At 38.6% G+C, this 72,089-nt stretch overlaps 3 protein-coding genes across 7 annotated transcripts; 1 reads left to right on the top strand and 2 right to left on the bottom strand.

The window, feature by feature from the left end:
* Positions 1 to 18,751: 18,751 nt before the first annotated feature.
* On the bottom strand, positions 18,752 to 21,744 carry LOC137713402 (putative glycosyltransferase At5g03795). The gene is made up of 4 exons (XM_068452696.2): positions 21,188 to 21,744; positions 20,251 to 20,459; positions 19,805 to 20,153; positions 18,752 to 19,701 (listed from the first exon to the last, which is right to left on the bottom strand). Exons 1-4 carry the CDS (start codon positions 21,593 to 21,595, stop codon positions 19,033 to 19,035), a joined length of 1,635 nt encoding a protein of 544 aa, XP_068308797.2. The 5' UTR covers positions 21,596 to 21,744; the 3' UTR covers positions 18,752 to 19,032.
* Positions 21,745 to 35,297: 13,553 nt separating this feature from the next.
* UPL7 (ubiquitin-protein ligase 7) lies at positions 35,298 to 45,102 on the top strand. 5 transcript variants are annotated; one of them, XM_068451857.2, is made up of 15 exons: positions 35,298 to 35,553; positions 35,676 to 35,798; positions 36,035 to 36,278; positions 36,356 to 36,948; positions 38,139 to 39,128; positions 39,222 to 39,556; positions 40,074 to 40,352; positions 40,463 to 40,715; positions 41,200 to 41,370; positions 41,485 to 41,577; positions 42,398 to 42,505; positions 42,954 to 43,070; positions 43,155 to 43,244; positions 43,416 to 43,512; positions 44,736 to 45,102. In XM_068451857.2, exons 1-14 carry the CDS (start codon positions 35,530 to 35,532, stop codon positions 43,497 to 43,499), a joined length of 3,504 nt encoding a protein of 1,167 aa, XP_068307958.2. In that variant the 5' UTR covers positions 35,298 to 35,529; the 3' UTR covers positions 43,500 to 43,512; positions 44,736 to 45,102. The 5 variants fall into 5 exon arrangements, 3 of the variants coding, with proteins under 3 accessions (XP_068307958.2, XP_068307960.2, XP_068307959.2); XR_015955613.1 differs by having other exon boundaries at positions 35,401 to 35,553; positions 40,463 to 40,705; positions 44,761 to 45,102; XR_011065238.2 differs by having other exon boundaries at positions 35,401 to 35,553; positions 40,463 to 40,705.
* A 1,582-nt stretch (positions 45,103 to 46,684) lies between these two features.
* Positions 46,685 to 48,436, bottom strand: LOC137712209 (protein CHUP1, chloroplastic). Its single transcript, XM_068451326.2, is given in 6 exon segments — positions 46,685 to 47,168; positions 47,170 to 47,204; positions 47,206 to 47,304; positions 47,307 to 47,333; positions 47,438 to 47,965; positions 47,967 to 48,436. Coding segments are annotated over 6 exon segments (1,293 nt in total). The 5' UTR covers positions 48,255 to 48,436; the 3' UTR covers positions 46,685 to 46,852.
* Positions 48,437 to 72,089: the final 23,653 nt, after the last annotated feature.

The following is a 72,089-nucleotide window of genomic DNA, read 5'->3' as shown; positions in this document are numbered from 1 at the left end:
AGCAGGATGGTTCTTTTGGTCTCCCTCGAAGGTCTGAGCTTATCCCTTTTATCTGTTTCTTTGTTCAATCTTTCCAATTCGTATTGAAAAGGGTTGGAGGATAACTCAGCCTATGTTTGTCTCCACATGCTTCAATGTATCATTTTCACTTGCCTTACTCGCTCCCCTTTGCAGAAGTGGTCCCTTCTCCGGAAGTGTATCAACCGTTGAAGATGACTACTCGAGAGCAACGCTAGGTAAGCAATCAGGAATAGATCCCAGGCAGTTGGCTCCAGATCGGAAGACTGACTCCAAGTGCCGGCTGATTGCTTCTTTTACTTTGCCATGCGAGTAAGAACAAGGACAAAGAAAAAGACAGGGAAAGAGCATGATATGAGATACTTTTGCTTTTGACCTTGATGATATGAGATACCTTTGCTTTTGAAGAAGCGGTGAATGAATCAGCACATGTATTTGTTGTGCTGTTTCCTCCTGGGTCATATGTACTCCAGGCATCTGGTATCATCTTTGGGGAAGAAGAAAGAATTGAGTATTTCGAAAGGCTTTGCTGGGAGTGCGCCCTCAGAGGTGAGGGAGAGTTGGGCATTCTCTTCAGGTTTGCCTTGCCATAAAAGACGAAGGTCGACATATATAGAGAAAATATCAAGTGGTGGTACTGTGTTTTTACCCTTGTCGACAAATGTCTCTTCGATATCTGAACGACGCCTCTTCGATTTCTGAACGACGCCCCTTTGCTTTCTGAACGACACGTAGTAGTGCGGATGCGGCTCCTTTTGACAAAGCTGCACGCGTTTTCTGAAAAGCAGAGAAAGCGTCGCCGAACTTTGCGCTTGTCGGCTAAAGAGGTGTAGTTACGATGATGGCCTCCACGTGTTTCTGAAAAGCCGAGAAAGCGTCGCCTAAATTACGCCGGAAAATCTGGCTCTTTGAATCGGGGGACGCGTCGCCTTGGCTTTTTATAGAGCTATCAAACACCCCAACACACACACTCTGAAGAATTCCCATTCTTGAAAATCGACTCCGGCCCTTTGAAATTTAACTCCATCCCTTCTCTTTGAACACTTTTGAAAGAAAATGGCAAACTCATCGAACCTTAGCTTGGAATTGAGCCTTAGCAGTGATACGGGCGCACCGCGTCAAGGTAACGTATGGCGCCCTTCTTTCTTTTCTTCTAACGGTCCTCTCACAGGTGAAGACTCCGTGATGCAGGACGCCACAACAGCTACAATAGTAGCTAGGAACCTCCTCACTCCGAAAGATAGTAGGCTGCTGTCAGGACGGTCCGATGAGTTGGCCGTTCAAGAGTCCCTCGCACTTAGTGTTCAGTGTGCGAATTCTGTGTCCAACATGGGCCAACGCCTGCTTGCCCGCTCCCGTCAGGTGGAATCATTGATGGCAGAGGTGGAAAGTCTCAAGCAGGAGATCCAGCAGCTGAAGTATGAGAATAGAAGTTTGCACGTGCTTGCAAACAACTATTCGACGGGCATGAAGAGGAAGCTTGATGAGCTGCAAGAGTCTGAAGGTCGGATTCACAGTGACCGTCAAAGGTTTTCGTCTTTCCTCCAGAGGCACCTTTTTCCTGGCTCATCCAGCGCTTGGCCAAGTATTGAGGCCTGGAATGCTCTATCTTCGATGCCTCCCGCTCCGATGCCTTCTGTTCCTACGCCTTCCGCTCCGATGCCTTCTGTTCCTACGCCTTCCGCTTCAAGAGTAAAGCCACGTAGTGGGGCCTCAAGCAAACAACCTTTGTGAAGCACCATCTTTCTTTGTTTAGCAGTGCCTATCAATAAATCAAACATTTTCTCAATGTTACAATCATAGACTCACACAATTAATAAACAAACAAACAATAACAACTAAACAACCTAACAAGGCAGAAACGAAATAGCAACTAAGAGAAGAGTTTTTTAGAAATCTGGATCTGGAGTGCTTTCTAAGTCTTCCTTTGTTGAATGCATGGGTTGCCTCCCAAGTAGCGCTAAGACACAAACAAACACCAAAATGACTCAAATGACTCTAAAAACACATATTTTTGGGTTTTTCAAAAGATTTTTTTTTTTTTTTTTTTATCAAATTTTCGGAGTTTTATACCAAGACACTATAAAACACACTAAAACACTCTAAAAACGCTTAAAACAGCAAGAAACAACATTCTAAGTGAAAGGTGAATAAATCCCACGAAATTCATGCAAATACAAATTGTTTACCCCCCCCACACTTAAATCAAACTTTGTCCTCAATGTTTTAAGCAGAAAGTCACAACAGAGCAAGCAAATAAACAAATACGAGAAAGAAAGCAAAGTAAAGGCAGTAAAGAAAAAGAAAGGAATAAAAATAAGTCTCTTAAAGGGGTTTCCAAGTTCTTCTCTATTCGGATGCATGGGTTGCCTCCCACGAAGCGCTTTCTTTTACGTCTTGCAGCCGGACGGTACCTCCGTTTAAGCTTGACTAGGTTCCACAGCATGGAGGGGTACCTCCTCCACGACATGCTCCTCAAACATCTTGTAATAGGGCTTCAATCGATGCCCATTCACTTTGAATTCTTGCTGCGTCCTTGAACTTTTGATTTGCACTGCACCATGAGGGAAAACATTAGTAACAACAAACGGGCCAATCCATTTAGAACGCAACTTACCAGGAAACAACCGTAGGCGAGAGTTGAAAAGTAACACTTTCTGCCCAACTGTGAAGGTCTTGGTTCGAATCATTTTATCATGGAATGCTTTGGTCTTGGCTTTGTACATCCGGGCATTCTCATAGGCTTCATTCCGAATCTCCTCAAGTTCATTCAATTGGAGCTTCCTATGAACTCCCGCTGCATCTATGTCCATGTTGAAAGTCTTCACGGCCCAATGTGCCTTGTGCTCTAACTCTACGGGCAAATGACATGGCTTACCATAGACGAGCCGAAAAGGTGACATCCCAATGGGTGTTTTGTATGCCGTACGATGTGCCCACAGTGCATCATCTAAACGTAAGCTCCAATCCCTCCTTGTTGGTCCAACGGTCTTCTCCAAAATTTGTTTGATTTCTCGGTTAGACACCTCGGCTTGGCCATTTGTTTGAGGATGGTAAGGTGTGGAGACCTTATGGTTGACATGGTACTTTCTTAGCAACGCCTCAATGGTCCGATTGCAAAAGTGAGACCCTCCATCACTTATGATTACTCTCGGCATTCCAAACCTAGCAAAAATGTTAGTTTTCACGAAATCTGCAACCACCTTAGAATCGTTAGTACGGGTGGCTTTTGCTTCCACCCATTTAGAAACATAATCAACGGCTAGCAAGATATAAGTGAAACCATAAGATGGAGGGAAAGGGCCTATGAAATCAATGCCCCAAACATCAAAAATTTCAACATTAAAGACAGGGGTTTGCGGCATTTGGTCCTTGGTACCTATGTTACCCATTCGTTGGCAACGATCACAAGACATACAAAAGGTTCTAGCATCCCTAAATATAGTCGGCCAATAAAAACCACACTCTAGAACCTTGAGGGCAGTGCGTTGTGTGCCAAAATGACCACCACATGCATATGTGTGACAAAAGCTTAGAATTGAGTGAAATTCAGAATTATGCACACATCTACGTACAATTTGATCTGAGCAATACTTCCACAAATAAGGGTCATCCCAAACATAAAAACGTGCATCATTTTTAAGCTTATCACGTTGGTGCTTGTTTAGTTCATTTGGAATTTGTTTAGCCACCAAGTAATTCACTAAATCTGCATACCATGGTTCACTTACCTCAATGGATAGCAGCTGCTCATCGGGAAAAGTTTCAGGGATAGGCACGGCATGTTCATGCTCCTCGTGGATCATTCGGCTTAAATGGTCAGCCACTACATTCTCGCTTCCTTTCTTATCCCGGATTTCAATATCAAATTCTTGAAGAAGAAGAATCCAACGGATAAGCCTCGGCTTTGCTTCCTTTTTCGTGATCAAGTACCTCAAAGCTGCATGATCAGAATAAACGATTACTTTAGTACCAATTAAATATGAACGGAATTTATCTAAAGCAAAAACCACAGCTAGAAGTTCTTTTTCCGTCGTGGAGTAGTTCAATTGGGCATCATTGAGAGTCCGAGAGGCATAGTATATGACATGCGGCCGCTTGTCTCTTCTTTGTCCTAGAACAGCTCCTAATGCATAGTCGGATGCATCGCACATGAGCTCGAACGGAAGGCTCCAATCTGGAGGTACAATAATGGGGGCCGAGACTAGCTTCTCCTTGAGTTGGTTAAATGCCGAATTACACTCTTCATCAAACTTGAATGGCACATCTTTTTGAAGCAATCGGCAAAGAGGGTTGGACATCTTGGAGAAGTCCTTGATAAAACGCCTATAGAACCCTGCATGGCCAAGAAACGAACGTACCTCTCTAACCGAAGTAGGAGAGGGTAAGTGACGTACAAGGTCTATTTTCGATTTATCTACTTCAATTCCTTTTTCTGAAACAATATGTCCTAAAACTATACCTTGTTTCACCATAAAGTGACATTTCTCCCAATTCAAGACAAGGTTAGTTTCAACACATCGTTTCAAAATTAAGGTTAGATTATCCAAGCAATTATCAAATGAACTCCCAAATACACTGAAATCATCCATGAAAACCTCAATTATCTTTTCAACAAAATCGGAAAATATACTTACCATACACCTTTGGAAAGTGGCCGGTGCGTTGCATAAGCCAAATGGCATGCGACGATAAGCAAATGTTCCAAAGGGACATGTGAATGTGGTCTTCTCTTGATCATCCGGGGCTATCACAATTTGGTTATATCCAGAGTATCCATCAAGAAAACAGTAAAAAGCATGACCGGCTAACCTTTCGAGCATCTGGTCGATGAATGGCAAAGGAAAGTGATCTTTCCTAGTCATGGCATTTAGCTTCCGGTAATCGATACATACTCGCCATCCAGTTTGAATGCGTGTAGGCACGAGCTCATTCTCATCATTCTTGATAACAGTTACTCCGGACTTCTTGGGAACGACTTGAACTGGAGAGACCCAACAGCTATCGGAGATAGGGTAGATCACTCCGCAATCCAAAAGCTTGATTATTTCCTTCTTCACCACTTCCATCATCGGAGGGTTGAGACGGCGTTGAGCCTCTCGAGTTGGTTTAGCCCCCTCCTCAAGAAGTATACGGTGCATGCATGTGGTAGGGCTTATTCCTTTAATGTCGGCCAAAGTCCACCCTATGGCCGTTTTGTGCTCTCGCAGCACCCTCACAAGCTTCTCCTCCTCCATTGCCGTGAGACTTGATGAAATGATGACGGGCAATGTTTCGCCTTCTCCCAAAAACACATACTTCAAATGGTCCGGCAACGGCTTAAGTTCAAGCGATGGTGCCTGAACAACAGAAGGTAGCATCTTAGTAGAAACTGAATTTGAAAGTGAGAGTGGAACCTTACCATATTGTTGTGGCAATGACTCAAGGGCTGCCACAACCTCAATTATTTCTTCACTAGAACCCATTGCAAAGAATTCCTCCTCATTGCCGTGGCCTTGCATTGGCCCAAATCCTTCATTTTTGCGCTCTATGGCCTTAGTGATGGTTGTTTCCAGGGCGTCCTCGTTCAATTCTTCAAGGTATACCTGCGCCAAAGAATCGATAACATCAATGGAAAAACAAGAATGGTCATCAACGGGATATCTCATAGTTTCAGAAATATTAAAATCAATCACTTCCCCATCGAATTCCATTGTCAAGGTGCCTTTGTATACATCAATCTTCGTTCGGGCCGTCTTCATGAATGGCCTACCAAGGAGAATCGGTAAAGATGTAGAATGGGCTGAATCCTCCATGTCTAGGACGTAGAAATCAGCCGGAAAAATTAAATGGTTCACCTGCACAAGCACATCTTCCAAAACTCCTTTTGGATACGCGTTAGAACGATCGGCCAATTGTATAATTACACCATCTTGTTTTAATTCACCCAAATTCATAGATGCATAAATAGAATAAGGCATGACATTTATGGATGCACCTAAATCAAGCATGGCATGTTCAAAACGATTATGTCCAATCACACAAGGAATCGTGAAACTACCGGGGTCTTTGCACTTGGTAGGTAGTTTACGTTGCAAAACAGCGGACACATTCTCGCTTACCTTCACTACCTCTTTGTTTGCCCTTCTTCTCTTTGTATTGCATAGGTCCTTGAGGAATTTAGCATACTTTGGAACCTGTTTGATTGCATCGAGAAGCGGTATGTTCACTTGCACCTTCCGGAACGTTTCAAGAATGTCCTTCTCGCTTTCTTCCTTTTTTTCTTGCATGAACCTGCGAGGAAAAGGTACATTGGGCAGATTAGGACGTGAAGTACATGAATTTGAACTTAAATTACCTGATTTGGCCGAGTTAGGGTGATCTGCCTCAGGTTGTGTCGTCTCTTCATCTACTTTCTGGGCAGATTTGGGATTGTTTGGCTCGGTCCCAACTTCTTTTCCACCCCTTAGGGTGATGGCCTTGGCGGATTCGAATCCTCCCTTTGGGTTGACTGTGGTTGAGCTAGGAAGCTTTCCTTGCTCTCTAATCTGTCCAAGGAACTCAGAAATCTGCCCTATTTGTTTCTTCATATCCGTCATCTCCTTCTCGTTATTTGCTATCCGGTTGTTTTGATTTTGCAACCCCTGCGAAATAGAGGTTAGTAATTGCATAGCTTGATCACTTTCCAAGGACGTACCTGAATGAGATGATGCCGAAGGTTGTTGAGGTTGTTGGGGTGCATACGGCTTGGAATAAAAACCAGGGGGGTTTGGCCTAAATCCTCCTTGTTGGGCAGCTTGTTGTGGCTCCCTCCATTTGAAGTTTGGATGGTCCCTCCATCCGGCATTGTAAGTGTTCGAGTATGGGTTGTTTTGATTTTGTCCTTGGAAACCAATTGCATTGGCAGATTCCCACCCACCATTCTCGATTAGTTGAGGGCACTTGTCGGATGGATGCCCTTGAATTGAGCACACGCCACAAACTTGGTGTTCTTGTGCTTTTGGACCAATCACAACCTGAGAAACAAGAGAATTAAGATTAGCAAGTTGTGATTGAATTTCAGAAATAGCACTCACCTCATTTACATTTTGTTGCCGTGGGGCTTCCCTTTGGCCCACTCCTTCATATTGTTGAGCGTTGAGCGCTCGGTTGGCTATGAGAATCTTGGCATCCCTTGGTGTTTTGTCCACCAATGCTCCTCCCGCTGATGCATCAAGCATTTGACGTTCGATAGGAAGGAGGCCCTCATAGAAATATTGAAGGAGAAGTTCCTCCTTCATTTGATGTTGAGGACATGAAGCTACAAGGCCTTTGAAGCGCTCATAATAAGCCGAGAATGTCTCACCATGATTCTGTTGAATACCACTAATTTTCTTCCGTAGGAGAATCACTCTCGAAGTAGGGAAGAATTTCTCCAAGAAAGCACGCTTCATACTCTCCCACGAAGTCACAGTTCCCGGGGCTAGTTCGTAGAGCCAATCTTTGGCCTTGTCCATAAGTGAAAATGGAAAGGCCTTCATCTTCAATATACTCCCATCCACATTGACGGGGGTCATGCTTGAACAAACCACCTCGAACTCCTTCAAGTGTTTGTTGGGGTCTTCCATAGACAAGCCATGGAACTTCGGAATATGGTGTAACAAACTGGATTTGAGTTCAAATTCCTCAGTCTTCCCCTCTGCAGCCGTGGGGTATTGGATACAAAGAGGCAATGCATTATCCAAACCCGAGGCCGAAAGCTCCTTGATGGTTCTATTATCTGCTGCCATGGCTTGTTCTTCTTCAAAAATCTGATCCGTGGGCTTTTCTTCTACACCTACTTCGTCTTCTTCAAGCCCAGGTTGTGGTGGAGGTTGTGGTGGCTCTTGTTGACTCCTCATTCTCCTCAAAGTGCGTTCAAAATCACCGTCAAAGTCGGAGATGTTCTCTATAATAGGCCGAGAGCTACGAGTCATACACAGTACCTAAAAAACAAGGAAACAAACAAACTAAGAATCTGAAATAAGAATGCACGAAAAACAAAATATAAAAATAAAGACAAAGGATTAGCAAAGTTGCTAATCCCCGGCAACGGCGCCAAAATTTGATGCGAGATTTACTTGACACTCAAATTAAACCCTCGTTTGACAATTGTAGTAGAATGGATAAGTGAGGGATCGTTCTAGACCGGGGATTAGGAGGGCTTGCTAAAACCTTCTAAATTGACTTAAAAACATAAAAACTAAATTAAAATACTCTTAACAAGACTACTATGACTCAGAATGGCTTTGAAAAACTCAAATTGTCTAAAACAATCAAATTGACTCAAATAGAAGCTAGAACTTGATTTAGACGAATTTGCAAGTGTTTATGACTCCAAAAGCTTAAAGATACAAAAATAAAACAAATACGAATGATTAAGACTTAACAAAATAGGGGGGGGGAATTGTGGTTGGACGATATTAAATTAAATGGACAGAATATAATTAAAGGCAAAATGTAAATATGAATGTGATGAAAAATATGGATGATGGAATAGCTAAGGGGTTTTTCTCCACACATGTTACACTTGCATACAAGATTGATTTTCGGTTGGTCTTTCGATAAATTATGAAACTCAATGCTCCAAGTTAATTAGGTCCGTTTAAATTAACTTTCAGATTTCCCTAGATTCGTTGGATTGAATGGAATACGCATTACAACCAAATTATTCTTAATCAAGGTCCCTAACTATGGAATACGCATGATAGAGACATTCAACAAAGATCATTAAGTTCAACGGAAATCATAAACATTGACGAGGCATTCGTTACTATGGAATACGCATGAAACTTATGCCAAGAATTCGTTTAACGCGATTGTTTATAAGCAACCTCCACTACTTGTGAATATAAGTTCGTAACTATTAGGTGAAACTCACTTATATTCTAGCGTCATATTCATTCAAACGGTTAAACAAATTGAATCCACAACTTATGAAATTCCAACCAAAAGTAATCAATTCATATTGCAAGCATAAACATGTATTTTGAATCACCCCCTAGCTAAAGGGGGGTTTAGTTCCTCATAACTTTGAAATCAAAGAAACACCTAAACATTCCAACAACTCAAACGTGAATTGTATGAACGTTTAGGCACTCTTCTCTTCCCTTCTCATACGTACAAAACAAAGAGAATTAAATTTAAACTTTGAAATCAAAGAAACACCTAAACATTCCAACAACTCAAACTTGAATTGTATGAACGTTTAAGCACTCTTTTCTTCCTCGTTGTTGTAGCACAAGGTCTAAGGTGAGCTTAAGGGCTTTAGGTGTATGTGGAATGGAGTAGGGAGTGGTTGGAGATGGAAGAATGAAGAGAAAATATGCAGAAAATGAAGGGATATGCACGGCAAGAATGTGTTTGTTGCTTGGTGTTTGTAACTGAAAATGTGTATGGAAGAGTGAATGAATTTTGAGGAGTGTTGGATGCTTATTTATAGGTGAAATGGGGGGAACAAAAGAGGGAATATTGCAGCTAGGAGGGGATGAATGATTATGGGTGCATGTGTTTGGAATAATGAAGGGGGAATGTATGTAATAAAACAACTAGGAAAAGTTATGGAAAGCTGGAAATGGGAGTGGGAACTCACGGCATTGTTGGGTTGTTTATGGGAGAATAAATGTATGATAATGGCTAAATGATTAAAGGGAATGAATGGGAGTGACACTAGGTTGGTTATGCATGTGGAATGTGGCTGAATTGTTGGTGAAATGATGAAATGGAATGCTGAAAAGGTAGGGAACTCATGGCAACAAGGGTTCTTTGGTGATGAATGTGGTTGATTTAATGGAGGAACAAGTGCATGTGTTGAATTGATGGTGCATGTGATTAAAGATGGAGAAGGTGGTGTAATGATGAAGTGGAATGGCTGAAAATGCAAGGGGGAGTGAAGGCCACGGCAAAGGTGTTTTGGTGCATGTGTTTTAAAGAATGAATGGTGGTATAATGATGAAGTGTGATGAGTGATAAGTGTATGATATGTTGAGTGATATGTTGAGTGGTAAGTGAATGATAAGATAAGTGATAAGTGAATGATATGTTGAGTGATAAGATAAGTGGTTATTGATATGTAGATGAATGAATGATATGATAAGTAATGAATGATATGATAAGTAATGAATGAATGATATGTGGTTATTGATATGTGGTTATTGATATGTAGATGAATGAATGATATGATAAGTAATAAATATATGATATGTGGTGATGATAAGATAAGTGTATGATATGATAAGTGGTGAATGAAGGAGTGGAATGTTGGAATGTTATGCACGACTAAGGATATAGGAAAGGTTTAAATATCCTAAAACTAAAGGGAACAAGGTTCCAACACTTTGGTCTTCAATTAGGTTTTCAATTTCGTCCAACACTTTGGCTCCAAGCATAAGCTTTCCATCCTTGGCCCAAAAGTGCTCCAAAAGTCTCCAAAATGCATCTTTTTGCTCCTTTAGCCCTTTCGACCTACAAACACACGAAAATAGCTTAAAGTACTAAAATAACTAAAGAAACATAACGTAAATGCACGAGAACAAGCCATTTAAGTCGCATGAATATGCTCCTATCACCAGTCCCTTTTTTGTTGGTTTGGGCTGCAAGGCCTTTGGGATGCGAAAAGGGACTAGGCCGGCTGCTAGGCTCTGCACTTTCTTTAAAATATTTTTTTCTTCTCTGAGCAACCTTCTAACAATATTTTCTTGCGCCGTTGTAGGATTTTTTCAAACATGTCTTCCTTAAGCCACAAGAATGATAATTTATTTCATAGTTGTATTACCAGGGCGGATTTGCAAGTAAGCTAGGTTACCTCAGGGTTGCTCATATCAAAGTAGGTTTCGATAAATAGTTCAAAGACTTCCTCGAGATCTTTATGCATGCAATTCCGTCTGGGATTCACGTGAAGCGAGCCAAAGAAGTTAGCATTCGTGAATCGTGTGGGTCTAGGAAAGCTATCAAGTTTCACCCCTACTACTTTGTACTGGGGTTCACCTTTCCTATGCCTTGATTCTTCTAGGCGGTGATTTGGTCCATGAAGTGTGCTCCTACTCAGTGTTATCCGAATGCAGTCCGCGTGATGGTGGGGTTCCGTAACTTAAGCAGGTTCTTTGACTTGGACCTGACTGTCGATGAGTTTTAGTACTTCTTTGACATAGGCCACATCGATGATGTTGGGTAGCTAAGGACTCACCATAGGCTTTTCGATCATGCAAGCAAAATGGATCATGATTGGGCAGGAAGACCCTAGAAATCAGTAGAAAGTAGGGATCCGACTCCTCTCTTGGGATGCACGTTTCGATTGCTTTCATAGATGGTAAATGGGCTGCTTAGTCTCTAAGTTGCTTAATACTTTTGTTGAGCTGCCTTCTAATTTGTCATCCTCTGTTTATGTAGATTTGGAATTGGGTTTAACTCCCAAAACTTCTCTATACATGAAGAAGGTGCACATTGCTTTGGGGATCCCTTCTGAATATCATGAGTGGCGTTGGCTGCTCAATCCTCTTTGTAGGGAGAAAGGTAGGCTTCCCCCGAATGAGGAGATTAAGAGGATCAAAGGTGAGGCGTTTGCTCTTTTGATTGCTACCGTGGAGCCAATTGCTAGTGAATGTGGGAAAAATAGATCTTCGTCGCTTGCTTGAGAGCCCTTCAATGGAGAAGAATCCAAAGGCTTCCTCTACTAATCGTGAAAGTCTATCCACTACTGAGAGGCTCATGATTGACTAAACTTCTTCCAAGGGGAAGAAAAAGGCTGATGAATCTGAGCTTGTGAAACCTGCTGCTCCCAAGGTTGCTAGAGCCGTTGCTAACAAGATTATGCAGCGGAGGAGTTCTGTCATGCCCTTTTTGCCTAGTTTTATTCCTAGATAGACTTCCGTGCCTAAGTCTGATCTGATCTTGGAGGAGCGTGCAACGGCAAAGAGCGAAATTAATGATTTCACTACCAAGGCTGTGCTAGGGTTGACCCCTTCTGTTGAGAAGAAAACACTTGCCCACACGAACAACAATGAATAACCAGCCTTAGGGGAGTTTTTGGCGATCCATGCACTGTTGAAGCCCGATTTGCTTGAGGACACGGAAGCATGTGCCAAGGTTTTTTATGGACTTAGCAAAGTTGTTGACTTCAGTTTCTTTATAAGGCGTAAGACTCAATCACAGAAGGGTTTCCTGTTCGCTATGATGACTCGTATGAAGCAGGATGACGCCAAAGTTACTAGGGAGATAACGACATCTATGGTAGTAGAGGCTTGCTTAGCTATTGAGAAAATTAAAGTGTTAGAGTTTGAACTTGACTTTTTGAAGGGCTCTGATGTATCTGCCCTTACTGCTCTGTAACTTGAGACCGTTGCCAAGAGATCAGTGACTTAAAGACTCCGCTTGATGTCATCCAGGGGAAGTATGGCGTTGCAAAGAAAAAGATTGATGTCTAAGCGTTGCTAGTGTAGAACCTTGAGTAGGCCATTTCAGAACTTTGGTCCGCTCGGGAATGCCAAGGATGTAGAGCTATTTGTCATGCATAATGACATGGTTCGACTCAAGAAGGTCGTCAGTAAACTTAAGTCCAAGGAAATGCAGCTGCAAAGAGTGTTATCTGCCAGGGAGAACCTGAAGAAGGAACTAGATGAGTTCCAGAGTGCTCGTACTAACCTGATTGAAGAGAATAAGTAGTTCAAAAGTGAGAAGTCCAGTCTTGAGGTTGTTCTTGCCCATGGTCAAGCTGACTTCTACAAGCTTGGCTACATAGATCATTTCCTAGGCATACCGTCTGACTACACCTTTTCTGATAAAGACCTCGAGCTTTTTGCTATTTCTTTCGAAGATCTTCTTAAGTTTTCCTTCAAAAGCGTCGTTGGTAGAGCTATTGAAGATCAGCTACCCAGATAGGTGCGGCCAAAAGTGGTGCTGCCCAGGCAGGGCTGGCTTGTGACAATGATACTCAGGATGGGGCAACTGTAGATGAAGCGCGGGAGGTTGATGCTGCTGTGAGTGATGCGACTGTTAAAGATGTCCAAGCTACTAAGGAGTAGTCGTTTTAGATAGACTTTATGATTTACTTTCTTTTCCTTTCCTGCTTTGCTTTTGCCTTTGCTTGAACTTCGTTCGTCGTCGTGTCAGTTTACTAATTTGCTAGAAATTAATAAACTATTTTTATTCACATTACTTCATCATTGTCTCTTTGCCTTGCTTCAAGCTTTTGTCATAGAATGAACAATTGAGTAGGCTGCTTTAAACAAAGTAATCAAGCTCATCTCCATCGCTTTAGGTGCCAACTTTAGGTTATCAGGTGCGAATCTTTGCTTACTTGAGGCATCTTTTGAAACTTCTAACTTACAAGGTGAAATGACCTCCGTAGTTACATGTTTCGTGTCGGTGGTCAACTAGATCTTCAATCACAAGGTCATTAATGAAGAATGCTATTTTTTAATAAGCAGACGGGTTTACATGACCTATGTGACTGCGGATCTAGGCTTAAGACCTATGAAAAACTATTAACCGGAGAGTCAACAGCCAAACGTCTTACTTACAGCAACAGGTGAGTCTGCATGACTACTTGTTTGTTAACTTTTATCTTTTAAGGCGCTGAACTGCTGAGCTTTATCTCACATTGTTGCCCCCTGACCATAGGCTGTTTAACTAGTCGTCATTTCTCCAATCCTTTGAGCTACGTGGCCTACATCACAATATACTAAAGATTACTGGGACATAAAATTCGCTACCCTTTCGCATCAAAAGTGTGTGGTTCTATGAAATTTTGTGGGCAGTGGTTTGAAAGAAAGCTTTGCACATTATGTAATCAACTCCGTAAGCTGCATAGCAAGTAACACATCATTTTAGGAATCAGTGTGAACCCAAAGGGTTGTATTGTGCTAGGCATTGCATATATGTGCTAACCTGTTAACCTTTCACAAGATTGTGCAGTTGTATAGGTTTATGCAGCTAACTTCTCAAAGGGTGTACCATAGGTAGTCTTCCAGAAATCGTAGGCTGCTCGTTGAATTGGCTGCGCTTTAGGTTACTAGGGATCTTCCAAAAATCGTAGGCTGCTCATTAAATTGGTAGCAACTTTAAGTTTCCTGGGATCTTCTATAAATCATATGCTGCTAATTGAATTGGCAACGGCTTTAGGTTTTCAGGGATTCGCAGAGATCGCTAGTTGGTCACATACAAAATGCTCAGCTACTTATGCTAGCTGGTCACATCAAAGATGCTCAACCATGTGAACCCCATGCATGCAGCAGGAGCTAGAATTCTATATCCCCATAAAGATCACATATGTACTGCACCAAGGATGCTTAGTTGTGAATGCTAATTGGTCACATGATAGATGCTCAAAAGGGATGTCCCTCTAACGGGTTAAAGGAATACTATTCCGTAACACGAAGATCGCTAGTTGGTCAAATACAAGATGCTTAGCTAGGGGTTACTAGTAGCTGGTCACATCAAGGATGCTCAACTGCTGTCCATCTTCGTGGGCAACCATCTAAAAGACGAGCTGGGAAACGTGCATCCTCCGATCAAGCCTTGAAAAAAGATCATTATGGCTACTTCTAGGGATGTCGACGCAGGCAATCGTGCTCTAGTTACACCAAGATAGCCCGACCCATCCACGTCTAGATATTTAAAATGTGTAGTTTACCCTTTCCTAGGGGGAGAGCATGGTTGGTCCCTGGAGGGGCGCAAATCCTGAAATAAGTCCCTGATAAGGCGCGATCTTCATTGAGAGCAGAAGTAGACAATTGTTACAAATACACAATCGAGCTAAATGATGGATAACTTCAAAAATTGTCATTGAAAAAAGAGACGAATGATATTGAACTTAGCTGAAAGGTTGAAATTGCACAACAATTAGACAGTCGTTGGCTTTGCAAGGTAGTGCTCATCAAGCTGCTTGAGCCTTCAAGCTTTATTCAATTCGAGTTAGGCTTAAGGTGAAGTGGAAAGTCATGCGTAGTAATTCCGCAGGTTATAAGCATTCCACTATATGTCGATCTCTTTGTCGTTCATGGTGGTGAAGGTGTAGCTACCCTTGCAGCCTACTTTGCTAACTTTGTACGGACCTTTCCAAATAGGATTCATTTTTTTGGAGCCTTTTTTTCAGGCAATGATGAATGTTTTTCTTAGGACTAGATCTTCAGGCTATAACTATCAGATATTTGCCCTTTTGTTATAGCTGGAGATAAGTTGTTGCTCGTAGGCTACAATACGGGTGATAACCTTCTCGTGTTCCTCCTCTGCTAGATCTAAATTTATGGCCATCTTTTTTCTGTTCTCCATAGTTGGTAGTATGGTGTTGATGCTCCGCACAATAACATTAGGAGGGATGATTGCTTTTAAACCAAATGCCAAGGAAAAATGAGTTTCACCAGTTGCTCATCGTTTGGTTGTGCGATACGTCCATATGATACCAAGAAGTTCGTTTGGCCGCTTTCCATGCTTGTTTGTGAAGAATTTCTTGAGTCAGTCCAGGATTGTCTTGTTGGATGCCTCCACCTGCGCGTTGCCTTAGGGATATTTAGGCGTAGACATGTGTTGCTTGATGCCATATTTCTAGAAGAACTTCGACAAGTTTTTGCCCACGAATTGCGAACCGTTGTCAGTAATGATATATTGTGGGATGCTGAGCCAGCATATGATGTTCCTTCATATGAAGCGTTCTATGTTTGATTAAGTAGTGGTGATTATAGGCTCAACTTCTACATACTTGGTGAAGCAGTCGATAACTATGATCATCATGCTTCTGCGCATAGTAGTGAGCGGCATAGGCCCTACTAGGTTGATTGTCCACTGCGTGAATGACCATGGGCTTACCTGCGAGTGGAGCTCACTAGCAGACAATGCAGGTACAGGCTTAAAGTGTTGGCAGCTGTCGCACTTTTGAACAAATTTTTTATCATCTTGATGCACGGTAGGCTAGTAGTAACGGTCATTGAAGACCTTATGTGCTAAGGATCGGCTTCTTGAGTGGTTTACAAAAATTCCTTCATGGATCGAGCTCAAAACTTTCAAGTCATCGGGCTAGGCAGCGGAGATGTGAGCCTGAAAAGGATCTTTGAACAAGAAAGTTATTCCAGTAGCTTGCCACCTTTATTTAAAGCTTCATAGTTTCCAATCTTTCTGCATAGAGTGCCCTATTGACTAGGTAGTCGATGATGTGATCTTGCTAGCTTGGGGTTGTATTTATTTGTAACACTTCGGATACTGGTTCTTCTTCTATGCTCAGCTTTCCCAAATACTCGATCGGGATGAAGCGTCTGAACTGGTAGTCCAAAGCAAAGTTTAGGGCTGCCACGACATCTACATGAGCATTGTCAGTTTGTGGCATCTGTGTGAGAGTGTAATCTGAAATGCTTCAAGCTGCTTTCATACCTTCTTGAGGTATAGTGTCATCCTTGGATATGTTGCTGTATACTCTTCGATAGTCTGGCTAGTGATGAGTTGAGAATCGGAATGGACTGTAAGCTTATTAACTGCCAATTCTTATGTCATTCGGAGGCCTGCCAATAAGGCTTCATACTCTGCTTTGTTGTTTGATGCCTTGAAGCCTAAAGTGATTGCCTGCTCGAGCATCAAACCTTCTGGGATGATAAGAACCAAGCCTACTCCAGAACCCTTGTAGTTGGATGAACCGTCGACATGGAGGCACCAAAAGTCTTTGCCAGGAAGGGTTGGTGCGGCTAGGTTATGCTCGAATGCTTCAGGGGCACCTTTGGGCTATGCTATCGCGTAGTCTAGGCCGGGAGTGAACTCTACCATGAAGTCTGCCAAAGTCGTATTGGCCGAGTTCCAGTGCCCACTTCATCACTTGTTGAAAAGTGTCTGGACCATGTAGGATATATCTTAGGGGATATTGAGTCATGACAACAACCATATATGCCTAAAAGTATGGTCTGAGCTTCCGAGCTGCAACAATTAGTGCCAAAAATAAATTTTCAATCCTCGAGTATCTTGTTTCTCCATTGCAGAGAGCTTTAGAAGTGTAGAATACTGGCAGTTGGGCCCCTAGCTCTTCTCATATAAGGGCAAAGCTTATTGCTACATCTGAGACTGCCAAGTAGATGTATAATTCCTCAGCTACTTCCAGCTTGGATAGTAGCAGAGGGGATGTCAAATATCTCTTTAAGTCTTGAAATGATTTCTCGCACTCATTGTCCCATTTGTCTCTTTACGCCTTCTTGATGACCTTGAAAAGGGCTTGCATTGATCGGTTGAACGCGAGAGAAAACGGTTTAGTGCGGTTGGGCTCAGTTGTAAGCCGATTTTAGCCGTCTTCTCTGGCTGCTCAAGATCAAGGATGATTTATTTGATGCCTTGTCGGTGTGTCCTCCTGAATGCCATCATCTTGATCCACTTGCAGTAGTTGTTATTTGGTAGTAGGCTTGTCCTTGAAAAATAATCCATGCGTCAACTCTATGATTTTTAGAATATTTTTGACTCCACACTTAACTACGTTCATACTTGTTTGTTCGATTTGCACCACCAAGTCCAATATGTTTGGACTAAGCTAACAACAACTAAATCTCAACCCCCTTCCCAATTTTAGATCCAACAAACTAACATCACAAATTTAGTAATTTGGCTCCATCTTTCATGTACTCCTCATCTCACTTTCAACGAGATCTCTCTCGAATTTGTTTGAGATTTTTGTTGGATTCTTTTAGAATGGTATTTAAGCATTTAAGTTGTGATTTCATATGGCGCAAAGTGTGCACTATGCAATGGGTATAACATAAGGTAGAATTAAACGTACATGTAAAACGTTTAGAAAAAAAAAAAAAAAGCGTTAAAAAATAGAGAAGTATTTAGTGTAGATAGTTTGGTCGCAACCTCCACTTTGTGATGAAGAACTACAACAATAGTAAACAGTTTGATCTTCATCTCGTTATAAAGCATTAAATATTTTTAGCGCAATCAGAAAATATTTAGCGACCATTTCAATGTCTAATTCATTTTTCAAATATTTTCTTTTTCTCTGGAATTATAAATAAATAAAAAATTATTGTTTAAATAATTAGTTATAATGGAAAAATTGTCAATTTATTAGCAAAATTTTGAGTGAAGAGGTTACGTCAAAGTTAACTAAAATTTAGTGTAATTTTTCAAACGTGAGGAAGTTTTGTGAAAACTTGATAAATTTTGAGATTATTAGTGTAATTACCCCAATTTAGATTAAAGAAACAATTCAAAATCAGGACGATTCAAGATGGAAAATCAAACATCCACATTAAATATGACGTTGCATGCAAGCACATCTCGGGAACTTCCTGGTTTGGATTCCTTGAGCAAGTTTCTTTCGAGGATTGACTTTTGACTTTAGCTCCAACTTCTGCGGGCACATCTCGGGAACTTTGGGGTTTGGATTCCTTGAGCAAGTTTCTTAGGAGGATTGACTTTTGACTTTAGCTCCAACTTCTGCAGGTTTGATGTCACATTATTATTCTTTTGTTTGATGTCACATTATTATTCTTTTAGAACTATAATACTGATAGTTATTCGATAAGTAAAAAAAAATATAACCAGACTGCAATAATAGCGACAAACATTTATTATTAAAACATTTATAAAATGCATTCGAAGTCTAACACATTGTCAAAGCCTCCTTAATGAAAGTCCATCACGGTGTGCATCACAAATGCAAAGACAAATCAAAGCAATGAAGGGTGGATTCAAACCAACCGTTCGACTGTCGTGGTACTCGTAGGCGTCAAGCTGCCATCAAAGAATTATTTACAAGAATGGTACCTGGTCATGACAATGGTTTGCTTGATTCTTTCTACTTGCATTATTGTAACTACAATTCCTTTGGTGACGAAAGCATTGATACCCTAATTAAGGAAAAGAAAAAAAAAAAAAAAAAAACAAGAAACCTAGAGAATGTAATTTATTTTCTCACTTGTTACACAATTGGACAACCCCCACAAAAAGTAAAGAATTCCATCACCCTATGAACAAGAGAATCACAACTTATTGATCATCATGTACTCTAAGTAAAGAATTCCATCACCCTATGAATAAGAGAATCACAACTTATTGATCATCATGTACTCTTACATTCAATCTTCTTAACCATATAGAATGGAGGATCATGTGAAAAACGTCGAATCGTTTTGGGGGAGAATTGACCTCAAAATGTCTCCTTACTTGTAACATTCTCATCTGCATTCTCAGGTACCGTCTTGTGGATATGCTCGTTAGTATTTTCTTCAAATTGGGAATGTCACTCACCGAAACCTCGATGGAAAACGACTTCCAATTCAAAACATCACTGAAAGGTGGCACGTAATGGTCTGAGATGAGCACGGGGACACATCCGGTGTAAATTGCCTCTACTACCCTTGGGCTTGCAACTTCATACCCACTTGGGCAAAGGCAGAACCTGCTCTGTCTCATCATGTCGTAGTACGAAACCCCCTTTGGAAGGTACTGATGGACCCTCAAGTCTGGATCCTTGTTCTCCCAATGCTCGAGCAGAATAGGCCTAATAGGGCCATGAACCCCTCCGGCGAAGAAACCCAAGATTGAGCGTAGCCTTGGAGAAGGCCCGCCAATGAAGCCGTGCGTGTCACCTGTTTGAAGATTGATTTCGGGAAAGGACACATCCTTAGAGGGGTTGAACCCTTCTGAGGTATTTGCATTGCATAATGCGCGGATTGAGTTTTTGCGAAGATGAGGATTGGAATTTGAAGTTTCGGGCCCCTGAAATAGAATCCAAGTAATCAAAATTAGAACACTGGCATTCATGAAATATGAGATTTTATTGCAATGTAGTAAACAGAATAAAGTGGTTAGAGCACCATACCCAATCATGGCAAGCAAGCATAAAATGGTCAGCTCCAAGGCTTCGGTTCCAGTAGGGATATTTTTCAGAGACAATATTGACATAATCTCTCACTGTTCGTCTGATTGGACCGAAGTCATGTGAGTCTCGCACATAGACAAAACGGACCAACATTGTCACACTGAAGGGTAGAAAATAAACATGCGCTTTTTCTGGATCTCGAGTCCGAAATTGTTTATTCACCTCAATTTCATGAATAAAGTTCCCCTCCATGGAGTATATGCTCTTGCAAGGGCCATTATGGAACAACGGGGGTTCCCCTTCTCCATAAACGAAGACCTTGAACTTTTCTTCCATTTCCAAATAGCTCCTGCAAATTCAAATTGAGTTTACACATTCAAGAATAAAAAATAATAAAGGTCATTCCATTGTATAATATATGTTGCATAATTGAAGTCGGTACGTACCTGTGAAAGGCATTAGCATTCCAATACATTGGACCATTAGGAATGTAGTCGACGCCACGTGTTTGATTTCCAAATTTAGCTTCTCGTATTGCAGCTCGAGCTCTTCTAAGGCGGGCCTCCAGCCACCCTAAATTCGTTTTCTTTCTTTGTCGTCTTTCCATGATAGAAGCATGAGTTTCATTCATGAAGTCGTCTCCCCTTGTCACATTCTATATAAAAAATAAAATTAAAAAAAAAAAAACATTTTAATTGTCTTATTGACTAAGACACAACCCTCAATCAATTAATAATCCAACTGTTTAAATTAAAACTCTGTAGGCGAATCAAAATTATTGCTGAGAGAAAGAGCAACATCGGATGACAAAGATTGAAAGCATCCATGTGACACGTAAATAAGTTTGGAATATATGCCAATTACACACATATGGTCCATATCACCTGGGACAATATTTAAATAGTAGAAACTAAACAAGTAGATGCAAAAGCACAGAGAGATTAAGCACTTAATTAACTTTTTTACAACTTTATTCTCAATTACTTCATTCACCGAAAAACCAGAGGTGATGGGGAAAAAGGACATTAACTGTGACAGCAAGATATTTATTACATAATAATACCCATTGGAACTATATTTTTTTTTCTCTCGATCATAATAAAAACGTGAAGTAAATTTAATAAAATTCTGATGTCAAAGATTACAGAACCATGAAACAAAATAAATAAATAAAATCCAGGTTCTTAATTTTTTTTTCTGACAATTTTTTACAGAGCTTAATTAATTTTTCCCACCCAAAAATAAAAAACAATTAAATTAAAGCCAAAAGCATAAGAAAGATGGCAAGAACAAGCAATCAAATAAAAAAAAAATCCAAAAAAATTAAAGCATGAATTAAAGGAAAAGAAATTTTAACATGCATGATAAGGATGAAGGACTTACGGGTTGTTGAAGAGGTGGCAAAGCTGCTTCTTCTTCTTCTTCTTCTTCAACGGCGAGAGGAGGCGACGAGGATCGATTTTGTACCGAGTCATCGGAGTGAGCTTCTTCTATGTTGTGCATATCTACCACAACCACCGTCGATTGCAACCCCAAAACGTCATCGTTTGAATCACTATTACCACTACTAGTACTAGTAGCAGTCAAATTTAAAGGCAAAGAAGCAGAGGGGGAAGTAAAAACCCAATTGGCGGTGTCCGGACCCAGCAAAGAAATCAACCCGAAAACCACAACCAGCGGAACCACAAACAGCAGAGCCGCAATCGACGAGGAGGACGACCACCATGCATGCTGATGAGTGCCGCCGGAACTACTAGTTGCACCCACCTTCTTACTACTTGACGCCATCATCCGTAGAGCTGGATAGGTAGCTAGAGAGCTCTAGCTTTCTGTTTGTTTGCTGAGAAAAGTGGGAGAGATTTCGGGTGGTTTTAGAGAAAGAGAGAGAGGGACAAGTTAACATTTGGTAATAGATGGGTGCGGCATCACGCCAAGCGTCCGTCTTATTCTTCCCTCTATTACCGAGTTTCTCATGCAACTTTTCTCTTTTTCCGATTCTGCCCTCTCACTTTTTTTTTTTTTTTTTTTTGTTTTTTGGGATAGCTTAAGCTAAATAATATTCTTTTTCTACTACCAACCACCGATAACTTTATTTATTTTCCAGCAATTAATTCTGCCACCTTTCTCAGACCCATGCCACGAAATAAGAATCCCAACCAAGGTATTAATGGACCAACACAACTGAACTAAACTGAACCACGGGACACAAGTATCATAACAAATGATAAATCATGATAAACTAACACAAGAAATTGAAAATTTAATATTCACCACATAGTTAAAGTTAAAACACTACCTATATGAAGAAATTGCGAGATACTGGTGTCGTTTAAGAATTCTTTGACCCTCAAGTTTTGGTCAAGCTTGGTGTGCAATATGTTTAAAGTGGTGTGAAATTGTTGAGTGCATACGTTGTCGGAAGGGTTCATATAGTAGTACGAAGGATCCTTGTTTAATTAGGAATTGTAAACATGCGTGTTTGAATTTAACCCTAATATCAAGAGGAAACCTTAGTTAGCTTAGTCGGTTGATTGTTCTCCATCCTTCCCAAATGTAAGTGGATTTGATCCGAAATAGTTAAGTTTCAAGTGACTTATAGGAATTATAGGAAGATTTATCTAGTAAAAGTAAGTGATTTATAAAACTAACCAAATGCAAAACAAAGTATATAGAAACATTGGGAAACTAGTTTACTAAACACAAAAGGAAAGCCCTAAATATTACGAAATATAGTTTGGCCACGTTTTGATGTATGCCTAATAAAAAAAGGAACGTTTGGTAAATACTAAGTAAACACATAATAACACATAATGCTTTTTTTTTATTGTTGTTGTGCAATACGTGGTCATGTTTCTAGGACTATGACAAAGGATACTGATTTACATAGAATGAGTTCATCGTCATCGTGAGTCGATGACGTTTTGATTTGGTAATACAATATTATGTACAAATTTTTTTACATAATTATTGGGCCAAAAAGCCAAATGACGAGATTAATTGTTCATGTAGATAGGTTTAGAGGTACTTTTAGAATAACTGAAAGCGTTTTTGGTGAAAATGTTTTTGGGTTACAAGAGCACTTGATGCATTTTGGAAGAAGCAACAATTACGTTCTACTTGTTAAAGTTTCAAAGACACAGGATGAATGGTCCAACACCAATATTTTTCCAACTTAACCACGTATAAAGAGATATGTGTAGTTTTATCCTAAAAAGTCTCGGGTAATTAGAATGAGACTGTTTGTATATAAATTGTAATTTGTTTTGTCAAATCTCTAATGTGGGATTTCTAACACTTCTTGCAAGAAGCACTTCAAGTATTTTTCTAAGACTCACTTGTACGTTTATTAAGTATTGTTTCTAAAAGTACTTTCATTAAAGTGCTTTTAAATATTTTAAAAAACACTTGTAAAATAAAAATAAAAAAATATCACAAGGCTTCAAAACCCAAAAAAAAAAAAAAAAAAACAAAACAAAAGGGCAGGGGCCAACCAAGTAATTTGAACTAAGATTTGATCTGGCAATTGTAACGACGACCTTTAACGTACTTCTGTGTGCATCTGTTTCGTGGGGTAGGAATGAGATGAGAGCATGCTAAGTCAAATCTATGCTGCTGATTCCCGAAGCCAAATTAGGTCAAACCCCAACCACGTGGATTCAACGTAAGCCTTCAAAGTGCAGGCCCTTAACTGGTAACATTAGTGAAGAAAGCGACATCGTTTACAGCTTGCCATCCCATGTCTCTTCGCTAATTATTTACTCGGCCAAAACCAAGAACCAACCGCATTCTCTGTTTGTTTGTTGCTATGACAACAGCGGCTCCAGAATGAAGGGTAATTTAGTCTTTTAATGTTATTTTAGCTGTTGGCCCTCGTGAACGACACCTCTCATTTACTTCTGCAACGGGCAACTGGACTCTTGGTATTTTTTATTCCTTTCTTTACCACTTTTAATCTCTTTCGTTTTTTTACTTTTTCTTTCTTTTGTTTGTCATATTTTGGCTCTTGGTTTCTATTTTTCAAAAACATTATTTTTGGTTTTTTTTATTATTAAATATTAATTGTGGCTATATTCACTTAACATTATCTATACTTAGATTATCTCCAACTTTTAGGTTAAAACTTAAAATTTGTAACCCATAAATTTTAGATTTTTACTCAGAAATAGTTTTTCTACTTCAATCCTTATGAATTAAATTTTTAGCTCGATATTATTAAAAAATGAATTTACGTTAATTTTTTTTCCTTAAAGTATGACACGCCCGACCCTGATATTCTCCCAAACACCAGGGTAGGCACGTGATGATCGACACCCAAAGGTGATGAAGCCATATTAGAATGCATGAGAACAAGAAATAAATAAGACTTATAAATTTAAATATAATTAATATGCAAATGAGGAACGTATTCAGAGCATATAACTAATTCTATACACTAGAAAAGAAATGATATAAAATTGAATGAACAAAGGAGTGGGTCCTACATCCAGAGAACTCAAAGATGCCGATGCGGAAGTGCTTTGACGCCAAGATCATACGCCTTGAATCTAAATCCTGAGGGGTTGCAAAACAAACATGAGTTGACCAAGTTGATATATATATATATATATATATATATAAGTAGTACAACATAGTTATTCAACAACGTATTAACCCCAAAGTTTTATGAAAACTAATAGCATAATATGTGATAGATTTGCCGAAAACCCTAGCATGCCATAAAACCTTTCATAAAACAAATATCATATATGGTGTGTACTAACTAGTGGAATCAGTATCGCCCGAAGACATATAGAACTCTTCCTTCAAAAACTTCCTTCACAAGTATCAATTGCTTGTAGGCTCCTACAACACCCAACTTGAAGGTTAATATAAGTATCATCGCCCGAAGTCTCCTACAGCACCCAACTCGAAGGTCAATATGTAACCACTAGATACGCACAAAACCATTGAACATAGACTTTCCAACCATAGGTACATATATATCTCAAAAACATCTTCATAGTATAAAGTCATCAATCATCTATACTATAAAGAAGAGTGCAAAAGCATGTTCATAATTATACTTAATTTCAAATATTTCTATTTCAAGTCAAGCATGTTAGATTTGTGGAAATGCTTTCGGAATTATTAATATAGTGATATGTGGATATTTGGAATTGTTCATGGAGCATGAGAACTTTAGTGTTGCATTACTTCGAGGAATAAATGTAAACTGCACACGGGGACATTAGGGCAAAATAGCCAATAGGAGTCATGTGGTCAGTTACTGTCACATCTCGGTCCGGGCCCCCACCACATCCCTGGCTCGACTTCACCGTAGCACGATATTGTCCGCTTTGGGCCCCTACCACACCCTCACGGTTTTGTTTCTGAGAACTCGCATGAGAACTTCCCAATAGGTCACCCATCATGGGATTGCTCTCGCTCGCTATTCGCTTAACTTCAGAGTTTCGACGAAACCCGAAGGCAGTGAACTCCCAAAAGGCATCGTGCTAGGTAGAGATGAGAATATACATATAAGGCTTAGAAGATCTATTCCCCTGGGCGATGTGGGATGTTACAATCCACCCCCCTTAGGGCCCGACATCATTGTCGACACACCATGGCCAGGGTTAGGCTCTGATACCAAATTGTGACATCCGGCCTGGGCCCCCACCACATCCTAGCCTCAACTCCACCGTAACACGATATTGTCCGCTTTGGGCCCCTACCACACCCTCACGGTTTTGTTTCTGGGAACTCACACGAGAACTTCCCAGTGGGTTACTCATCATAGGATTGCTCTCGCGCTCTATTCGCTTAACTTCAGAGTTCTGACGGAAACCGAAGTCAGTGAGCTCCCAAAAGGCCTCGTGCTAAGTAGAGATGGGAATATACATATAAGGCTTAGAGGATCCACTCCCCTGGGCGATGTGGGATGTTACAGTTACTATTTATGAAGGATATAATGAACATGTAAAGGGATGATGTGATATGGCACTACGTGCTTGATGATTTGATACTATTATTGTATTTTCTATAGTGGCTAAAATGGTATCGCTTGACTGGCATATTAAATATTCTACTCACTGAGCGACGGTGGTTGTTACTCACCCTTCACCTTTTTATTATTTGACAAGATAAGTGCTAGACGAGCCGAGTTTGGGTTAGACAAGAGATTTAACATTTTTATTATTTTTGTACACTCTGTAAGGATTTTGTAATAGTTACTTGTTTAAGAGAAGTTATTGTTTTACGTTTTTAGTTTTACTTTAACTTTTACTCGCGTACCGGGCATGAGGTCCCATTGACTCCAGGTCCGGGGCATGATAAAGTAACTTTTTTTTTCAAAAAATAAAAAAAAAATTATGTAAACTATCCTAATTAAATTGTATGAACATTTTAACAAAAAAATATTAAATTTCGACAAATATTGAAAAATCGCTAAACCAACACCATGAGTTTCATGGAATACTATGAAATAATATGAAACACATGGAAGATATTTTTTTTTTTTAATGTTTTAGTCGTTGGATTTAAAATTGGATCATTAGATTTTTTTTTTTTTATCGTCAGATTTAATTATAATATATCTTAGCTGTTGAACTCAATAAATTTATAAATATAAAACTAAAAGTACACATATATGGTGAGCCAGCCCACTAACCTAGGGTGAAATTATGTGCTAAATTTGCCCCAAAATGAGTTTTGGGTTAAAAATCATATTTGGCTCAAGAGCTGGAGCAAGTTGGAGTATGTTTATAACTCAAAATTTTAGTTTTACTCCAAATGTTGGAGTGGGTCTTAGAGCATGTTTGACAGTGCATTTAAAATCATTGAAAGACCGTTTATTGAATATGTTTTTGAGTTCTAAAAGGATCTAAAGTGCATTTTAGAAGAAACACAAACTGATGTTTTTTCTAGGAAATACTTTTAAGTATTTTTTTCAAGATTCACTTGCATTTTTACTAAGAATTAGTTCCAAAAGCATATACATTAAGAATGCTTTCAGTCATTTTAAAAACGTCTACAAACACACTGTTATTGTATATCATTTTCTTAGCAAACTAATAATTCTCTTTGCACTCATGATTCATGTCTAAACTATTCTCACTCATAATCAACCTATAGCCACACTCATTATGTCATTTTATTTACTCACAAAATTTATATTGGATTAAGTTTGGACTTGTGCAGTTCGTTCTCTTATGGCAATGTCAATTCATCAAATTGTATTGAATAATTAATTGTAGATCACAAGTCCCTCTACTATGAATAATGAATAATATATTCTCCAATTCAAATCTCAGTGCTTAGAAAATTTAAGATGAAGTACATTAAATGTTGATATTGGTTCATATGTGCGGATACAAATTTTGTACACAGTTTATTTGACGAATTTCACCTATAAGAGAACAAACACCATTAGCATATTTGACAAATACGTTGAAAAGAGACCAAGGTACCCACCTAAGGGCCTCCAATGCCTAAGTCAGAAAAGTAGTAGAGAGGAAAAGAGAACTTAAGAGTACCCTAAGTAGTAAGCGGCGATTACCATTTCCTCTATTTGACTTGGCTATTTATAGGAAAAATCCTAGCAAGTAGCTGGGAGGGGAGGTTATAGAGCATACTAGGCAGTCTTTAATTATGCAGGCCATTCTTTGCAGTCTTGCCAGCTAGTAGTTCTGAAGGTCGTTGTTGGTAAGAGAACACATTCAGCAGACACCCAAGAAGAGACTCCAAAGAGTTGGTACCGTGCAACCATTAAACCAGGGTGTGGCCCGATAGTAGAAAATATTAAGGGTGGCCCAAACAGCCTATATTATATGTCATGGGTAGGGTGAAGAGTCCATGACCCATATCGTGGGTGGTGTTAGAACCAAATTCATGCATATCCGCAGACGGAGGGGAAATCCAATTGGAATTGCCCATGATCTCCGGCCAGGGGAGAATGAGGTTGATTAGGGCGTGTGGTTGAATTCAGATCAACCTACATATATCTAGCAAGGAGAATCAAGACACAAGTGTATTTCTAAAGAAGAATGGTGTAATGTCCAATACATCGTGAATGAACCTTGACGAATAGCCTAGGACAAGGTGTTCAGGAGATGAGTTCTTCATGGACGTATCTATGCGTAGATGGCGTCGTACATGCAAGATGAGCCTTTGGTAGGTGTAGAGATAATGTAAGAGAGACGTATCTTTGGTTCTGATCGATTGATATAGATCATTGGATCGTAAAAGACTTCGTGAGATAAATACCTAGGCTAGAGTATTTATAGACATCTTGAGATTCCTTGTAGGGAAAGCAGTCTCAATTAAATCGGGAGACTATATAGGATGGAATCTAGGATAAGATATTCAATACTCCTAAGACTGTGATTACGTTGCTTAATCCTCAAGACATCCTAATTTGACTTGAATTAGGGTTTTCTTTATCATGTTGTGATGTAGGCCTCACAACTCAAAAAATCAAAGATTCAAATACCAACTAAGCAGCACATGGTTAAAAGGCAACAGCTCACAACAAGCTAAGTAGCTCGACGCCCTAGGAAGCCAAGACTCACGACCATAGTGGCTACATGGACTCATCTGCTTGACTAAAACCATTGTGCCCAACTGCCGATGCTGTGGCTAAAAGTTTCGCAAGACAAAGCGAAGTTACAAAGATGGGGCTAAAGCGATGAAAGCAATTTATTAAATTTATAGCAATATGATAAACTTTCACGAATAGCACCAAAATCTAACACAAGCTAAACAAAGTAGACTACTTATTATCATCTTGGATATCTATGGCTCGTCAGCAGCCACCCCGTATCCAGCGGCCATCCCACATTCAACAACCACTTTGCACTCAGCAGTTTGTTCATCTGACACCTCATCTTCAGCAGCTCTGATCATGGAAGCTCCATCCTCAATTGCTCTATTTACAACAGTTGAGAAATCACACTTGAGCAGTTTTCTTTGAAACAACTCGTCTCTACTTTTACGATTTTATTAATTTTTAAAGGTGTAAATCATACGATCTAGGCACATTCTCACATTGAGGGACAATATGGTATTTTGGTACCCTCAGGATTTTCTTACTTGCTTAATGAATCCAACGAATAAGTTATTGATATTACGATCTGCAACCCGCAAAGTTTATAATAATAATACTAAGTAAAACCATTTTTCTTTTGAACATACTAACCCCTTGTTTTGAAAACACATATATAATACTACATAATAGGTTTTCTGAAAAACCCTAGCATGCCATAAAACCTTCATAAAGCGTGTATGTATAAAATAGTGCTCAGTAATGGTAACATAGTCGCCCAAAGGCAAATCCATAAAATCTTCGTAAATTGAAATAATAAAGTACTCAACTAGGGGTATCATAGTTGCCCGAAGGCATAACCATCATCCGAAGGTGAAGTTGTACGACACTATGTTATGCCAGAGAAGAAATATATAACTACATCGCACACCGACACTAGTCACAGGTAGTGAAGCTGTCCGACACTGGTTTCGCTAGTGAAGCTGGGAGTATGCCATAAAGATCTCACTACTCATCAACCATGACCTATGGCCATGGACAAATGCATACGTGTTGTGTGTATGTGTTGTATGATTACCCATTAAGTAAGCACCGAAAACATAAATCGCCTTTCTCGTATCAAATCATCGGAGCTTAAAAGCTCAAATCATCATCTCATAAACCATAATAAATCAATCATGTGAAAACATAAATTCATATTCGTGAATCCATCATATATCGTAAGGCGTAAAAAACCATGGTTCGTAAATCTTTTGTAAACGTAAAATTTCAATAAATCGTAAATAAATCATAAACAATGCGTAAAACGTAAAATCATTATTACACCTAGTCTTGTTCATGTCAGAATATCTCTGCATGAACTTAGGTGTCAGCATATGTCGATGAGCACTTGATATGTTATGTTTGTTTATGCAAGATTATGTGATTATCAGACATTAGATATTTATTTATGAAATATTGTGACATATTGAATTCTTGAGATATTGCAGGCTACGATAAGTATTTTCATACTATATGTAGTACGTATATTTTGGAAACTATACTTGTTTTACAGCGAGGGGTTATTACGTTTTCAAAAAGGTTTTTACAAAGCTTTACTTTTAGGCCTACTCACCCTTATTTTTCCCCCCTCCAGGTTTTAGTGGCAAAGTTTCTGTGTCGATGAGGATACTTGGCAAAAGTTGGAGTATGAGATTACCTTCGATGGTATATTTCTTATCCTACTTTTAATGTACTTATGCTCTGACATCACGTGTGAATTGAGTTCATTCTGCTCACATGCGCACTCTTGCATTTAGGCATTTTTAGGTTAAAATTTACTCACATTTTCCATATCACTACACTTTATGGCTTCGTCACCTTCCTGGTGTCAGCCAGCAGAACTCGATTCGAAGTCCAGGTGGACATTTCGGGTCACGATGTGTTATCCTCTTTCTTAGAAGGCAATATAGATGTGGTAGCAACAAAAGGAGTATGCTTTGGCCCCTTCTTGTAGCCGAATCAACTTTCCCAAGTGACGAACTTTCCCCTCACTTCTCATAGTGGCAAGCTTTTCAGAAGCCAATCTAGACTTAGCCATAGTTGGATATTTCACTCTATGTTTGAACCCAGATACTAGAAATAGCTCGATAACAACCTTTTTGGAAGCAACAAAATTTCCACTAGCATCAAAGAAAGCCCTTGACTTTTTCTCAACTGAAGGTTCAATAAGCAGGCTAACTTACCTACAACAACGACTCGCGCCAAGCCCAAGGGGTTGAGCCTCACGACTCGCCCAGCTTTGCACCTCAGTGTGCCATTCCCCTTAGCTCGAGCCAAGTCGGCTCTTGGTTTCTACCAGTCGACACGTTGCACCACCTCGACTGTTGTTTTGCGGTAGCATAACCCAACAAAAAGAAGAAGGAAAAAAAAAATTTCTTACCTTGATGCGGCATAGAGAAGAAAAACAATGATGACGATAATCAACACTTTGCAAAGGCAAGCAAAGAAGAAGGCTAAGGGAGGGGGAATAAATTTCCTCTGGCTTTTTCTCTTTCTTGTTAGGATAAAAAAATTTCTTCAAATTTATTTAACCCCTGCTTAAATAAGCTTTGGTGGCAATTGTTTTCCCTTTCCTAGAAGACTTTACTTCCAAGACAAATTGGAAGATCAACATCAAATTGGGAAACAGTTCTCTGCTTACCTAAGTAGCTTGGAACTTTTACACCTACTGCCATTTTTTGAATGTAGCCCATCAGGGTTGGGGGCATTTATGGAGCCAAAAACAATCCCAAAAATCCTAGGGGTGACATGTGAATTTTTCCTCAAGAAAGACAAGATTGCCCTCATTGAACGGGTAGGGCAGACAAATATTCCCACGTTGCATTCAGAGCTTTGGAAGTTCAAGAAGCAGACTACTAATGCTCAAAGCTCCCCTGATCGTGGCATGATAAAGATAGGGTTCATTACTAAATTCTATCTTTAATATATTCCCAATTGAAGATCAACTCAATTAAGTAAGGAATCCCTATCACAATCACTTAGGGAAACTTCCACCATTATCCCAATGTCTTTCCTCCTAATTATCTTTCCTCCTAATTAATATCTTGGGAATATTATTTCCTCATTCATCCAACGGATGACATACCTTGACCAATAGGATGCCGCCATGTGTGGGGCAAAACCTTAACATTATGGCCGGCCACCTTCTCTATAAATACCTCATCTCCACCATATTTTAGTAAGCTTTTTGCTACACATACAAGCCCTAAACACTCACTATTTTCAGAGATACTAAATTAGGTATCGGAGATCCATTGGCCAAAGCCCCCCATAGTAGGCTTGTGAGGCTTTGCTCCTTGATCAAGGGTTTTAATTGTTTAAACTCAAAGATACTGTTTTTGCTTTATCATTGTAATTCCCAACAGAGTTTTGAATTTTTTTCAATTTGCTCACCACATTTTCCCTTCTAATATTTGTAGACGTCAGTTAATTTGATACAAAGTGAGGAATTTAACATATGGCTTTCATGTCATTTGTAAATTAAATTCAAGGGAAAGCTAATAAATTAATATGGGAACAAAGAGTTTGAGGTGAAGGTAAATTTACATGAGTTTTGCTTCGTTCTTTGGTAATCTTTGCATAGTTCCATTCATTTTTCACTCTTTGCATGTCTATGTGTCAATAACGTGGGAAGTAAGAAAAGAAGAAATTCAATGGGGTAAAAAAATATAAATAATGCAAATTAGATCAACTAGTCTTTTTTTTTTTTTTTTGTTGTTGTTGTGTGTGTGTGTGTAATATGGACATCAACTAAATCTCATAATAGTTTATCTATTATTTTTGGTTTTGAGGTTTTTTTTTTTTTTAATCCAAATAATTGATATCAAATTTGTCGCTAACGAGGTTCGAATCTTAGAATTTTGAACAAATGAAGAGGTTGATTACTAATTTTAAGGTAAGACTCACATAACCTTTACTTCTTCGTGTGTTAGTAAATATAGAGAAGTTGCAGTGGCCGAACCCGGATTCCTTGTGAGGAGGGGCCTCACACAAGTATAGAAGAAGAAAAAGCAAATAGTGCTTATAAAATTACTAATGCAAAACATCATAATATATCCAAATAATTAAGTGGTCAAAATATGTATAGATAATTTTATCTATTTATAGTAATCATAATTATTCTCGACGAATTTCATATTTCGAAAACATTGCATGATGTCATCTATACTATTAAAAGAATTATTAAACTCAACATAGAGAATTACTAAAAATTTTGCAAACCCTAAAACTCAAGGAAAGGTAGGATAAAATAGAAACAAATATTATATAGAGAATACTAGAGTTTTACAAACCTTATTGCTCTTTATTCAATAAATATGGGATTTGGATTGGCTAAATATATGAAATTCAAGAAGAATAGGAGTAATAGCTCTGCCAATGCATGAGTGAAGGATGATTTTCTTTTTCCTTTTTTTAATTAAAAGGGAATGAAGGGTCTTAATTTAAATGTTATTGATTTATGATAAATGACCATTTGAAGTATTTACTTAATTTTGGGATGAGATTTGGATGAAAAGATAGACAATGATTGGATTTGCTTTGATGTGTTGAGAAGGGTTGCAAAGTAATAGAAATAGGTGTAATACTAATCTTGTTTTTTCAAGTGGTAGGTCTAGGACTAGTCTAGTCCTTGTGTGCTAGTGAGAAGTTGCAAAATTTATACAATAAGAATTGTTTATCTTTTAGGTTTTCTTTAAGAAGTAACTTTACAAAAAAGCATCAAAATCCAAAATCCTATGATCACTTGATTATATAGGGACGAGGATCCTCTTTGGATTCTCTTTGTGGGGATCCGGAGGATTAATCAATCGCAACCGTTCATCTTTCATTGTGGGGTCAATTTTCATTAGGTACTGTTTATATTTAATTTTAAATAAAAATTTTAAAATAATTTCTAACCACACAATGTACGATGAACGGACATAATTGTTGATCCTTTAGATCCTCACAAATAGGATCCAGATGGGATTCTATTCCATTATATAGTAATCATTTTAGTGTTTTTTGAAAGTATCGTATTCATTGTCACGATTAGACGTCTTATTCATGTCAAATAAATAATCGCATGTTACTAATTTCAAGCTATTCCAGCGTACCCGATGAATTTATTTAAGTTTCCATGATTGCTGGGTTCTGGTGGGGGCAGAAAAATAGGGAGCGGAAAATTCATTGGGTATCAAAAAATGTGTTAGGCCTTCCAAAGCATGAAGGGGGTTTTAGGAACTTTAAAATCTTCAATGATGCTCTTCTTGCCAAGCAATGTTGGAGGTTGATCACGGAGCCGAATTCGTTATGGGCTTCGGTTCTCAAGGCCCGGTACTTCCCATATTGTTCTTTTCTAGATGCTTAGTGGGGAAGCTGGGCATCATGGGCTTGGACCAGCTTATTAGTGGGAATAGATATATTGTTGAAGGGGGCACATTGGCAAATCATGGACGGGCATAATGTGTGGATTTGGGTTGACAGGTAGCTCTCATCCCTCCTCTCGGGCTATCCTATTCCAGGTGGAGAGGTGTCGATCACCAAGGATACCTGGGTAGCAACTCTTATTTGTCCAACTACTAGAACTTGGGAACTCAACTCCCTTCAACCCTTCTTATCCATAGAGGATCTTAATTCCATGAGTGATATGCAGATTGGTGATTCAATGAGTGGAGACAAATTCATTTGCCCGGCTACCAAGAATGGAGGGTACTTTGTAAAGATTGGGTACCAATGGGTTCAATCTCGAACTTGGTCCCCGGTGATGCAACATCATTCTTCATCCCATGTTACCCCGAGTCGGGTTTGGAAGTTCATATGGAAGCTTCAAACCCCATCAAAGATCCGTAATTTCATGTGGAAAACCCTCCACAGAGCTTTGGCCACGATGGAAGAATAGTACAAACGGCGTTTCGCCCCCAACCTGACATGCCCGATATGCCACAACCAGGATGAGTTGATCGAACATTTACTATTATTATGCCCATGGGTGGAGACCATCTAGTTTGGAGGGATTCTTAATCTTAAGATTGACAGGAATGATGTCTCGAATTGGATGAAGTGGTTATTCTTATTCTCAAACCTGCATGTTGGTACTAATGGTGACCGAATGTCTTTACTATCATATGTAGGCTTCACGTACTGGCATATATGGAAAGCTAGGTGCAACCTTTTGTATAATCAAATACAAATCAATCCCACACAGGTCCTACGTGCAATCACTAACTCGGCTGAAGCATTCTTTGATGCAGCCTGAAGGAATCCAGAGCCATCTGCACTTGTGATGGTGGCTGATCAATTGTCCCGGTGGTTCTTCTTGCCACGCCATATACAAAAATTAATGTTGATGCCCGTTGGTCGGCGTCGACGAGATCCGATTTTGTGGTGATTGTTTTGCGGGATGCTGGGGGCTCTTTCGTGGCAATGATCATGCATGCCATTCGGGCTCTCCGTGTGTGGGTGCAGCTGAAGCCGTGACCATCCTCAAAGGTTGTGAGTTTGGTGTGGCAATAGGGCTTCGCAAGGTTATTGTTGAATCTGATTCCTATGAATCCATTTGTTCTCTTTTAGATTTGCTTGAGAATGGTAGATGGGAGGCCTACCCTTCCTTAGTGAAAGCTAAATGGTTAGGGGGTCTTTCTAGGACCATCGCTGGTATTGGATTTCAAGATCAGCCAACATGGCGGCGGACTCGTTGGCATTGTAGCGGTGTGCAGAGATGCGCGATGTTTCCTGGGTCAACAGACCCCCATCTTGGTTAGTTTTTGTGCTTCAAAATGATAATTTACCCTGTCCTCCGTAATGTAATAGGGGCAGTGGAGGGGGCGACGCGATAGCTTGGCTATGGCGTCTTCCTTGTAACTCCCTCTACTATCCGTTGTTTTTCTTTTGCTTTGCTGTCTGCTTGCCTCGTTGTAGGCTCTCCATGTTATGTTTGGCTTCTTTGCCCAGGTAATGAATTTCCCAATTTCCAAAAAAATAAATAAATGTTGGGATTTACGCGCGCTTTGGCGCGTCTAGGATAAAAACGAAAGTGCACGACGCGATAAAAAGTAAAGTAACAAAACAAAGGGGAAAGCCCCAGGTTAAAAACGGTCGCGAAAGATAGTCGTCGTTGACGATAACCCAAAGAGATCGAAGAAAAAGCTCTCGATTGAAGCGTCGCCGAGCTCCGACGACGTCCATGGACAAGCCAGGCAAACATCAGGTATTACAAATTAATTATTCAACCCCAAATTCAATTTCTGTTTTTCCAGTCAATCGAAAATTGCGATTACATTTCTCAGAAATTTGAAATTTTGATTCGAAAATGGCGACCGGATTGCTCAGGTTTCGTTGAGAGGAGCGAGCGCCAAGGAGATTACCAGAGACGCGCTGCTCGAGAAGGTCTCTCAGGAACGAGAGCTCCGTCAGTACGCCCGACGGGCCACGGCTGCTGCTCTCTTCATTCAGGTGTGCTTTTGTTTTTGTTCATTTTTTTTTAAAGTTTCTTTTCTGTTTTTTGATGAATAAAATTTGAAATTTCTGTCTTTGGGTGTTGATTTTCGGCCTAAAGTAAGCGAATTTTATGCGAGCAAGAAGCAAAATGCAAAAAAAAAAAAAAAATGATAAAAAGGAGGAGAGTTTAGATTCTGTAGTGAGGGATATAAAAGGCAGTTTGTTGTTTATGTTTAATTTTGTGTTTTCAGAGAGTGTGGAGGCGCTACAGGGTGGCGAAGATTGCTGCGTTGGAGTTTCGAGAAGAGTGGGAGAACGTAGTGGACCGGTATACTAAGTTAGCCTTCTCTGCAACATGGATTTCCAGCAATGTAGTGAGGCCTTTTCTTTTATTTGTTACTTGTTTATGTACTCGGCATAGGAGCATTCAAACCGCCGAAATGTGCTCTATGAAGACTTGCTTTCAGATTCTACTGGAAAGTGTGAATTCTACTGGTATGCTTCTTTTTGACAATTGAAAAGTTTTCTTGGTGTGTTTTAACTGTTGGGTTGATTTCATTTTCCGTGTCTAGATTCAAAGAAGAACTATTGTTCCCTGGCAATTGGCACTCTTGAAGAAAGAAGAGTCTGGAGTTATCAGTCAAGGAAGCTGATTTCTCTCTGCATGTTTGTTCTTTCTGAGTGTGACACGTCCCATGCACGGGGTCAAGATTTTGTTGCTCTCACCTCCCTAGCAATGCGTTTTGTTGTTGTCTTAACTGATCTCAAAGGATGGAAGAGCGTTGCTGAGCTTGACTGGCTGAGTGCAGATGCAGCAGTGAAGGATTTAGTTCGATTTATGGGTGGTGGTGAAAGTGGTCTCTACTTAGCCATTAGAAGATACATTAGCACGTTGGATCCTCCGGGATCTTCACGGATAAGCAGTAATATACAAAGAGATGATAGTTTTCTGATTACTGCAAGTACAATAACTTTAGCTCTCAGGCCATTTCATCTAGCAAAGTTTGATTCAGATGGCCCTGGCATATTGGATGTCCATTATGTTGCTGAGAAGTACTGCGTGTTTCTACTTACAATTCCTTGTCTTACTCAACGCCTTCCAGCTGTGCTTATATCTGCTATGAGGCACAAGTCCATTTTCTCACCTTGTTTCCAGACATTACTGGTAAGGCTTATTAAATTTGAACCTAATAAGTGTAAATTCTTTTCAGTGAGGTACTCCCTTTAATGTACACTCATTAGAATATATGCTTAAGTAGATTTATCAGTATTCTTCGTGTTGAATCTTATACGATCTATGTATAACTTATGAGCAACTGCTGCATAATTCCAACCATAACCTGATATTTCAAATTGAAAGCTTATCTATCTCTATCTTTTTGCCATGTAAAAGGGATCTATTGCAATCAATACATTGACAAATTGTAGAAAAGGTCCCTCTACTTTAATCCAATTGGAGCAATGGTCCCTTAACTAAAAATCCATGACCATTGGTCCCTTAACTCATCAAAACGTGCAGCTATGGTCCTTTTCGTCAACTTCGTTAGAATTCCGTCAAAATGAGTTATTTTGGAAAGACCATTGCTACAATTGGGATAGAGTTGAGGGACCATTGACCATTTCTCCAATTGGGTTAAAGTTGAGGGACCATTGCTGCAATTTTTCACATTTGGTTTTCCATATTTGCCCCTTGATTCAGCCTCACGTGCGTGGCACGTGGCTCATTTTGACGATCTAACAAAGTTGACGAAAGGACCATAGTTGCACGTTTTTATGAGTTAAGGGACCAATGGTCATAGACTTTTAGTTGAGGGCCATTACTCCAATTGGATTAAAGTTGGGGGACCATTGGTACAGTTTCCTCCCTGATCTTATTAAGATTTTGGAGAGAGCATTTTTCTTCTTCTGAAAATAATACAACCAATTATTTTGGATTGGGAATTAATTTTATTAATGGCTCAATACTTTGTTGACACTTATAAGAGGTAAATGTAAACAGTAAACATATTGTGTATGGTACCTTGGAGTTACTAGTAGCTATGACTCAGAACATTTCTCCATTGGAGGCATTTTTTTCATTTATTTTATTTTGAAGTTGTCGACTTGGGTAATTAATGAGCAGAACTATTAATCATGTAATTTATTCGTGCCGTGTTTTGTTCATTCTACATAAATTGCATGCACCCATCTATCTGTCTGTCTATTTTATGTGATTTTTTTCAAAAATTTCATCATCGTATTTGTCAGTATATAAGTGGTTTAAACCCAAGTTCTTTTTTTTTACTTTCAAATATAACTTATATGTCCTGTAATTCAGACATGTGGGACTGATCAAGCTTTTTCAGGTGATGGCAGATTTTGAAAGAGAAAATATTAAAAGAGATGTTAGATGTGGATCAGTCAAAGGTTCATTTTCTTCCCAAGGTGATTCCCCCAGTTGGTTGGGCTCTTGCAAACATTATGTGCCTTGCAGCAGGGACAGAGAATGATTCCATTGATCCTGGAGGGTTCAGTCATGATTTGGATTTTGTATCATATGTCTCTGCTGTTAACACTCTTGCAGAAAACTTATTGTCTAGGCTTGAGAATGTTGACTGTGTCAAGGATAACCAGGATCTCCAAAGTGATGCTGGAACACATGAGAAGTCCAATACAGTTTTATGTGAGGGTGAGACGGGGTCCTTTGAGATGTACTTGGATATGTTTAGGCCTATTTCCCAGCAGTGGCATCTTACAGATCTTTTGGCAACAATGAACAAAGTTGGTGATATTCAAGGGTCTGAGATTCTGACACCAAAAAAATGGGAAAGTTTAGGGAAGTTGGAACTGCTAGATGTTGTGCATTTATATTCTTACATGATCAGAATATTTTCATGCTTGAGCCCTGCAGTTGGGTCGTTGCCTGTCCTTAACATGCTATCATTTACTCCTGGGTTTCTTGAGAATCTATGGAGAGCCTTGGAAACTTACCTTTACCCTGGGGATTGTCACACTGGTCCTGATCGTTATGATTGTATCAGTAAAAATTCTGGTGGTGTAGAAAAAGATAAGGGTTTTGAGAGAAAACAAAAACACACCAACAATGATGGATTTAATAAGTGGGTCACTGTTCTTCATAAAATTACTGGCAAGTCACAAGCAGGCGTTGATTGTACGAATTTGAGTGATGGTCAACCTAAGCCTAGATCTGTTCATGAGGATTCATCTGACGTTTGGGATATAGAACCTATGAGGCATGGCCCTCAAGGTATCTCAAGAGACATGTCATGTATGCTTCATCTTTTCTGTGCAAGCTATTCACACCTGCTTTTGATTCTTGATGACATAGAGTTTTACGAGAAACAGGTAAAACAGTTTTAGGTTTTTTTACTTCTTATTTTCTATTTTCTGTTGATTTTTTTGGATTTTTCAGTTCTGATCATATGAGCATTTTAATAGGTGCCATTCACACTGGAGCAACAACGGAAAATTGCATCTGTTATCAATACATTAGTTTATAATGGATTTTCTCAAACTATTGGACAGCAGGGTAGACCACTTATGGAATCTGCAATCAGATGCTTGCATTTAATGTATGAAAGGGATTGCAGGCACCGGTTTTGCCCTCCTATTTTGTGGCTTGCACCTGCTAGAAAGAACCGCCCTCCAAGTGCTGTAGCTGCCAGAACTCGTGAATTTTTCTCAGCAAATGTAGGGTCAGATGATGCTCCGGTTGCCCCAAGTATAGGCTCTGTTATAACTACAACTCCACATGTATTTCCATTTGAAGAAAGGTACGGAAATAGTTGACAAACCGAAAAATCAAGGATTGCATAGTTCAAAGTTGTTTCTTCTGTATTGTTTGGCTGCCTTTGTGTTCTTTCATAACTTTGGAGAAATCTTGTTTTTCTTGGTTGTTGAAACCCCATTTTGTGGCCTTTAAAGGACCTGTTATTGGCTTTTTCCACTGGTAGTTGTCGACCTTGTGTCATATGCCTTGGGGTTGAACAAGTGTGTTGACCTGAAGGTTTGGTTTCTATATGTTTGCATGTCCAATGCGATATGCATATGTGGCTACTCTGGCTTGTGAGGTTGAGTGAGCACTGGTAGGTGGGTGGGTGGGTTGGTAGGGCTTGTTCAACGCTGATTCTTCATTATTCATATAATTCTTCACTAAGTATGAGGATATCGAATTATGTTTCTCACTACTTACTTTTTTTTTAGTTTTACCTTTGACATTATTTTAACTTTGGTTTTGAAAATCTTAAAAGACCTCTGCTCTAAATTATTCTATATTTATTATCCTGGCAGAGTTGAGATGTTTAGAGAGTTTATCAAGATGGACAAAGCCTCTAGAAAAATGGCTGGTGAAGTTGCTGGACCTGGTTCACGATCAGTTGAAATAGTAGTTCGCCGTGGTCATATTGTTGAAGATGGATTGCGGCAATTAAATTCCCTGGGTTCAAGGTTAAAATCATCAATCCATGTTTCATTTGTCAGTGAATGTGGCCTTCCGGAGGCTGGCCTGGACTATGGTGGATTATCCAAAGAGTTTTTGACTGATATATCAAAAGCAGCCTTTTCTCCCGAGTAAGTTTCAGAGTTTGTAAAGATAAAAATCAATTACAAATTTGGCTTTCTTACATGGTTAGCAGCATATTTTTAAGTCAGTTTTCTAACCTCATCTTTCCAAATTGCAGTTATGGGCTATTCTCCCAAACCTCAACATCAGACGGACTTCTAATCCCTAACGTGTCTGCAAGGTTCCTAGAGAATGGTATCCAGATGATTGAATTCCTTGGAAGAGTTGTTGGCAAAGCTCTTTATGAAGGAATTTTGCTAGACTACTCCTTTTCACATGTTTTTGTACAAAAGCTGTTAGGTCGGTATAGCTTTCTTGATGAACTGTCAACACTGGATCCAGAACTTTACAAGAATCTCATGTATGTGAAGGTAAACTTTGTATTTGTTGTTTGTCTTTGTTTCCTTTCTCATTTACTTTCTCAACCATCGGTCAATATTTTGGTGATAATTTAACTAAATTGAATTCATGTAATACGTTTTAAGATAAAATAGTAAGATTCTTCAGGATTTATCATAGACGATTTAAGAGATAAAACTTGGATGCGAAAGTAAGGAACTAATGTGCCTTGCCCTTTAAGGGGATATATGAAAATTATCCAACAGAAAAAGGCTACATGATGCCAGGACTACTAATTGTTTACTTCAGAGGGTCCATGTGGTTGCATTGCAACCCAAACTATTTGAAATAAGATGTTTTTGGTTGCTTTGTCCGAACTCTTTGAGATAAAGCAATGGGTATCTGGTATCTGGAAGCCCCCATTCTGAATTAAGTTTGTCTTACGTTTATTGAAATGCTTCGCCACGTATTTTATTTCTTGAAAGATTTTGATCTTTAGTTGTGTGGTTATTGCAGCACTACGATGGAGATGTGGAGGAACTCTGTCTTGATTTTACGGTAACTGAAGAATCATTTGGGAAACGGCATATCATTGAGCTTAAGCCTGGTGGAAAGGATGTTACTGTGACAAACAAGAACAGAATGCAGTACATTCATGGAATTGCCGATTATAAGCTTAACCGACAGGTTTTTATTTCATTCTGGTTCAACTAATGAAAATATATCTTTTGAAGATTTTTGAAAGAATTATTATTACATTATTGGTGAGAAAAATTACCTCATTTTAATGTTGAATTGCAGATTTTTCCTTTCTCAAATGCGTTCAATAGAGGGTTAGCTGATGTCATATCACCATCCTGGCTAAAACTATTTAATGCAGGTGAATTTAATCAGGTAAGTCCCTGAATGGATGGGTCTGCTTGTAATTCTAGTGAATGTTAATGTACCATTTAATGCAGGTGAATTTAATCAGGTAAGTCCCTGAATGGATGGGTCTGCTTGTAATTCTAGTGAATGTTAATGTATGACGGCTGGGTGCATTTTTTATGGATGAATTCATATAAGATATGCATCTCTCGTAACCTAATGTGCCAATTAGTCTTATGCTTAATATATTGATCATCTTAAACTTGTAAGATCAAGTAGTAGTCCCTTTTTTCTTTCATTCCAAAATAGAAAAGTAAAAACATAAATAAGCACTATCATTCTTTCTCGGTCTTACTTTGTTCTGTCTTTGGTTTAGGTAGCCGACTGATAAGGTGACAATTGGTAAAGAATATCAATATTAGCAGAATTGTTCCTTACTTGAACCGAAATTGCAGGGGAAAAAAGTTTTAATTGTTGATCAATCGGGAAAAAGGGGATTAGAACTTATGACCTCTTCCAACATTGGGAAGAGAAACCAATAACCAAGAGCTAGTTGGTAAGAAGAAAAATGTTGAAATCTAACAATAGGGACCAGGGGAATTAAAATATAAGAGTCGCTTTAACTACAGGATCCTTGTATGGAGCTATTTTATCCTCAGATTTTCTGGGTGGGCCAAAGTTTTCTACTTTAATCTTTTCACCATCTAAATTTGTTCATAGTGACAGTAATTGTTCATTACGGTCCAGTATTCGGTCCTCAAAATTACATTTCCTTTTAAGGTTGCTGAACTTTCATGCGCACGAGTCCGGTTGGTGTCAAAGACTGATCTATAATTACTATATGCAGTTGCTTTCGGGTGGAAACCATGACATTGACGTTGATGATTTAAGGAAGAACACAAAGTATACTGGTGGTTACTCTGAGGGGAGCCGGACTATTAAAATCTTTTGGGAGGTATTGACTCATCTTTAGAGGTTGAATGAGCCTATATAAATTTGTAGAATTAGGTTTTCCTATTTTAAGAAAGTACACTAGTGGTTTCTCCAAAATGATTCTTGTAAAGTACACATTCCCTTTTTTTGTTCCTCACTGAATCACTATGGAGTTCCATATTTGTGGCCTATTATCTGTTACACATTCAAGAGCCCATATGCTCATATAAACATATTATGCTCTCTCTCTTCCCAACATCTGAGTGCAATGATTCATGTCTGACTATCAGAAGAGAAGCAATCTAACTTTCATCATTATCTGATTTTTAATGATGAGCAGTCCTAGTATTCGTTTGTCATATTTTATTGTGGTATTTGTATTGTATCTTATCTTATACATGCCTATTTTTTCCTTGGGATGCTTACGATCCTTTTATGTTTTATTGAGTTTCTTCATACCATTATCACAGGTAATGGAAGGATTTGAACCTAAAGAACGTTGTATGCTTCTGAAATTCGTAACCAGTTGTTCTCGAGCTCCGTTACTTGGATTCAAACACCTGCAGCCTACTTTTACAATTCATAAGGTATCTTAATTGATCATCTACATCTATGTATGAAGTATATACAATCAATTTATCAAACTAACTCAAAAGTTTGTTCTTATATAGGTTGCATGTGATATCCCTCTTTGGGCAACAATGAGAGGACAGGATGTTGAGAGGCTTCCATCAGCCTCGACTTGCTACAATACTCTGAAGGTACAATAAAGGGAGAAATACCCCCTATCCCCGTATATTTATCAATAAACATTGCAAAAGACACAGTTCAGAAATGCGACCAGACTACCACTTATATCTGCAGGCCAATTATGCTCATTTCTTTTTGGCTACAAATAACTCTTGTTTTTTCATTCAATGTGATGCCTGCAGCTTCCAACTTACAAACGTCCAAACACTTTGAGAGACAAACTTCTATATGCAATCAGTTCCAATGCAGGATTTGAACTTTCTTGAGATTCCCCTTCAGGTAATACTTTTTTTGTCTTGCCTTACTGAACCCTTAATCCTATCTTGTACTAACAGTATTGCTCACCAGTTACATACTAAAATTAGGTGAATTTTGATTGTCATTGATTGTACGGATTTTTAAAGCCGTAAAACTATTACTGATAGGTCATACTGAACAATGGAAAAGAATAACCCATAACCTCATATTCTTGTACACATTAATCATTCCGGACAGAAGATAGAAGATATTAGAAAGGGAAGAAAAATACTTTAAATTATCTAATAAGATGGTAACTTCACGCACTGATTGCCTTAAAAGTTTTGATTTTTCCTTTTCATGTATAAAAATGATTTGGCAAATCACTGAGAAAGCATCAGTTACGTAGCTTCAGGTTCATGCATGGGACTAACTTAGAGCCCATTTACAGATCCGGGCATCACCTTATTAGCACTAAAGATCAAAACACCTGAAATTTCGCAGAGGACATCATCCGTCACTCTTACATGAAAAGCAAAGGACTAAGTGCTAAAATATTATCATATAACATATCTAAAAGACAAAGAGAGTGCGGTAGTATTAGATTATGCCGCTTTGGAAATAGATTCAAGATATGAGGTCAAAACCTTGTTGAAGTAGATCTCCAGCTAAGACCTCGTTGGTGGCTTCAGAGGGATGGAATCCATCCCAAAACACATAACCAGTCACATTGGTACATGTTCCTACGGACCTAGAGTTGCAAAGCACAGGGGTCTTTAATATACCTGTTCCACAACAAGCTCTTCTCTACTCGAACCCTGTTGCATGAATACATCACAGAAGTATTAGAAATTCACTACTCTTAGCATCAAACAGATTTTTTACTGTATTCATGTAGCAGTCTTGTTTTGTGAATGCTGAATATGTATGTTAAGTTAAAGAGGGAATGGATTTGTGATAGAGGAAATATATTTTACAAGACTTCAAAGAGGAGGCTGAGATTTTTCCCTTCGTTGTTAATACATTTGCTATCTAGAACTACCTTTGTTCTTAAGCAACAATTTAGGTGGGAGGGGAGGGGACTTTGTCTTCAGTAAAATGTCAAAAATTAAACATTGATTAACATACTTAAATTTTTCTTGACAATGAAATTTTGTAACTAATATAGTTTTTATTTTATTGATTGGTTGTCGAAAAAAAAAAAAAGAATTCTTTTATTTAACTAATATAGATTTTATTTTATTGAACGGTTAACTATTCAACAGCGAGGTTCCTTACCATTATCACCAGGATTCGCAATTATATCCAGAAGAGGCTGGAAGATATTGAAGACCACAAGCTTGAGGCATGGAAGCCTGTTCTTCAAATCTTGAGATGTGTTGTTTAGCTTATTGTTTAAAAAAATGGCATCTTGGTTTAACCTTGGGATGCACTCGTTAGTTCGGGAGCCAAACAAGGTGACTGCTGCTGGCCAACACCCAGTTGGTGGTAAGTTTGTGACTCAACACTTCGTGCCTCAAGTGCATACAAATTCTGTCAGTGTGCTGCATATGTCATGAGTGTATTTGAAGAAACAGAGACTGATGTACAATTTGCTATATGAAACATAATTGAATTCGGTTCTGATGCAAATCTAAATCTATATGATCACTATGCATTTAAATCAGTTCTGTTTCACATACATTTAGATTTGGTCAGCAAACATCATTGAGTAATGTGATTATTTCTTCTTTTTTCGGGGATCATGGACAAAACGAGTAGCTAGAGATCTGACCAGGTTTGATACTGACTGTTATGTGCAAATAATATTGATGTTTTATTTAGAAAAAGCACTTCTATGGGAAGTTGCAGAAGTCTAGAAAAAGCACTTCTCCCTCGAATAAAAAAGAAACTAGTATGAATAATCTGAGTGTGAAGTGACCTGAATGAAAGTGGAATATGTTCAATGAGAATGTTTGAGAATTGGAAGAACATACCTATATACAGGGGTGTATATATCCCCCCTGCTTCCTATCTCGCTCTCTCCTTCCTTCTCGTGTGATCGCATGAAGAGAGAGAGGAAGAAGAGGTATGCACCTCATTTCATGGAAGTTGCTCTCGAGTTTAAAAAGCGGTACAAAGCTGCCATTTTCTGGTAAGGAAATGTGTTTGGAGGTTATGCAATTTGTCCTATTTGTTAGCCTGTTGCAGTGAAAGTGCTATGACTAGGTCCAATTTGTGGGTTTGTTTTGAGAAGGGACAAATGATTTGATTGAAGCATAAAAAACTTAAGAAATCTTAAGGAAAAAGATTATTGACAGAATATAATTTCGGTTGTTATTTTTAGAGGATTTTACTCTCTAAATTATCGAGAGATTTTCCAGTGCTCAAAACATAAACTGTTACGTGTCATAATATAAGTAGATAGACGCTAAAAATATATTGTACAATGAAGTGATATAATTTGTAATGTTTCTTTATTGAAAAGCAGCTCATGGACTAAATGGACCTTGTCAAGGAATGGCATTGCAATATCAAATAACAATGATCATATATTTTTATTTTAATCTCAACCAACCTTTTTTCTTTTCCAGTGTCTTCGCTAGTTGCAGCCTGTAACCTACAAACGCCCAATAACTTTGAGAGAAAATGTCTGTAAGGAATCCCCTTCAGACGTGGATTTTAAACTTCCATATTTGAAGGGATTCTATACAGACATTAGTCATTCGTGATATTCTGGTTAAACCAAGGTACTCTAATTCTCTAAAAGTATGTGATTTCCACCTGTTGTTTTACTTATAATTATTAAATTTTTTTCCTTCTCATTTCTTAAATATTTGTACAGAATATTTGGTTATTGAGATTTATAACTAAAGCAGCTTTTAGAAAGATTTCATTTGAATCATAGATAATCAGCCATTCAGTTCAATTTACTAGTTACTGATTTCAGTTCAAGGAGGAATTGGCTTTATTTGAGACATCTTTTATGTGAATTTAAGGTCAAATATTGTGTGTTCATGCCATTGTTCTAAAAATCTCTGCTTAGGTCCCGTTTACACATTAGGTAGGCCACGGCCCCTATTAGTCTCTAGGCATTTGAAAATTAAGAAAGTGCACCTAAACCCACTTAGGCGTCCATCTAGCACGCATAGGCGCCCGTCTAACCCGCTTAAACCTGCCTAGGTCTCGACTTTCATTTAGACAGAAAGTTAATAACTTTCATATTGCATTTTAATTTTTCAATAAAAAGTAAGAGATTTGTTGAATACTTGGATAAACACTCATTATATGTTTGTTCCTCATATTTTCAATATATAATAAATTAGTTATATCCGCCTAGTTGTCTAGGCGCTAGGTCTCAGTCTGCTGTTCGACTAGCACTAACTTTTTTTAGAACCTTGGTTCATGCACTTGAGCAAGATCTCCTTGCAATGTGATGCTTCTCTGCATAATCTGAAACAGAATGTCTTCCAAAACACTTGACTTCGTCATGCGTTTCTTTTTCATCCAGCCTTCCTCTTCCCTTCTCATTCCTTTCCACCCATCTTTTAAGCCTGCAGAATAACTTCCGTCTTTTCGAACGCTCCTGATTACTCCTCACATTTCCAAAGCAAGGTTTATTGTGCTCCACAACCATGCTAGTCAATTCATGCTCCATCCCACAATTTCCAGCTTCTGAGCTTCCTTCAAAACCTGTTTCCAGACTCTTGAGCCTATTGTTCTTGTCGCGCTTGATTTCTCATCAACTTGTGCCTTTAAGCATGTATAGATCCACCTCAAGTAAATCAATTCCTTGATTTTAGATGCACGATCCTTTTTCAAATTCTTCAACTCCTTTTTGAGGCCTGTAGTGTATAGTCCTCGATTTGGATCCGTTCTTCAATCTGCGTTATGGGATACCTTAAAATGGTTAGACTATCAATGTGATCTCTAATGCATTTTTTCTAATACAATGATTTCTATTACTTTTATAGAAGAGTGATTTCACCTTGGAGACTGAAGAAGTCGATTTTTCTGCCAACCCAAGCTTTGCCAAGAGCCCATTTTTCTCATCTTGCAATTGCTCCAAAAGCACTCTCAACTCCCCAGTTTCATTCTCCGGTTTCTTGATAACCTTTGTCTTTGTTTCTAGTGCACCATGAATTCCCAAAAGTTTTGCTTCCCTAGCATCAAGCTTCGAGTCTTGTTCGTGTATTAGGCAAGATTGCCGTTTTACTTTCCTCAAAAGTTTCTTTACCTTCCTTTGAAGCAATCCATTTTCTGATTCCCAATACTCCATTTGCTCCAAAGTTCTCAAACATCCTCCAACGAATTTCTCAAGCCTTTGGTTCTCAACCTCCCTCGATGAAGCTTCTCTCTCCAAGAACTCAACAAGAGCCATTACCAATAGCAACATATTCGAAAACTCCATAAGAACAAATTCTTGCTCTTTCAAGTCACAGTAGCGTATAAATTGCATCTCTAACTCAGATTCTCTTTTCTAAAGCTCATCAAGTCGGATTCTCAGCGCGCGAAATCTCTTGTTCCAATTCACGTTTATTATCTTGGATCTCCAAGCATTTCGTTGAATGCATACAAGTAGAGCTGAAACTATGTAAACCATCCTCGTATCTAAACTTTGGAAAATTGATCTCTAGGGAACACACCTGATCATCAGTTTCTAATGAAGACCCTTGCGGATTAACACTTGGATTAGCCACAATCTTGGCACAGATGAAACCAACCACTGACAAAGGTAAAGGAATTCCAGCTTTAAGAAGCACTGGCTTCATGATGATATCTACCTTCGATGTTGAGCTCTCCATCTTGCAAAACCAATTTGATGTTTGTGATAGGCTGTTGGATGATCAAATTCCGATCCCGATATCCCGATATGAAATGACAACGAAAACTTGATTAGTTTCTTGAATGTTAAGGCGTTGCTTCTTGTGTTTGGGTTTAGCTTTCTGTAAAGAGAGGTGGAGGGGGGTTTCTGTTGCCTATCAGAAGCTCAGAGCCCTTTATCTCACTTTGATACCACTTTCTTGGTGGAGTTGGGATTTGGAAGCTAACTCCTTTTATAGTATTATTTTTATGAATTCACACGTTTCTTTTTTTCCTTTTGGGATACGAATGATATAGGGCGCGACGGAATTCCAAACTGGGAACTTTTGTGTAAAGCTGAATGCCCTTCAACAAGTTACTTTTGCAATACAATAGCATGTTTGGTAATGTTTTGGAAAACTATTTTTATATTTTAGATAAAATAACGAGTACAAAATTTTTATATTTTTATATTTTAGATAAAATAACCATACAAAATAGTTTATCAAGCTTCCAATTTTACCGCTAACGTCAGCTTGGCCTGGTTATGTTCTCCATTTTCGCTTCAGACGGAGAGAGCAAAAGGTGTACAGATCTCATACTGGTTTCTCTCTCATGCATGTAAGTTTCTCATTTCATCAAGCCATCTGCCAATCTTCTTCTTCGTCAAATCAATAAGCGGATCTGGTTTTCAATTTAGATATATGCATCTGATTCTTTTTGGATTAGTAGCTCTTAGGTCCTCATTTTTGTATGAAATTTTAGGTCTGAATGTTTTTTTTATTTTAATTTGATTAGTAGCTTTTAGGTTTGGATTTTGATGAAATTTCAGATCTTTAGGAGAATTTTAGGTCGGGCAAGGATTTTGTATGTGTTTTTTTTGATGAAATTTCAGGTTCTTAAGAAAAATCTCGTTGGCTTTTTGCTATCAAGGAAATGCGGATTCGCATGGTCGGTCTAGATGTTTTAGGTTACTACTCCGCAGTTGGTTGAGTCTTTATAAGACATATTTGTGGTACAAGCTGCAATTACAAATTTCTTCATGGCTGTGTTGCCAAGAGAGGGCAGGATGTATACATTTTCTTGGGGCAACGATGGCAAACTCGGCCACCTAACCGAGCCAACTGATGTTGAGCCCCATCCCTTGTTGGGAGCACTTGAGAATGTACCTGCGGTGAAAATTGCAGCTGGATACTGCTACCTTCTTCCTCTGGCTTGTCAGCCTAACGGCATATGTAAGGATTGTCTGTTTTCTTCAGTTTGCCTTGATAGCAGACATCGAACAAAAAATCTTTTTCGGAACCAAAAAGAGGTGTTCTAGGATCTTATTCATAATTATTGAGAATGTTACTCAAATAAAAAAAAAAAAGAAAATATTGGGAGCCTTGTCCAAACTGTTTTTACCTAAAGCATTCGATATCACTCCTTTTGATCTTCATGTTTGTTCCTTGATAAATCCAAACCAATTTTGTTATTGTAGTTTTTGCATTAAATTTTATATGAAGATTAGTATTGCTCATTTGGATGTTCTCGAAACCTTTCAGGTCAGTTTACTCTTATCTCTTGTGTTGCGTCTCTAAGATTTATCTACTGGGGTGCAAAGTGAAAAATAGGGTAAAGTGGCATTTCATGCATTATTTTCGCTTTTTCTTTAAGCATTGTGACGGTTAAAATTGGCTTCAGTTATCTTTTGAGCATCCTGATACACAACAAAAGTACATTTGGGTCACTGTCTTTGTTAATTGTGGGAACATTGTTGAATTAGGTCACCAAATTAAATTTTTAATTGGGAACGATGTAAGCTTTACACGTAATTGTGACGCCACAGTGTCGTTGTTTCAATATTTTCATATACCAATAGCAATAGTTCGACATATCTGGACTTAATTTGAAGCTTGCATGTAAGTTTTATTGCGGTGGAATATGAGACTTTGGGTGGAAATTTTGTTTCTGCTTACATTAGAATGGAGTGATGAGAGTTGACTGTCATGAATTTGACATTACTCGTTACTAGATTTGGATTGTTATGAATTGAAAATGGGAAGTTGGTTGGTTTGAGATTTCTTGCACATGATGATGGCTAAAAAACCTCACAAAACAAAAGGAAGTGCTACAAATTGGAGCCCCAAACTAGAGATTTGCTACCTGCTTGTGGGGTTAGGGTGTTCACTAGGAAATAGTGATAGTACTAGTGTTCGGTTAGAAAAATAATGATTGCTCAGTTTAAGAAATAGTTAATGTTCAAATTAAGAAATAGTGATAGGGCTAGTGTTTATTTTAAGAAATAGTCAATGTTTAGTTTAAGAAATAGTGATAATACCAGTCAGTTTAAGAATAGTCAGTGTTTAGTTCTAAAAAGTTGGTGTTTAGTTTAGAAATAGTGATAGTACCAATTTTCAATGTAAGAAATAATGATAGTACCTGTGTTCATTTCTAAAAATAGTCGGTGTTCAGTTTAAGAAATAGTAATAATACTCGTGTTTAGTATTAGAAATAATCAGTGTTAAAGTTTAAGAAATAATGATAGTACATGTGTTTAGTTTAAGAAATAGTCAGTGTTCAAATTTGAACTCTACAATTGTTGATTTTCCTGTAAATAATTCCCATACATTTGACAATTGTCAGTATTTTCTTTTATCTATGTCCCTATTTCGGTGTTTTTGTTTGGTTGAAGTCACATGCATGAATGTGAAAATGCTACACCATATTAAATTCATCTGAACTGCTAGGGCAGAGATACGAAATTGGGTGCAGAAGTGGAAATGCAAGTCAAATATTAAGAAGAAAAGGAAAATGTCTAGTTACTTTCATTTTTTTGAAATTTATACAATTTTAGAACTAAGTTATGAATTGAATTTCCCTTTTTATTTTTTATTTATTTTTTGTTTGTGGTGGGGTGGGGTGGAGGGTGCGGAGGGGAAGCACTTTTCAGTTATAGACTTGAAATTGAATTTCCTTTTGTTGTTTCTTTTCCTTTTGCATCCATGCATGAATATGAAAATTCTTTCATTTTGTAAGATCAACTTTCTCAACTTTCTATTGTAGTTTTATTCTGAGTAGTTTTAACTTTTAACTCACATTGTTAATTTAATCAAAGTGGATTTATATTAATTTTTTATGAAAAAAAAAAATCAAATAATCAATGAAGAAAAATGTGAAGGATGTTGTAGGCATAATTTACTGAACAATTATGGCGGCCATAGAGAGAGAGAAAGGTGCGGCAATAGTAGAGAGAAAGAGAGAGATGTGTAATTGTGGGTGTGTGTTATTCCACCTCATTGTGCCTTTATTTATAATTTGTAGGGAAGGTTAATTCCTTACCTTTTAGGATTACAACATTTAATAGGTAATCTACTCCTAATAAAATATAAAATACATTCCCATATCTACTAGAATTTACACAATCACATTTCTATTCCAATAGGATTGCAACACTCCTTCTTGAGTGTGTAAATACTCAAGTAAATGACGCATCAGGTTTTCAGTGATGAAGCAAGTACAATTGATGAAGTCGTCGGCACAATGAGCGAATGTGAGTCTCAAATCAATTGAAGAATGCATAAAAAGTAAAACTCACATAACCTTTGCTATGGTAAAACCCAAGGTGGGAGAAAAACCCATAGATTAAGGAGAAAAGCGAGAAGTTGCATTAAGTCAAAATTATACGTCTTTTGGATGCAAGTAGAAGAGCTCTCAAGGCTATGATCAGCCCAGGATGGGTGCCTCGTTAAAACCTAGTTAGGTAGGAAAAACCTTATGGGAAAAATGCTTCTAATCGTAGGGAAAAATAGTGCATTAAGATCAAGTGAGTATACTTTTGGATACTCCTCCTGAGTTTGACATAACTTCCTAATGAGAACTACAAGCATTGCATATGATAGTTAGGCATACCAATTCCTCGGACAAGCTTCTAGAAGGTTGACTTCGGCAGTGACATTGTGTAGAGGTCAGCAAGGTTGTCTGGGATCGGCTTGCATGATTTCAATCTCCTAATACTCTGCTGATGTAGATGTAGACGTAATATGTTTTGGCGTTGACTTTGTTGATGTATCATGTCTTGGTCGGGTGGATACATGCGGCATAGTCTTCATGGATCGCCGTTGGGACTCAACGATGGATGAAAACACAGCAAGTACTTCGAATATGCTCAACAAGAACTCTTAACCATGTCTCACTGGTGGCGTGGTGAAATGAGGTAAGTCTTGGAACGATTTGAAGATTTCGCAACTAAGGTCATATCGCGGACCTCCAAGGTATTGCGATATCCCTAACGGTAAAGACATAACCATTTGAGGATTTTGCCTTGTGCAGGTTTGATAAGTAACCTGCGTTAGTATAACGACAAGGCAAACATCATTTCGAGGATCAGGGGGTTGGATCCGCTTGAGATGCGTTGGGATTTTCCCTCGTAGTACCTTCAGGGTGCATCTTTAATACCAATTCAGTGGTTGCGTGTAAGTGTGGTACTGCATCTTTACCAAGATCAATAGGGAAGGAGATGTCCTGTCTAAATACAATGAGCTAAGTACAACGAAGCGCAAAGTTGAACTTTAGATATGGAATTTTGTCCATAAACTCTTCAAGGGTCTCATTTTCATATAATGTATGGACGATCAAAGGTATACTCAAAAGTAACACATTCGGGGTGTAGTTCGACTGGTAGACCAAGGTACCGTCAGAATAACGCTTGACCTTCAGGTCAAGGCATAAACGAGTTTTTCTAAAATCCTTAATTCAAATTCCATCTTCAAGTGTGAGGCAGTTTTCTCAAGCTCTTTCGGAGTCTTAGTAAGATTCGTGTTAACGACATAAATTATAACTCTAGCAATTCGGAATAAGACTTCATAGTTTAACACGCAAAGGCATAATTCATATCCCTGACTGATCAAATAATCACTTAGATGGGTATACCACATCTGTCGGATTGTAAGTGAACGTCTCAAAACGAGTTAACAGGGTGTTTCGTGGTTTTGGAACTATTTGAACCAGTCCATGTAATTTTTTGGGAACTTACATGTGAATCTCCCTATGGAGAAAACACTAACCACATATCATAATGTTGCTATCAATCACATGACGTTTTGAGAGAAACCTTGGGCCGTAAGACGTGCATCATATCGCACTATTTCATTCATCTCATAACGTTTCCTTTCCCACTTGTAACACACAGGGTTACCTTGGGCAGTGTAGGAACAACAGGTCCAATACACACTTTGGTAAGAAATTTGACCTGGATTGTAATTTCAGTTGTCTAATCAGTTCTACGTTGCCACTTAATCAACGGAACAGGGTTCAATATCGTCACTTTTCATTTATATCGGTAGCTACCATATAAGTGAAAATATCATCGATGATAATCTCATTTCAATTCCATTTAGCTCATCCAAACTAGTATACTGGACCAAGAACTTCAAGTCTCAGGAGTAAACCGGATTAATCTCATGAGATAGAAATGATTTAAGACAACGATCGAGTTTAGATTCATTGTTGTGTTGTGTCTTCTTCTTCTAGGGAAGTAAATCCTACGAACCGAATGATATGTCATGTTCCAGGCCAAGACAGATTGATTGGCTATCCGCCGGTGTACCGGACTGTCCAACAAGGGCGTCTAGATCATCCAATAGAGGCGGCACATCCTCTAGGGATGTTGACTCGACGTCTGTTAAGTATGTCTATCCTTGCAGGCATGTTTGCAGCTAGTATATGATCTCGTCACTTTAGCTAGATCAGAGAAATGCGTCTGGAGCAACATTCTGAAAATTAGAATTCATCGCCCTTGCTTATCACACTTGTGCGGTATGGGGATTGAGATGAGACATAGTGGAAAAGTCCATGCAAATTTGTGCCGTTCTCCAGGAGCATTGACGTTCTTATCTCCCTCTAGCGGCGGGAAGACTGTCTCTTTAAAGTGACAACCCTTAAATAAGCGGTAAAGAGATCGCGTGCAAGGGCTCTAAGAGAGCTAGTGTGAAGGTGAATCATGATTGATAAAAGATACACATCCTTATTTAAGGACCCATGTTGGTACGTTGCGGCTGCACAACTTGGCACATGGAATGCACACCCAAATGAGTAAATACGAAAATCGTCAGGTTCGTACCTGGTAACCAACTGTAACGTCATATAGGTTGGGTGGCAATGGGCCTTAGGGCGGACCAACATAATTGCGTATAAGGATTGCATAGTCCTAGGCAGAAACCGAAAACTAGGCACTTTTACCAAAATTCAGGCGATCATTTAAATTTGCGCTTTATGATTGCTAGGCGAGGCTATTTGGGGTGAACATGAGATTTTAATGTTCAATTATAAACCCAAAATACATGCAATACTTTATAAAAAATCGTCGATATAAACTCTACGACATTATCTAGTTTCCTGTACCTTAAGGGATAAGTAGGGTGGTGAACTTTTAATCGGCCAGGAGGTTTAGCAGTAATGTGTTTGGACAAACATGTGACTAGTTTGTCAATTCATCAACCAAAACTATAAGTATTTATATGGTCCGCATTTTGGTTGGATTAGTCCACATATATTCCCTTGAATCTATTGTGAAAAGAGAGTCGTGTCGTATCTTTGCGAGGAATGATATAGAAAATCAATTTCCTTAATGAGCATGCTTGGCAAAGTGTGCTTGTAGGCACAATATCCTTACTTCAGATAAGGAGATGAGTTGTAGTATCATTGTTCGACCTAAGTGTCTTAAAAGGTCGTGCCAAAGCAAGTACACTACTCAATCACCAGGCTCTAGGTGGCCACATGTGGTGTATTCCCAGTTGGAAGACAACCCATTGGCCCCAAATCAAAGCTTCATGCTCCTTTTTGGAGGTGTTGCAAAGATATTTCACTCTATTTTCTTCAGTGGTTTCATTTATGATCATTGTCATCTCGAATATCCTTAAAAACTCAACGTCAGGGAGAATTTAAGGTCCCTTAAATGGTTATGCAGTTCCATTCATACAACGAGGAGTGTGCCAATGCTCTTAATCAGGTTGGATAGAACTGAAGTCATTGTTAGAGATGTGATTTAGGTGTAAAGTTAGTGTGCGTAGTACGCATTTATCCAGGCAACTAGCTTTCATTCCTACCTAATCACATGTTTAATTGAATTGGTCACATGTATTAAGAAACATGATTCAATTAACTCATATTCGAGGACAATATCAATAAGATTATCCATAAGTCAAACATACACCAAACTTGAATCCAAGAACATGGAAAAATGTTCACAAAGTAAACCAAAGTTACTAGGGTGGATTCGGCCAACAAGGCCATCCATGTCAAAATTCTGCTCTTCCAAAGATGCTTGGTGGAGCAAAATTAGTCTCACATATTGACTACTAGAATGGTACTCCTTAACAACATTGGTAGGGGCACGAACAAGTGCATAACCAATGATCTATTTCATCAAGATGGAAGTAGATTCTGCAGGGTTAAGGTTTGGGAATACTATCCTTTATTCTTGAAGTTTTAGGTCTTAGGTACCAAGGAACGCTCGGGCATAATGCCATATTGGATTGTGAGAGAGTATGCCATTCGGTGTATCCCTGCCAAAGCAGTGCATCACCATTCGGTTAGGCTTTGATCGAAATGGGTCGAGCCATTTGGTAGACTCCAGTCGAACTGGGTCCATACCTTTCTCTCACATTTGTGGTAGTAATCAGATCCGAGAATCTGGTAAACTTCCTCTTTCTACACTACTGCTTAAGGGGCGAGTTAGAAACATGAAGGACGAGAAAAATATTCTCTAGTCAAAATTCGATCGAATTTATAAACTTCAGAATTGTACTCATTTATGGATGTAATCATGGTGTGCTTCAGGCAATGTCTTTCATGATTAAATTGTCCATATAAGCGAGCCAAAGAGCCATGGAATCCTTGTTCATGAGGTATTTCCATTTGTAATGCTTCGGGCACAAGTCTTCGAATGAATATCATGGCGGAGGCTTATTCAGCTCTTCCTTGCCATTGTTGGCTACAATGGTTTCTCAGCTTCTTGATGGTCAAGTGGAGATTCACGTCTTGTACCCACATAAAGTTGTTTCTAATAGAAACATCCAAATCTAGGAAATTGAACTTGTGATAGTTCGACAATCCATTGAATTGGATGGAATAAGATTGTGATTGGTGCTATGGGAATAAATCATCTATAAGCATCAAAGTTAGAACATTCGGGTTCTAAGACATGATTTTCATGAAAAATTCGGGTTTTCATGGGTGTATTGTTTTACGAAAATTTTGGGTTTTAAAGGCACTAAATTTGAAACTACATTTTCAATTTAGATTATGAACGTTTAGTTCATAAAATAGAGGTTCCTGCAAGAAACACAGAATGCAATATACAACTAAGTGAAGTGGATTTGAGATTATTCGGGAACTTAAGTGTGAGAGCTTCGTTACTACGAAAGTATGTTAACGGTTCAAAGTATAAAAATAAATTATTGAATCATTAATATCCAAAAGTGATCTTCAGGTCAATAATTTTGGATTCATTATCAGATTAATGGACTGTAAGTCACTTTTAATTAATTCAATAAATCGAGTCATACTTGGTCGATTGTAGAAGCTAAATAATATTAGAATAATATTATCGGGTAAAAAATATAGCCCCAAAAAATATTTGGGCTCGGGTTGGGTGCCTTGAGTGAAAGGCAGGGCCCAAAAGGGGCCTTGGATGTGGGCTGCAAGCCACTGGTCAAGGGGTATAAGCCTAGCCATTAAGGTTGGTGTTTTGGACCAAGGGGGTAGGCATGGGAGCAAGGCCTAGCAAGTTTGCTGGCTTGATAATGCACGGGAAGCCCAACTGAATGGCTGGCATCAAATTGGGCTATAAGGATGACCCAACATGTGGCGCGGGCTTGCTATTTGCAGTCCAGTGGTGCACGGGACAAGGGCCCAGCAAGCATGATAGCTTGCTAGCATGGGCCGAGAGCATATGAAGGTCCAAAAAGGAAAGTTGCAAGCTTCCTTGATGAATATGGGCTACGGGCCTGAGTCATCCTAACCAGGCCGAAGGCCTGGGGTTACCATCTGCTCGCAGTAAGGTTGCTGTCAAGGTCCATGTGAATGCATCAAAGCCCAGAGGGCTCCCGCCCAGTTTGTGCCACAAGGGGTGGTGCCATATCATTCCCAATTTTTTTTCGACATATGTAGGGTTTCTTAAACCCTAGAATTGCTTCTAATTTAATTTGATACTTTGACTCACATATTCCACATAACAATTTAATTGTGCGATGCATGAAACAAATATATATATATATATGAACATATATATATATATATATCGGAAGGAAAATATTAGTATAGGGGGTTCATGCATCATGGGGAATGTTTTCATGCTTCATGGTTGTTTCAAATATCTTACTTTATTTTAAGCGTACTTGATTGGCAGAAAACAACAAAAGCCTTTGAATTTGTAGAAGATCATTCTTGGAAAGCCGGAATTGCATCTTCAATGCGTTGTATCACGTTCAACAAAGAAAAAATAAATTGAATCAATAGCATGTAGATCAATTCAATAAAATAATAAATTAATCATAATAAGAATGATTAAAACGTAATACTCCCCTGATTGAAGATCAAACTCTCTTGTTAGCGCAGCGTCAAGAGCGTGCTGATAACGTGTTGTAGGCATAATTTATTGAACAATTATGGAGGCCATAGAGAGAGAGAAAGGTGCGGCAATAGTAGAGAGAAAGAGAGAGATGTGTAATTGTGGGTGTGTGTTATTCCACTCCATTGTGCCTTTATTTATAGTAGTAGGGAAGGTTAATTCCTTACCCTTTAGGATTACAACATTTAATAGGTAATCTACTCCTAATAAGAATATAAGATACATTCCCATATCTACTAGAATTTACATAATCACATTCCTATTCCAATAGGACTGCAACAAAGGAGTTGTTTTTCATTTTTTTTTAAATTTTCTAGGATAACTAGTTCTTAGATATATTTATTTGGTAAACTTCCACATGTGAAATCCCAAATCAGTAGTAGAATGGCATTAATTAATCATTCTATTTTGTTCCACATTATATATTTTCTGAACATACTAATTTTAGGCTTTTAGCTTCTGCTTCTTCTTCTTATAATGCAAGTATGCAACTATCATATTTACTTTTACTAAAGGCCTAATTGGATAAATAGTTTTTGTGGTCATAAGGTATTCGGAAGATAGCCCCTGTGGTAAAAAAAATTCGGATTTAAACCCATGTGGTCAAAGTCTATTAGGATTTATACCCGAAATTAAAACTTCTATCATTCCTCCATTAGTAGCTTGCAGGTGGGTCTCACAGGTAAGACTAAGATGGTTATTTTATCATTTCCATTTCATCCCTTCCATTGATCTCCTTTCAGAACGATGAAACGGTCATTCAATTTCATCCTTTCCAAACTCGCCATGAAAACAATTCCATAGACGATGACGGCGAATCGATGTTGCCGGAGGAGATGAGGGGAGGTATAATCGGAGCGTTATCGAAGTATCTAAGTGAGCACAGCACTCGCCTTGTTCGCAAAGGAAAAAGCTTGGTCGAATCTCCAGGAACAAATTTTGGTTCTAGGCTTTTCTCTTTATAGCCTTTTTTTTATTTTTTTTATTTTTTTCATTTACTTGCTGTTCCTCGGCTTCAAAATGCATCCTCCTGGTATGTGCACATTTATAGAAAAAAAACTAAACTTTTGTTAATTTGATTACTTAAATTTTATATTTAATCATTTTGGTATTAATACTATATTAATTACGAGTGTGGGTTTTGATCAATGTAGCTAAACTAGAAGGTAGTGGTAGAGGTAGTGGTATTAGTATTTCGTTCTCGAGATATAGCATTGTTCGGATGAATCCTAGTACATCAATCGAACTACACCCAGAAGGTGTTGCGTCGCTTTAATGAGGATAAAGCGAAGCCTTCGAGTACTTTTATAGTCGTTTGTTCGCTAGATGCAAAACGAGATCTTTTCCGTCCGAAGCAGGATGATGAAGAGATTTTGGAGGCTGAAGTTTCTTATCTAAGTGCAATAGGCGCTTTATTGTACTTAGATCAATGCACGAGACCCGACATCTCCTTCACTGTCAATCTTTTGACAAGATATAGTAATGCATTAACACGCAGACATTGGACTGGCATGAAAGACATCTTCGGTTACCTTAAGGGTACTACAGATTTGGGTTTGTTCTATTCCTACGAATCCTCGAACGGTGCCACACCTTCTGCTCCTTGAGTCGATTATCACCTTGTTGGTTATACCGACGCAGGATACTTATCTGATCCTCACAAGGCGCGCTCTCAAACGAGTTATGTCTTTACCGTTGGAGGCATTGCAATCTCTTGGAAGTCAACTAAACAGACCTTAGCTGGCACTTCGTCTAACCATGCTGAAATTCTCGTCTTACATGAAGCAACTTGGGAATGCTTTTGGTTGAGAGCAGTAGTGGGCCATATTCGAAGTTCCTGTGATCTTTATCCCGCCGTTGATGTCCCGACGACGATCTTTGAAGACAAGCAGCTTGCATCGAACAACTGAAGAAGGGTTACATCAAAAGAGACAACACCAAGCACATTGCACTGAAGTTTTTCTTTTCACATCAACAATAAGAGCATCAGAAGATTGAAGTCACGGAAATTCGTAGACAATTTGGCCGACCTCTTCACCAAATCACTGTCGAAGACGACGTTTCAGAAGCTTGTTCATGGAATTGGTATGCGTAAACTTTCTGAGTTGTAACTTTGCTATTTCTCTTTGGAATTATGTCAAACTCAGGGGGAGTATCCTGTAGATACTTGCTTGATTTTAATGTACTCTTTTTCCCTACGATTAGGAGCATTTTTCCCACTGGGTTTTTGCTACTTAACTAGATTTTAATGAGGCACCCACATTGGGATGGTCATATCCCTGATGATATCATCTAGACATTTCTTTTGACTTTGCATCTCTCACGCATTTTTCCTTAGACTATGGATTTTGTCTCTACTCGAGTTTTTGCCATAGCCTTAGGGTTTTTTTAGTGAGACTTACTACTTGTGCAAGTTCCTACCTTATTGAGAATAAGCGTTGTTCCTTAGAATCAGTGTCAATGAGTCGACTTCCGCAACTTCTGCATGATGCTAAATCTACCTTGAGTATTTACACACTCAAGGGGGAGTGTTGTAAACATTCCTAGTTTAAGTATGATTGTGTAAATCCTAGATTAGATTTGATTCTAGTTATCATTTCCTATTGTATCTTGTATTCCTTGGGGAAGAAGGAATATCTTCTCTCCTTTTATTACTATAAATAAAGGCACAATGTAGGAGGGATAACAACACACACATTCCCTTACAATTCTACAAACACATCTCTCTCTCTCTCTCTTTTCTTCTTGCTGCCAACTCTCTCTCATTGTCAGATAAAATAGACCACAACATTTTTCACTATATTAACCCACCCTTCAAAAAAATTATGGGGCCAACAATACACAACATTAAGATCATTTTTGTAGGAATATTCCTGCTGTAGCACTAAACCAGCTTGTGGTTATTAAGATCCAATAAGCGGGTAAAATCTTTGGTTGGACATACCCTGAGGAACACATATTTTTGGATTGCTTTGTTCAGAGTTAATTTGAACTTGAGTCAAATTTTGAACATAAAATTTAAATTTGACAGCCTATATGGCATTTTGAAATCTTTTAATGTTTTATTCTCCACCCGATATGTCAAATTAAATTATTATATTATTATTATAAAATAAATGATTAAACTAATAAAAATGTAATAATGGTCTGAATTGTGTTCGAAAACACGTGTTCTGCATAGGGCTTGAAGGGTCGGATCATGCGATGTTGGTGCTTTCAACTAAGGGAACCTTGCATAATAGGATAAGGCGATTTTATTATGACCAAAGGTGGGGAAAAAGCAAGGACTGTCGAGATACTGTAGCCTCAAGATGGAATCATCAATGGGTAGGATTGTAGGCATTTTGTTTCTATGAAAATTTGAAATACACAAAGGATAGGTTGGTGCAATGGCGAAAATTGAATGGTAGAACAATGGAAAAGCTATTGAAAAATTGAAAACTGAGATTCGAATAAGGTATGAACCGTCTCAGTTTATGGGGGAGGAAATTCGGAGAATGGAAGGGGATTTGCAGAAGGCTATTAAAGATAAAGAGCTTTATTGGAAACAAAAGTCTCGTGTGCGATGGCTCAGAGAAGAAGATAAAATACAGGTTTTTTCCATGCTCAGACGGTGAAGAGGCGGAGAGGTAATCGCATTTCGGGGTTGGAGGATATTAACGAAGTATGGCAAAATGGAGAAGATCAGGTGGGTGGAATTGCGAGTGATATTTTCAGGAGCTTTTTTCTACATCGCAGCCACATAGGGTTATAGAGGTTTTGGATTGCGTTGAGGCTCGGGTGTCAAGTGATGACAATGAACGTTTCGTTCGGCCATTCATGGAAGAGGAGATTAAAAATGCGGTGTTCCAGATTCCAAAGGATAGATCTCCGGGCCCTAACGGTTTTTCGTGGAGCTTTTTCCAAGATCATTGGAAGACCATTTGGAATGATGTGGTGAGTTATGCACAAGCGTTTTGGCATTCAGGGAAAATGCTTAAGAAGTTCAATCATACAAACATTGTACTTATTCCTAAAGTTGCATGTCCGAAGAAGATGGCACAATTTATATCGATTTTGCTTTGCAATGCGAGTTACAAAATTGTTGCAAAATTTTTTATGAATATACTCAAGGGGGTGATGTCGAAGATTATTAGTGGAAATCAGTCAACCTTTATCTCTGATAGACTGATTTAGGACAATAGTCTTGCCGTTCATGAAATATTACATTCACTTAAAACCCGGGATGATTCGGAGGCTCCGGGAATGGCGATTCAAGCAAATAAATGTCTTTCTAGTGATCGAATCGATCAGCCAGAACGAGCCAGAGTGTACGTGGATCATCTTCTACAAAGTACTCGGTCAGCAATGCATCATGGATATGTTTGTGGATGAAGATCATAGTCTTAGCTTTTTGAGCTTCGTTGACAGGTTCATCGTCAATAGGTCTCTCGATAGTAGCTCTAAGACTATTTGCAGTAAGATGGAGCTTCATGTCTTGAACCCACTTTAGGTAGCTTTTTCCAAAGACTTCCAGAGCGGTGAAATTGAGCTTGTTTAAGTTCGACATGTCCATAAAACAGAGGGTACAACAAAACGTGGTTAGTCGTATTGAAAACCATAAGCATATATTGCAAAACATGCGGGTTCTATAAAGATGTATTGGTTTAATTTAAGCATGAAAGCTACGGGTTTCATGTGGTAAGTTTTGAATGAAACTACATGTTCGATTTAGTTATGAACGTTCATCTTATATATTTGGGTACTTGCAAGAACACAGAAGACAATATACAATAAAGTGTAGTGAATTTGGGGATTGCTTCAGGATCCCAAGTGTGAGTGCATCGAAACTACAAAGGATACAAAAAAACCTAGCAGTGTCGGACTGCACGATCCATGCAGCTCTGATTTGAGAAGACTCGAGGGAGCAAAAACTGGTATATTACATGTCTAAAGCTTTTCTCAAACCAGAGACTGGATATTAAAAGATGGAGAAGCTTATCCTTACACTGATAACGGTAGCTAGAAAGTTTCGACTGTACTTTCGGTCGTTCCGAGTGGTGTACATGACAGAGTACCCACTTCGATCTATCCTGCATAGTTTCGGCTAATCATCTATAATCACCAAATAGGCTATCAAACTGGGGCAAAACAAAATCGTCTATCGTCCCAAGACTTAAATCAAGGCCCAAGTGCTCGTGGACTTCATAGTTGAATTTATCCCTACAAACCAAGATGTCTCATCCGACAATGAAACTCTACCTAGCCAAAGCCAAGACATTACTTGCAGGATTTGAAAAGTGCGAGATCTAGCATATCCCAAAGGATGAAAATGGTCACGATGATGCATAGCAAACATCGCATCATCGTTAACTACTCACTTTTACTAACAATCCCTTTCTGGAAAATTCTACATAAAGCTGACATCCGTATCTTTGCAATGATATATGAAAAGAAACCTAATTTGCTCCGACCAAGAATAGTTTGATATGGGAAGTAGAAGGTACTACTGCGACACGTTGCTTGTGATGGTTTGCTGTCTAGCTATTTTGTGTGCTAGACTTCTGTTTGGGCCCAAAATATTGGTGTGGGTTGAGTTAGGAGTTGTTCTCAGCCCGACAGTATGATTCTAGAATCATGGCAAATTCTAGTTATTATAGGCCGCTCGGTTAAGATCGGCCGAGTCTTAGTATGAGACGGATTGATGGGAAAGTCGAATCCTAGCATAACAAGAAGTCTCAATGGGATGAGGATGCTGAGATTTGAGAAGTGAATGTGGCCGGATAAAGAGTTTGGTTCAAAGTCCTAATGGACTTGGTAAGATTAGGATAAAGAATCCTAATCCGAGTATAATTCTGGTTCAGCCATGACGAGATTGGCTTCTATAAATAAGAAGGGGGTGCATCATTCTAAGCCTCTCCAATTTAACACACAAACTACCCTGCGCAAACTATCGTTCCACGCGAAACCTCTCAAACACCTTGAGATTTTTATTTTCTTTTTCGCCAACACATCTTCAGTTTGGATAAACAGCACTGTTGTAGAATTAGCCGTCCGCGGAGCACCTTCAATTTTGATAAACAGCACTGCGTTGAGGCCGACTGATTACCTATCCAAGTCTCGGTCGAGAAGGATTTTCGAATCCTTATTGGCAGATGTCATCTTATTAGCCTTATCGGCGAAGTAAGGTGTTACAGATTATTGGGCTCAGCACATTGAACACCAAGTTGTTTTATGATTGGATACTCACAAGTAAGTTTTAGAGTTCAGCATTTTGACAGTCGAACCACATTCACTATCAAGACATACATCTTTTTTGAGTACTTGTGTCTGTATAGCTTGGTACCGGTTCAGCGCGCTTATACTCTTACGAATATAATCACCGTGACCGAACCCGACGCTGATAATCCGTGAACTTCGTAGAACTAGCAGCCTTGTCTTCAGACTCTAAAACCCGAAGGCCAAGACGTGTTCCTCCCTCGGCCTCAGTTGCAAGATCAAGAAGTCAGTAGCGCGCTCAATGCAACATCAACACATTTTACTCCTCGGTCGAGCTCGGCCGACGAGTTGCACGCCCAGCATCAACCAAAGGATGTAATTAGCTTATTAATTACTCGGCCTACACGCCATGTAGGTTTGGTAGTTTTTAGGGTCAACAATTTGAGACTATTCTATCTTTCGAAAATTTTGGGAAGAAAGGAACATTGTAGCTCTGCTTTTTATCTTTCTAGACACATATGGCACGTCGTTGGAAAAAAATCATTTATATCTTTCCCGGTCTTTCTTACCACGTTTCATGGGCCTAAAAATCATGGTCCCACATGGTCTGTCTATGGCAAGCCCAACAGTGGGCTATGAGTTGGGTGTGGGTCGAGCGCAGGGGAGTCCCAAGGCTTTGGGGAAGTGAGGTCCAAGCCCAGCTTCCCTGGGTGTGGGTTTCATACAGAAACCATGAATGACCATTGCATGAGGTGGTGCTCAATGATTATCAATGTCATAAAAGACAGTGGCGAGCATGAATCATAAGGTAAAAGACCAAAAACTAAAGGGATTCAACAAAAATCACATATAAACTTTGACTGGTTGTCTTGACTATGCGTTGATGGGTTTTCAAAGCTTGAATCCATGTAAGATTTGTCTAGAATCTTGTGTTTCCATAATTGAAATGCTATCCTCAAAGGTTAGGGACAACAGTAGGTCATCAAAGGGAGTTGTAGAATCCCTAGAGATCGGTGAGGCTGTGGTGATCGAGAGGTTGGGGATGACGTCAAAACATCATTGCTGTTTATATTGTGGATTCTAGGTTTGTGGCTTGGCTCAACGGTTGAGCTTGGCTCATGACTTCAGGCCATGACTTAAGTGCAACGTGCGAATAGTTTTTCTTTTCTTTATTTTCTTATTCACAAATATACAATTCACCATAATTATAACAGCAATAGTATAATGTAATTATGAACAAGAATGTGATTAGAATATATAATTTTGTAATTGAAAATTAGGGTTCATGCTTAATGGTGATTGATTCATGCAATTAGGCTGAAAAAATATGGACAATTCAGACTGTGTTTTAGAAAAACCTAGATTGCAATGATGGATCTTGTGAACTGATTTGTAGAAGCATATCCTTCAGATCCTCATCTCAACTTCAGAAGCGTGCTTGATAATGTGTTGTCGCCTATTTATTGACGAGAAAGAGAGAGTGCGCCAAGAAGAGAGAAGAGAGAGTTGTGGACATTCTGGGATGTATATTTGTCATTGCTTATGGCTTTATTTATAGTAAACTAGATAGGATTTCTTGCCATGTATGTATTACAATCATAAAGGGATAAGATCTTCTAGTATCTTATAGACTTATATAGAATCCACTAATGATTTCCATAATCACACGTGTTAAAATTTATATCACAACACTAATATCATTATTCAAGTTTTAAATCTTTTATGCTAATATCATAGATAGTAGTTAGAGTTAATAAGAAAAAAAAGTTGAGGAGAGGCTGTGCCTACCCTGGCAATACCAACAACATTGACCAACTTAATTCATAGATAGTAGTAGGAGTTAGGACGAAAAAAAGTTAAGGAGGGGCTGGGCCTCTGTGGCCCTAAGGTGGCTCCGCCAATTATGTGTTTGGTGAGTTTTTTTTCATATGGATAAAATTAGAAAATGCAAATTGTAAAGAATAATATTTAACTTCAACCCATAACCCAGCACCAAATAACTCATGACTCAGAAAATGAAACTTGCGATCATAAGTAATTAATTAGCTGATATCCTATCTAGGTAGCTAATAGATTCTTGACATCTGTAAGCAATTATTTCCTTTGCTTTGCTTACATAGAGAATCTGTTCGATCGTATAAGAGCCTAGTACAACTCTCCCTGCGTGAATGTTGAATTCTTGTATTAATTTTGAAAGGTGCCTTAGTGAAGCCTTTTTGAGGCTCTTTTGTAAAATAATACAGCGTCGGACGTGCCATTGTTGCCTAAGACAAACAAATTGTAGATTGGTTTAAGTGTTTATAATTTACTCGCACCACAAGTAACTGAACCTCTTGATCCAAGGATTGTTTATAGATAGGTTACATCCATAATAAGTTATGTGCCTTGAAGACAAGGACTTTTAACTCATGTTGGATGCCAGGTCACTATTAAAAATTAGCCAGCAATAGTGTCAACTAATTCATAAGTGTTAATGTAGGAAATAAGACAAAGTAAATAGAACAAATGTTAAATTGACGTTGAAGGTAATAAACTTGCAGGAATTCATAAGTTTTAATGAAAATGAAAGTAAACTGTATGGAAAAACAAATAACCAGGAAAGTAAATAACAAATACAAATATCAAAGTTTCATCCTGTTCAGGTAAGTTCTTGATAGTCACAGCATACAAAATTGAAAGAGAAAAAGTGGAAACAAGAAGGAAATTGATACTATAAAGGGAGAGTAGCAGAGCTAAAACTATAAATGCTGGACTACAAAAGGAATGTAAAGATGTGACAGCTTTTGGAAGTTTTTTTTCTAAGTGTTGAATTAAGTGTCATTTCTTCTTATTCTCCTGCTGCATTTATAGAGCTTTCTTCCCTATAAATTAAGCTTCTTTGGCCTTGATTCATTCCTTTTCAGCCAATGGCTGATGTGATTGTTGGCTGAGGATGGGTTTTCACTTGGATAACCGATCTTTGATCCCTTTGAATTTACAAACTTTGCCATCGAAAAGAGCTTTTCCGGCAAAAACCTGTCAGCAACACCTTACACCGAGTGAGAACAGAGGTAGGTTTGCTGCCCAAAATAGCCACAACAAAAGTATTTTTTTAAATATTGGGCCAGTTACTGTTATGTGTTAAAACTAAATACCCATTAAGAAATAAGCTGACTTTGAGGGAATTGGGCCGTGGCTGGGACAGTTGTATATTTTCAACCCAAACAGAATCTTAATTATTCATTTGCCTTATGCCGGTAATTAGCTTTTGTTAGGATGATAACGCATAACCTAGATGAAATAAATAATTTTTCACTATATTAACCCACCATTAAAAAAAAAATTTGGGGTCAACAATACACGGAATTGGATCCTTTCCAAGGCAATGCCTCGGGATCCTACTGGCCGGACAATATGGGCTGTTGAATTTTGATACAACTACATACAGGGGGGGTCCCTCTAAAGTTATAATAATTGTAGCTGTTGGATAAAAATCCAATGGCTCATGTTGTCCGGTCAGTAGGATCCTGAGGCATTGCCTCGGAGAGGATCCAATTCCACAATACACTACATTAAGATCATTTTTGTCGGAATATTCCTGCCGTAGCACTAGACTAGCTTGTGGTTATTAAGATCCAATGAGTGGGTATAATCTTTGGTTGGACATCCCCTGAAACTATTGGGCACACACATTTTTGGATTGCTTTGTTTAGAGTTAATTTGAACTTGAGTCAAATTTTGAACATAAAATTTAAATTTGACAGTCTCTATGGCATTTCGAAATCTTTCAAAGTTTTATTCTCCACCCAATATGTCAAATTAAATTATTATATTATTATTATAAAATAAATGATTGAACTAATAAAAATGTAATAATGGTCTGAATTATGTTCGGAAACACATGTTCTGCATAGGGCTTGAAGAGTTGGATCATGCGATGTTGGTGCTTTCAACTGAGGGAACCTTGCATAATAGGAGAAGGCGATTTTATTATGAGCAAAGGTGGGGAAAAAGCAAGGACTGCCGAGATACTGTAGACTCAAGATGGAATCATCAATGGGTAGGATTGTAGGCATCTTGTTTCTATGAAATTTTGAAATATGCGAAGGATGGGTTGGTGCAATGGCGAAAATTGAATGGTCAAAACAATGGAAGAGTTATTGAAAATTTGAAAACTGAGATTCGAATGAGGTATGAATCGTCTCAGTTTGTGGGGGAGGAAGTTCGGAGAATGGAAGGGGATTTGCGGAAGGCTGTTAAAGATAAAGAGCTTTATTGGAAACAAAATTCTCGTGTGCAATGGCTCAGAGAAGGAGATAAAATACATGTTTTTTCCATGCTCAGACGGTGAAGAGGTGGATGGGTAATCGCATTTCGGGGTTGGAGGATATTAACGGAGTATGGCAAAATGGATAGGATCAAGTGGGTGGAATTGCGAGTGGATATTTTCAGGAGCTTTTTTCTACATCGCAGCCACATAGGGTTATGGAGGTTTTGCATTGAGGCTTGGGTGTCGAATGATGACACTGAACTTTTTGTTCGGCCATTCACGGAAGAGGAGATTAGAAATGCGGTGTTCCAGATTCCAGAGGAATCGATCTTCGGGCCGTGACGATTTTTCGGGGAGCTTTTTCCAGGATCATTGGAAGACCACTCGAAATGATGTGGTGAGTTATGTACAAGCTTTTGGGCATTCGGGGAAAATTATTAAGAAGTTCAATCATACAAACATTGTACTTATTCCTAAAGTTGCATGTCTGAAGAAGATGGCACAATTTAGACCGATTCCGCTTTGCAATGTGAGTTACAAAATTATTGCAAAATTTTTTACGAATACACTCAAGGGGGTGATGCTGAAGATTATTAGTGGAAATTAGTCAACCTTTATCTCTGATAGACTGATTCAGGACAATATTCTTGCCGTTCATGAAAATATTACATTCACTTAAAACCCGGGATGATTCGAAGGCTCCAAGAATGGTGATTCAGGCAAGTAAATGTCTTTCTAGTGATTGAAGTGATCGGCCAGAGCGAGCCAGAGGGTACGTGGATCATCCTCTGCAAAGTACTCGGTCTGCAGTGCATCATGGATGTGTCTGCAGATGAAGATCATGGTAATAGCTTTTTGAGCTTTGTCGACAGGTTCATCATCGGTAGGTTCCTCGATAGTAGCTCTAAGACTATTTGTAGTAAGATGGAGCTTCACGTCTTGAACCCACGTTAGATAGTTTCTTCCAGAGACTTCCAGAGCGATGAAATCAAGCTTGTTCAAGTTTGACATGTCCATAAAATAGAGGGTACAACAAAACGTGGTTAATCGTATTAAAAGCCATAGACATATAACGCAGAACATACGGGTTCTATAAAGATATATTGGTTTAATTTAAGCATGAAAGCTACGGGTTTCATGTGGTAAGTTTTGAATGAAACTACAGCTTCGATTTAGTTATGAACGTTCATCTTATATATTTGGGTACATGCAAGAACACAGAAGACAATATACAATAAAGTGTGGTAAATTTGGGGATTGCTTCAGGATCCCAAGTGTGAGTGCATCAGGACTACAAAAGATAGTCAATGGTTCAAAGAAACAAAATAATTTATTGAATCGTTAATTGCCAAAAAGTGAACTTTAGGATAATAGTTTTGGATTAATTATTAGATTAATGGACTGCTGGTCACTTTAATTAATTCAATATATCATAACCATTCAAGTTTGATCATAGAAGCAAAATTAATAATAACATTTGGGTTAAAATTATAGCCCAATCTCAATGGGCTTGGGTGCTGAGTGCGGGGCAAGGCCCCAAAAGGGGTTTAATGGGCCTTGGGCAGTGTGTCTGGGACAGGCCTAGCGGCAAAGCTGCTAGTATGTCGGCCATAAAAGGCATGAGTGCACAGGCCTAGCACGGAGTTGGCCTGGGATTGGTGCGTGTGAAGCCCAGCAAGAGCTGGCTTTGTTGTGGGCTGATTCTAGGCAAGCCTAGCCATATAGGCTGGCTTTGGTGATCACGGGTCAAGACAAATGGTGAGCCCAATAAGCAAAGCTTACTGTTGACGGGCCAGGTTGCGTCCAGGCAAAGCCCAGCAAACAAAGCTTGCTGGCTTGATGGGTCGAGACAAAGACAGAGCCCAACAAAGGCTTACTGGCCTGCTGAAGTGGACTCAGGGCTTCGAGCTCATGCATAAACCAACCCAAGCCGAGGCTTAGTTGCAGTTCAGTGGCAGCAAGCCCTTAGAGCTGATGCTAAAGGTCCATGGCGTTGAAACGACGTCGTCCTAGCTGTGGCATAGCTTAGCGATGCGGCGTAGAGCAGCAGCTCAACCGTGTAAAATCTTAGATTTTTTTTTTTCGAATTCTAAGGTTAAAAACCTTAATTGCTTCTAAATTAATTTCGATGTTTTGACTCACAAATCCCACATAGCATAATTGCATATTGCATGAACAAATATATATATTGACAAAATATATGAACACATGCAATATATATAATTGAAAGGAAAATATAAATATAGGGGGTTTATGTATCATGGGGAATGTTTTCATGCTTCAAGGTCGTTTCAAATATCTTAATTTATTTTATAAGAACATGATTGCCATAAAATAATTGAAAGCCTTTGATGTTGTAGAAGAAAACCTCCTCCAAGATCCTTCAGTTCCTTAGTTTCTAGTAAGAGCGTGCTAATAACGTGTTGTAGGCCTAATTTACTGAACTGTGTTTAGGACTAGAGAGGGAGAAGGCCGACGGCAAGAGAGAGAGAAGAGAGAGATGTAATTTTGAGGTGTGTGTTGTATCATCCGATTGTGCCTTTATTTATAGTAGGATAGGCTAAATCCTTATCCTAATAGAATTACAACTCTAATAGGATATTAACAACTAAAGGGAATATTCAAAGATATCTCTAAATACACTAGGATTTACACAATCGTATTCCTAATCTAATAGGAATGCAACAAAATTGATGTTTTCTAATTTTCCAATGATAGAATTCAAAAAATTGTGAACATTTCTTTTTCTTTTTTAAAAAAAATCAAGCATGCCACCACCACCTTAACCACTAGGCCACCACCATCTTTGCCGCCACCTTCTCACCATCATCCTCGCAACCACCATGACCACTACAGCCATTACGGGTCATTAAGTATCATACATTGAAGTTTTCAATGCGTATGATTTAACAAATTATTAAAATATATACGAAAAATGAAAATTTTAAAAAATACATGCTGACGTGTATACGCATACCATAAATTTTAATTGTTTTGAACTTTGGATATGCACTCTACTCATTTTGATTCAGTTTTATGGATTACTAATTACTTTTGTTTTCTAAACTTGGTCAAAAGCATTTATATTTTCTTTTGGAAAAGCGCACAGGTGATTTTGATAATATAATTTTAGGGGCATTTAGAGATAAGGACTTGTTAAAGATGATTTTTAGAATATAACCTGCAAGGTTTGTAACATCTAAAAAAGATCCTTCATTTTAATGCATCATGACATGTCACCTATAACAATACCACATATTTTACCACAATTTACATGGTTGACATCTTAATATTTTAGAATGTAACCTATACTTCTTGATTTCAAAAACATAATAGAAGGGGTGCGAAAACATTCATATCACAGAATTGAAAACAAGGCATGAAAGTAGGCTACAATTGCACCTGTAATCAATGAAAATTTTCAAATTTTAAAATGGCAACCGTCACAAAACAATATTTTAGGTATTTTTACCTTCTACAACTCCATAAAAATATGTTGGAAGCTACAATAAAAAGAGAAATTATTGTTTGGCTTAACGATTCGCTGCCTTCGTCGGAACCCACATTACTACAAAAGGGCCTCATAGTGTCAGTGGGTGATGTCGGGTTAATATAATATAGTGGCAGACAAGACTTTTGCGACACCTACTGAACATGATGTTGGATTTATTGTCGCTTGTAAGGGTCATAAACTATCTATGTCACTTTTAACTGATGTAAACATTTAATGTCGCTTATAACCGACTTACATTTTAATAATTTTTAAATACTGGTGTCACT

The sequence above is a fragment of the Pyrus communis genome, chromosome 14 (assembly GCF_041283825.1).
Source record: "Pyrus communis isolate YQ-2024b chromosome 14, ASM4128382v1, whole genome shotgun sequence".
In the NCBI taxonomy this organism is placed as follows: domain Eukaryota; kingdom Viridiplantae; phylum Streptophyta; class Magnoliopsida; order Rosales; family Rosaceae; genus Pyrus; species Pyrus communis.
This window is presented reverse-complemented; position numbering and strand designations above follow the sequence as displayed.

Excerpts from the sequence above, each read along its gene's own strand:
- LOC137713402 (XM_068452696.2), bottom strand. The coding sequence starts at position 21,595 with ATGATGGCGTCAAGTAGTAAGAAGGTGGGTGCAACTAGTAGTTCCGGC. Across the intron at positions 20,460-21,187 it reads TGCCACCTCTTCAACAACCC|AATGTGACAAGGGGAGACGA; the intron begins GTAAGTCCTTCA and ends TTTTTTATATAG. Across the intron at positions 19,702-19,804 it reads TGCTTGCTTGCCATGATTGG|GGGCCCGAAACTTCAAATTC; the intron begins GTATGGTGCTCT and ends ATTCTATTTCAG.
- UPL7 (XM_068451857.2), top strand. The coding sequence starts at position 35,530 with ATGGACAAGCCAGGCAAACATCAG. Across the intron at positions 36,949-38,138 it reads CTTGTTTCCAGACATTACTG|ATTTTGAAAGAGAAAATATT; the intron begins GTAAGGCTTATT and ends AGGTGATGGCAG. Across the intron at positions 40,353-40,462 it reads AAAGCAGCCTTTTCTCCCGA|TTATGGGCTATTCTCCCAAA; the intron begins GTAAGTTTCAGA and ends TCCAAATTGCAG.